The 54,334-nt window shown below is 47.4% G+C and overlaps 6 protein-coding genes across 13 annotated transcripts in view; all 6 read left to right on the top strand.

The window, feature by feature from the left end:
- The first annotated feature begins 4,408 nt into the window (after nt 1-4,408).
- Nucleotides 4,409-6,979, top strand: MIF (macrophage migration inhibitory factor). Its single transcript, XM_056326527.1, has 3 exons — nt 4,409-4,638; nt 5,706-5,878; nt 6,712-6,979. The coding sequence occupies exons 1-3, from the start codon at nt 4,531-4,533 to the stop codon at nt 6,776-6,778; spliced, it is 348 nt and encodes a 115-aa protein (XP_056182502.1). The 5' UTR covers nt 4,409-4,530; the 3' UTR covers nt 6,779-6,979.
- An 864-nt stretch (nt 6,980-7,843) lies between these two features.
- DDX51 (DEAD-box helicase 51) lies at nt 7,844-18,826 on the top strand. The gene is made up of 16 exons (XM_056356740.1): nt 7,844-7,886; nt 7,994-8,373; nt 8,763-9,004; nt 9,131-9,281; nt 10,755-10,900; nt 11,242-11,313; nt 11,502-11,608; nt 12,139-12,247; nt 13,567-13,712; nt 14,393-14,591; nt 15,227-15,342; nt 15,435-15,551; nt 16,410-16,511; nt 16,991-17,054; nt 17,232-17,366; nt 18,226-18,826. The coding sequence occupies exons 1-16, from the start codon at nt 7,864-7,866 to the stop codon at nt 18,250-18,252; spliced, it is 2,136 nt and encodes a 711-aa protein (XP_056212715.1). The 5' UTR covers nt 7,844-7,863; the 3' UTR covers nt 18,253-18,826.
- Nucleotides 18,827-19,627: 801 nt separating this feature from the next.
- GSTT2B (glutathione S-transferase theta 2B) lies at nt 19,628-28,327 on the top strand. Its single transcript, XM_056328849.1, has 5 exons — nt 19,628-19,787; nt 22,546-22,633; nt 23,343-23,493; nt 24,041-24,217; nt 24,776-28,327. The coding sequence occupies exons 1-5, from the start codon at nt 19,670-19,672 to the stop codon at nt 24,980-24,982; spliced, it is 741 nt and encodes a 246-aa protein (XP_056184824.1). The 5' UTR covers nt 19,628-19,669; the 3' UTR covers nt 24,983-28,327.
- Nucleotides 28,328-29,364: 1,037 nt separating this feature from the next.
- On the top strand, nt 29,365-41,193 carry LOC130144732 (glutathione S-transferase theta-1). Of its 3 annotated transcripts, none has more exons than XM_056328829.1 (6): nt 29,365-30,055; nt 30,197-30,253; nt 34,171-34,258; nt 35,345-35,495; nt 37,716-37,892; nt 38,914-41,193. In XM_056328829.1, exons 1-6 carry the CDS (start codon nt 29,560-29,562, stop codon nt 39,112-39,114), a joined length of 1,170 nt encoding a protein of 389 aa, XP_056184804.1. In that variant the 5' UTR covers nt 29,365-29,559; the 3' UTR covers nt 39,115-41,193. The 3 variants fall into 3 exon arrangements, with proteins under 3 accessions (XP_056184804.1, XP_056184792.1, XP_056184814.1); XM_056328817.1 differs by having other exon boundaries at nt 29,896-30,071; XM_056328839.1 differs by lacking the exon at nt 30,197-30,253 and having other exon boundaries at nt 29,896-30,071.
- Nucleotides 41,194-42,545: 1,352 nt separating this feature from the next.
- DDT (D-dopachrome tautomerase) lies at nt 42,546-45,284 on the top strand. The gene is made up of 3 exons (XM_056328860.1): nt 42,546-42,730; nt 42,954-43,129; nt 43,861-45,284. The coding sequence occupies exons 1-3, from the start codon at nt 42,623-42,625 to the stop codon at nt 43,931-43,933; spliced, it is 357 nt and encodes a 118-aa protein (XP_056184835.1). The 5' UTR covers nt 42,546-42,622; the 3' UTR covers nt 43,934-45,284.
- Nucleotides 45,285-47,558: 2,274 nt separating this feature from the next.
- The window catches only part of CABIN1 (calcineurin binding protein 1), a 118,046-nt gene continuing 111,270 nt past the window's right edge, over nt 47,559-54,334 (top strand). For 5 of the 6 annotated variants that reach the window (XM_056329455.1, XM_056329426.1, XM_056329435.1 and 2 more), the window contains exons 1-7: nt 47,559-47,727; nt 50,436-50,500; nt 50,916-51,008; nt 51,345-51,458; nt 51,621-51,755; nt 52,017-52,197; nt 53,152-53,281. In XM_056329455.1, coding sequence (XP_056185430.1) covers nt 50,498-50,500; nt 50,916-51,008; nt 51,345-51,458; nt 51,621-51,755; nt 52,017-52,197; nt 53,152-53,281 — 656 coding nt within the window. In that variant the 5' untranslated portion in view covers nt 47,559-47,727; nt 50,436-50,497. Of the gene's footprint in view, nt 47,728-48,107; nt 48,207-50,435; nt 50,501-50,915; nt 51,009-51,344; nt 51,459-51,620; nt 51,756-52,016; nt 52,198-53,151; nt 53,282-54,334 lie in introns of all 6 variants that reach the window. The other variant, XM_056329418.1, reaches the window with a different exon arrangement.

The raw sequence follows: 54,334 nt of genomic DNA, 5'->3' as shown, positions 1-54,334 counted from the left end.
CAGAACCATCTTTTGGCAGGTAATTGGGCACACTGGAGCTGAAAGCTGCATTTACCTACAGTGCATGGTGTTTTCTGCAAGGTCGGCAGCATTTGTCAGGCACTGAGCATTTCTGCGATTCCCTCCTCTAGATCAATACCCATGCATGCCTCTTGCTCTATTTTGAATGTTTCAGTAGAGTCTGCTTACATGGTGGACTCCACATTACCCATCTGCTTTTTTTCTAGGCTTCTCTTATGTTTGGGTACCAAAGGAGAGTATCTGCTGCTGGCCAGCCACAAGCAGTCACTCGCCTGTGGATAGGCAGCCCAGCACACAAAGTGCAGTGGTTTCCCCTGCAACTGCCCTTACCCAGCCAGAGCAATTATTAGGAATCAAGACTCCAAAGCCTAAATAGTATGTCTTTTTACTGGCCCTTGACACAGCAGTGAGTGTCTTAGACTAGAATGCAAACCTGAACAGTAAGATGTCAACACATGAAAGCCTTGCACATGGCAAGCAAGGTGTGGAGGAAAGACTTCAACGAGATGACAGGCAGGGAAGGATCTGTGCTGCAAGGTAATTTAGTAAGAACAAGAGTCAAGCTATTTGTGTTTTAGTGAAAAGCATCTCCAAGTGTGTGGGACTGCTTTTTTGTGCTGCTATTGCTTTTAGTTAAGAATATAGCCAGTCTGCAATAGGTGAAAGAATTGTGATGGCAATGCCTGTTCCCAAATGCTATTCATAGGAATATGGTTGTATTTCATACCTTCTCGTCTTTGTGACTTGCAGGAAAATATTTAGGAAGCCTGGAAGTGGAATGAAGTACATGCAGGAGAATTTCAAAAATGTAACTGATAGGCATGCATCTATTTTCACTGCAGTTTAGGTACACAAATACCTTCCTGGATTTTCAAAACTTTTCTTAATATTGCATAGGAAAATAATATACCTTTTTTCTTCCAACAGTATCTACCAATACAGATCTCTCCTGATCTGGTGATGTCCATTGGTGGTTCCACAGACCCCTGTGCTATGTGCTTTCTCTACAGTATTGACAAAATAAGGGAGCGAGAGAACAAGGTCTACTCCAGATTGCTTTGTGACCTGCTGAACAAACAGCTGAAACACTCGCCTCTGTGTCTTGTTGCAGGAACACCCTGGCCAGCCTGCAGCACCCTGCTCTCAGCAGCTAATGGTGTCTGTGTTCCCTTTCAGAATCTTTGTCAGTTTCTCTGACATCAGTGCTGGCAACGTAAGCTGGAACAACACCACCTTTGCTCGAGGTGCCCCTGGGTGGTTAACAGCTTATTCCTGAACCTTCACCATGTTTTGTCAGTACTGCAGTTCTCATCATGTTACTGGTATCTGGCACAAATGCAAAAGGCAGTGGTACCCTAATCACTGCTACCCATTACTGTTTTAACATCTTATCTGCTGCTTAAATAAAAGTAAAAATCCAGCAGGACCCTTATGACTGGGACTGTCTTGTTAAGCTGGAAAGGCCTGTGGCTGAGATGGAAGGTGCCTTTTCAAAATACTCTTAACAGAAGCTTTTGTCTTTTTTTTAAAACAGTTTAATCTTGTGCGTGAAAATGAATGCTCCATTTGGATATGCCTTAGCCCTCTTCATGTTCAACATCCTGGCCAAATTTAAGTAGAACTATCTTGACCTAATTTCAAAATACATTTCAGTCAATAAGTGTGGCTATCAATGTGGCATACGGACCTCCCTTTAAAAGAAGGAAAGACATGACTGTCTCTCTTTAAAAGGGTTGGATTGCAGTCTGGGTCCTCCTTAGATCTACACTACATGGATATCTAGCTGCTTAGCAGAAAAACTTGTGCTGTCAGTCTCCCAGGGCTCAGTATAGACAGAGGGAGTGAGTGGAAAAACCCACTGTTCACTGTTCTGCCCTCCCCTTTTCATCCACTGAACAATTTGCAGTGACAGTGAAGATTAGAGCACAGCTCAAAATGAGACAGAGGCACAGTGAGCCATTCCCAGAGGCCGAAAGTGGTGAATTAACTATGAAAGGAAGATTTACATACAAATATTTAAGCCCTGGGTCAGCTAAGATTATTTGTTTCGAAAGTACAATAGAAAGATTGAGTACAGGTACGTTTCCTGAATCTCCAAAGTCAGGTGTATCAAGACTTTTTATCGGGAAGAACAAACCCATCTCACCCTATTCTGAGCTCTGTTGTGAGCATCCCATTTTGCCCCTATCGCAGCCTGCTTTGTAACCAATCTTTAAAAACAAGCCTGTACCTCAACCTGCAAAAATGCTTTGTTGGGATAAAAAATTAAAACTGCTTTGGTGAATCAAAGCAGCACAGCCAACAAAGCAATGTGCTACTTGGCCTCTAAATACAGTATGTCTTACTAAATGCTGTCCACTCCACTTAAAGCATGTGGAGCTGCCCATTGAGGAAGGAAGACATGACCTGAGGTAGGTATTCTCTTGACATAATGGCTGCAAAGCCCCTAAGCACAGCAGGACCTTCCATGGGGAGGCAGTTTTCTTCTCCAGAAATCTGCCTGCCTTCTTCATACACTCACTGAAGGAATGCTGCCTCTGCCTGTTCTTAGAGCCACAGCACCAGCATTCTCTGATGTTCTCCCGGCTCCTCCTCCCTGGTCCAGTTGCTCTGTGCTCAGGTTTTGACTGTGATGCAGTTGGATATGTACAACTGCAACCCATGAATGCCCCAGCACTGCTATTTGCAGTCAGCCTCCAGGAAAGGCTTCAGACTGCCCCACATAATTTCTGAAGCCTTTCTATGCTAGGTGCTTTCAGAGTTCTTAGAGCTGTCAGACCTTGAAATGTGTGTTCCTATGGTATCTTATGACATAATTACAACTAAGACCACCACCACTTGCTAACAATCCTTATGCTCCCTAATAGGGAACATAAAACTGCCTCTGTCTCTGGCACATCATTAGAATGCTCTTTGGTATATTTATGTAACACGTTTTACTTTTCATTTTCCTCTTAGACACATTTCTTTGTTTTCATATTTCAATCACAAACAATTGTGTTTTAAAACAGATGCTCTCCATCCAGGAAATGTACTATGAATGCATGAGTGTAGAGCAATCACTTGAGGGAGAGGTGTGCACAAGTACACTGGTATTTGGTTAACTTCTAAAAATGCATCTTTAGAAGCTATAAAAATGTATACACTGCTTTTTCCTTAGTCAAAGAGGCAAAGGAGAATGAAACTGCAAATGTCTCTCTATTGTGTGACAGTATGGTGAGGGTCTGACACTTTGGGCCTGGCAGGCCGCAGTGCACACTGGTGGTGATATGCTTTCCAATTTTTCTCTCTGCACTGACAGAATTCTCACCCCACCCACATCCCTACAACGAATCTGTGAGGCAGGAAGGTGGGAGGAGTGAGTGGTACTACACAATGGCAAGGAGCTGAGGATATCAAAGGAAAGAAATATATCTTCAGTTCTTAAGTAAGTGCACCAGTTCTCAGCGGTTTAGCCTGTGCCACTGCAGAGCGATCCCATACAACACCATCCTTTATTATTCTTTCAGGGCTATGTGTGTTCACACATGTAACCTGTACATATGGTTGAGTTTTCTAGCAGCAGCAAGCGGTGCTGGGACCTTGTTAAAAATTAACATGTGCTTGATTCCTGCGTGTGAAATGTCTGTGTGGAGGGCTCTGGGCCTGATCCTCTTGAGCCTTCCTATGAGTCATTTCAAGCAGAGCTGCGCTGCAGCCACGGCGGTGTAAGAGGCAGAGTGGGGAGTCATGCCCTCTGCAGCCTACGTGCATCGCATCACATAGCCCAGCATGCGGCTCATCTCTCACGCTGCCTCTCGCCTCCGAATAGACACACCCCATTTCATTTCTAAGTAAAAAAAGATTACTTCTGCCTATATGATGTGAAAATGAGGATGCTGAGGAATAACAGAATACTTTCAACTTGACTGAAAAACGTTAGAGTAATTAACATGCCAGTAAGTCAGCCCGTTCTGCTTACATCGTGTTAAAGCTATGCACACAGTTAAAACACAAACCGCACAAATGTGCCTTTATCTTGCAAAAGAAAAAAAATCCCTTCGGAGCAAGGGCAAGTATCCTTTTTTGCAACTGCCGAACTAGGGCCTTTTTGGCCCTGATCCTGCAAGTGCCGGTGGGAGTGCTACAAGCGCTGACACCAGGTTATGTATGAACTGCCCAGGACTCAGCTCCAGGGAGGAGCCTACAATATACCCCCCAAAAAAACGCTCCATGGTAGTAACAAAGCAAAGGAATAACAGCGGAAAGGGGGGAGAGTTCCGGCGGGGAGCCTGCCGCGGGAGGGACGCCGTAATCCGCAGCCAGGGCAGCAGATTGAAGAGGCAGTCTCCCCCCCGCCCTCCCCCCGGCCCTCCTCCCTCCCCGCCGGGCGCGGCCCCTTTAAGGCCGGCGCGGCCCCGCGTGCACTAAAAGCGCCGCCGCCACCGCCTCGCTCCACTGTGCAGCCGCCGCTCCCGCCGCACCGTTCCGTTCCCGCCGCCGGCCCCGCCGCCCCCCATTACCGCCACCATGCCCATGTTCGCCATCCAGACCAACGTCTGCAAGGACGCCGTGCCCGACAGCCTGCTGGGCGACCTCACCCAGCAGCTGGCCAAGGCCACCGGCAAGCCCGCGCAGGTGAGGACGGGCGGCGGGGCCGGTGCTGCCGGAGACGGGGGATCGGGGGCCTCCGGGAGCGCAGCCCGCCGCGGGATGGGGCCGGCGGGGCAGGGCTGGGAGCGTGGCGAGCACGTGTGCCGAGGGTCGGCGGGCCCGGTGCCGAGGGGAGGCCCTGGCTCTCTCGGCCGTCAGGGGCGGCGGGGCCGCGGCCGCCCAGAGCAAGCGCCTGCGGGCACAGCGTGGCCGCGGGCGCCGCTGCACCAGGGGAAGGGCTGGTGCCCGTCCCGCCCGCCGCCCCCCGTGCCGGCAGTTCCCCGCGGGAGCCGTGGCGCGGCGGCAGGCCTCCCTCTGCCTGCGCTGCTGCCCTTCCCTAGGCCCGGCGGCCATCAGCCGGGCCGCCCGGCGCAGCAGCCTGACCCACAGGGAGCTCTTGTGCTCACGTAGCTACGGCGGCGGAGACTTGTCAGCGCTCCTGCCCAGGAATCGGGGCTTCAGCCGCGGAGCTGTGCTGGCGGCACGTTTGGGGGAAGGGGCTGGTGTCTGCCCGGCCAGCGAGCCTGGCAAAGCCAAGTCACAGATACCGAGCTCTCCTCCGGGCTGTTCCCGCTTACCCCGCGGTCGGATGCGGCCCTCTTGGGCCAAAACGCTGCAGCCTGAGAAGTCCCGGCCCGGTAAGGCTGAATTGCAGACAGGCTCTTAGACAGGCCCGGTGGCTCTGTCAGTGATTTGAGGATGTGGATTCTGGCACGAAAATATAGTCTTAAGGCTTCTATCTCCAGCCACGGTGCCTCTCCCCCCATGCAGTGGTGGGGCTGTGGCAGGCAGGAGTGTCCCTTTTACCTGCGGCTTTGCCCAAGCACAACCTTTGTCCCTAAAGCTGAGGGGATCCCTGAGCATGCACAGCCATGCCGCCCGTGTGGGCTGCAGCGACTTGAGCCGTTAATGCTTCCCCAGAGGCTGGGAAGGGTGCAGAGGGCGAGCTGCCTGAGCCCAGAACACAACTGTGCTGCTTAAGTTGGTAGGTAAAGCAAGTTTGCATTGAGAGGGAAGGTCTGACCTGCTGTAACTGTGTTCTCCTACTGCAGTACATAGCTGTGCACATCGTACCTGATCAGATGATGTCCTTCGGGGGCTCCACTGATCCCTGCGCGCTCTGCAGCCTTTACAGCATCGGCAAAATAGGAGGGCAGCAGAACAAGACTTACACCAAGCTGCTGTGTGATCTCATCTCTAAGCACTTGCATGTATCTGCAGACAGGTGAGGCTGGGACACAGTTTTAACCTTATTTATCTGGCTTTCTGAAATTACTTTGACAAGATTGTTTAAAAATACAGCAAGCCAGGAATAAGTCCATGTGACTGAGAAAATAGCAAGTGCTCATCTGCAGTGTTTTCATGTCCAGTTAAGAGTTTAATGACTACATCTGAGCCCTCTGTTAAATGGCTTCCTGTTCTCAGAGTAGGGAAAAATACCAGAGGACTGACAAGTGGTACAGCTTGCCTCTCAGGTGTGATGTCTTGTCCTCTGGTGATGGGAGGCTGAAAGCATGATGGAGGAGCATTAACAGGCTGGAACTGAAAGAACAAGTGGAAACCAGCAGGCTGTGAATGGTTCCCTCGCAGGCAGTGGAGCCTTGGGGGGAGTGTCTGTGTGCAGCTGCTACTGACACGCTGGGGTTGGGAGGCAGAAGTGCAGAGCTGACCCTGAGGGCCTGCTTGGCTTTTGTGGGGCTGCTGGTCTATTTGACACGTGTGAAGGACTGCAGTGCTCAGAAACAAAAGGTTTTGATCTTTGGAAATTCTTGACAGGCTGCTAACCAAAAGCTGTCTGGTGTCTGAATGGTTCCAGACTGAAGAAGAGTTTGCACTGAAGACAAAAAAAAGTGCAGTTCCAGGAACTCTGAGGAATATTGATTTTTTTTTTTTCTGGATGTGTGCTGGAGAATTGAGCTAGGTTTTGGTAAAAATTAAGCTTGACATTTCTTCTGAGGAATAAGAAGCACTGCCCCCTGTCCTGTTCTGTCTCACTCATAACTTACACAAATGAGTTAATGAAGTCATTGTTTGTGTCTTCCTGTGCCTCTTCTGCAGAGTGTACATCAACTACTTTGACATGAATGCTGCCAATGTGGGCTGGAATGGCTCCACCTTTGCGTAGAGCTCTCCCATCTGTCTGAAGAGGCTGCTCCTGGACCTACCCTGATCCTGCCCCGTAGCAGAGACCACCGCACAGATGGCCCCGTGTTGGATTTTGTGCGCTCTCACAGATTGATGGCTCCTTGCTAGTGTGTTTAAATATTGCTGCTTCAACATTCCTGTTTTCTCTGTGTAGAAAACAAATAAAAGATTTAGAAGTAAACTGTGTGGTGTAGTCTTTGGCAGGTTGGGGGTGGAGCTGGGCAATTGGTAACAGAACTGTTTCACTCTGCTAAAGCAAACAAAAGGAACACTTGAGGTTTGCTTTTATTCTCAGACATGGTATTTCACAGTAGGGTTAGACTGAGTGGCAGGTGGCTGACAGCACTCCATGGTGATTTTTTTTGTTTTTTTTTTTTTACCTTGTTGGGCTTCAGAGGCTGTAGGTTCCTTTAGGACTTCTTGCAGCTGTGGGTTGGTGGGGCAGTGGAGGTTGTGCTGTAGGTGTTTTTTTTTTTTTTTTATTTCTTTTGTGTTCTCTGTTGCCACAGTGGAAGCAGCCCTTGGGCCAGGTCTGTGCCTGCAGCTTCAGGGATGTTTTTTTTTTCCTCTATTGACGTGCCACCTTCGTGGGGCCAAGCAAGGAAGGAGTGCTTTTGCTTGCTCAGTTGAAATGCTGCTACCCCCCACTGCATACGCCGCCGGCCCCCTTCAGGGAGGTGGCCCTCAGCACTGCGGGCGCTGTGCTGGAAGGCCTGCGGTGGTACGGTGAGCCCCTGTGCTCTCGGCCAGCTAGCTGTGCCTGCAGCTATGCTGTGCTCTGCTGGCCCTCGGTGCCTCGGAGGCGTGCTCCCACCTGGCAGAGCTGGGGCGGGCCGCGACGGAGGGGCTTCTCTCCCCTCAGCGTTTTCCCGCCCGCTGGCGCCTCGAGCTCTTTCCCGCCCGCCCCTCAGCGCCGCTCTCCCCTCAGGCTGCGCGCGGCGGTGTCCCTCCCCTGCCGGCAGGTGGCGCGCGCCCGCCCGCCCCCGCGCCTTCTGGAGCCTTCCGCCACCGCCACGCGGGCGCCGCTGACGTCATCTCCGTGCGCCCGGGCGGCGCGACGCGGCTATGGCGCTCTTCTGCATCAACAGGTACCCGATGGCCCGACCCCGTCCCGCCTGCGGGGGCTGCGGCACAGACTCGAGCGGGGGGTGGTCGGGTGGCTTGTGCCTGAGGAGGTTTTGTTTGGCTGTTGCAGGTACGGCGGGGAGGAGGAGCAGGAGGAGGGGGCTGAGGCGGAGGAGCGGGCTCGGGCCCTGCTGGAGCGGCTGCGGCAGCAAGCCAAAGCCCGGCAGCTGAGGAAGCAGCGGGAGGCGCAGGCCGGCGGAGGGGAGGACGAGCTGACCGGGGCAACCGGCCCAGCGCCGATCCCCGGAGGCGAGCCCGGCGTTGGAAAAAGGAAGAAGGAGAGCGATGAGCAACCCTGTGCACAAGGACTGAAGAAGCTAAAGAAGAAACGACAGCCTTGCAGCTCTTCTGAGGAAGGGGCGGGTACTGAGGAGGCAGGAGATGGCAGCACTCCCTCGAAGAAGAAAGAAAATAGAAAATCGAAAGTGCGGCAAGAGAGGACTGAAGCAGGTAGCGGCAAACTGAGGCCGTAGGATTTCAGTTTATTCTGGTCGACAGTTCTCAAAAGACAAGTTGCCCTTTGAGTGGCTTGCCAAATTTACCCGATTTTGTTTTTCTCTGTTTAATACGTCCCAAAAGTAATTCCTTTTTTAGAGGAAAGCCCCATATTGCAAGTTTTGAGGATCCATTTAGTGTAAATGAAGGAGGGAGGCATGTCATCTCAGTCTTCATTTGCCCTCATACTGTCAAAGAAACGTTTGACTTTTGCATTTGGATTTAGGAAGAAAGAGGAGCTTGCAAGTTGTCAAATAAGTCCTACGTTGTAAAATGTTCCTTATGTCCCTTTTCTGTAGCACGTTTTTACCTGTGGCTTTGTATTCCTCTTATCCAAATTCCAGATTCTGAAGAACACATCGAGCAAAAGGAAAACAGAAATAACTTTAAAAATAAGTCTTCTGAAAGGAAGAAGAGGGATGAGGAAACAGAGGGAGCTGAAACAAGGGAAGAAGAGAACAGTGAAAAAGCTGAAGGAAATCAGAGCACAAAGGAGGAGCTGTCCTTAGCCTCAGAGGAAGGGGCAAATCCTCCACCCTCCAGTCTGGTGGTTCTTGGAGACTATGATAGAAAGCCAGTGCAGAAGGTAACTAGCTTGAGTGAATTATGATGATGGTCAGGAAGGAACATGCATCTTACCAGCTTATTTTACATATGATATTGTCTGTTTGATGGCAGAAGTGCTTTGTTACTCTCCTTGTCTCCATCTCAGGTTCAGCCCTTCTTACCACAGTGGCTTGCTCAACCCAAACTAGTGCAGAAACGTATCAAAGATAATCTGATTCCAATCGGAGATGTCCCAGGAATTCATCCCCGATTGTTGAAAAAGCTGCAAATGAATGGGATAGAGTCCTTTTTTCCAGGTACCTTGATAGTGCTTTTGTTTCTTTCTAAACTGACTTACATACCTCCTGCAGTCTGTTGCTGTATATTTGATGTGCTCAGTGAAGTAAAATACAGAAAAAACCAAGTGTAATGCAGCAAAGTGACTGCACTATTTTTAACCCTTCATTTCCACAGCTTTATCTAGGCTGAGTAATTGAAGTCTTACATAGTCATAAGTGCAGCTCCACAAAATACGGTGGCTTGAAGTAATGCCTTACAGCTGCCAAAAGAGGGAGGTCTTCCTTGTGTCCTCCCATTTTTCTCACGTATGCCAGGCATGTGCTTTAGTTCCTTACCTTCCACCATCTCTGCTGCTAATCTGATCTCTCTGGGAACCCATTCAACTCATTAAAGCAGCAGAAGACAATTCAAGCAAAAAAACCTTGGTTTTCCATTATTTCACCAGTTTTGCAAACGAGTACAATAAGTACCAGCTCCTAAATAAATGGAGAGTACAGCTGGAAGCGGGGATATGGAGAGGAGGGAAGAAGGTTGAATCTCTGACCTTCAGTCAGTTACTTGGTCCAGCTGAGCCTGGAGGCTTAGATTTTATCAGAGACTCATCCAGGTTACGTTGGAAAGCCAGCATGTGTCTCCTCTTTTAAAGTATGTTGTTATGCAACATTTTAATTTAAGTGGTACTGCTTATTTTTTCCTGGGAGATCTTAAGAAGTTGCTATCAGAAACCTGCTGTGTTTTCTCGTAAATCAATTCCAGCTCATGGTAGTAGATAAATCAAGCAGTGTTGTGCTCTCTGTGGTAAAGATGGTGTCTGCTGAAGTCATACATCATATGCATCGCTGCATATGGTCTTGTCACAGAGCTAGATACCCTGGCTGCTGAACCTCATAGATAAACCAAAGTTGGCCAGTTTGTCAGGGCTTGTCACAGGGCCAGAAAAGGGGAGAATTCATGCATGACAGCCAAAGCTGTTGTCTGTACAGAACTGTTTGCTTCAGTCTCTGTATATTCTTCTGCAGCGAACTTGAGTTACTCCAAACCCTATAGCAGTTGTGCATTTTGCTCCTTGGAAGCTATGGATGCGTTGCCTTGTTGCATGTTCTGTGTTTCTGTAAGAGCAGTTTGTACTTCAGTTAAAGAATGCTTTCAGACAAATATTCATAGGTTTTGAATCTGCCCAGTGCCTTCCTAACATGAGAACAAGAAGACAGGTGAGTTGAAAACAGTATTTAACATAGTAACATCCTAGCTGAGCACTAGAAATAGCTGAATTCTTGGAGAGGGAGATCTCTGTATTCAGTGCTAAGCTCCCAGATAAATGCAGATAGCATTTCTTTTCAGACTTGGGTTTGATTTCTTTGTCTTATGTCTGTAGCAACCACAGCACAATGTGGAAACAGATTCATTGTGTGTAATTGCTTTTCTGGATACACTGGGTTTAGTCCAGTTCATTAACTCCATAGCTTATGTTTGTTTCTGTTTTTGTTCAGTTCAGGCAGAGGTGATTCCTGCTATTCTACAGGGTGCATCCAATGGGTATTTGATGGGGCAGGGAGGATACCGCCCCAGAGACATCTGTGTCTCAGCACCTACTGGCAGTGGTAAAACCCTGTCTTTCGTCATACCCATAGTACAGGTGAGTTTACCCCCTGTGAAATACCTTTTGTCGCTTTTGGTCAAGTGAAATCTGAACTTAGAAGTAGGTCAGAAAGCCAAGGAATTTGTAGACACACAACAGCAGATTTTTAGCTTGTAGCTGTCTGAGGGAGCTGTACGAGTTCACTTCATCTCAGCATTCCACTTGTTTTGTCAGACAGCAGGCACAGCCTGAAGAATTGGGAGGGTAGAGGGGAGTAAAAGAGAAACATAAGACTCTGTGAGGATGTGTCAAGCCCATCTCTTCTCACTAGGTTAGATACAAGAAGCCCCTTCTCTCCCCGCTGCTTTGGGGGACTTATCTGGTCTTTGTCTTGGCAGGTTCTGCTAGATCGAGTAGTTTGCCAAGTACGAGCTCTGGTTGTTCTGCCCACCAAAGAACTGGCACAACAGGTATGCGGCTCTTCCCCTTCTCTCTGAGCAGGGCTGGGCTGAGGGGAAGGCTGGTGCAGTCAGTATTTTGCTTGGCTGTTCTGTGAAGCAGGTTGAAGACCTGTCAGTGGGTTTGATGTCATTAGTGTAATGGAAAGTATTACTTCTAAGTGATTTCGTTGTGGCTAACAAAGCCCGTCTCTTTGCAGGTGAGTAAAGTGTTCAACATTTACACTGATGGGACAGGTCTGAAGGTTGTTTTGATTACTGGCCAGAAATCTTTTGCAAAGGAGCAGGAGATGCTTGTCCAGAAAAAGTAGGTTAAAAGGACTTTTGTTAAGGTTTATAGAGATTGTAAATTAATCTCAGTAAACTGAGGGCAAAATACAGGCTATCGCATCACACCATCAAGCAATAATGATTTTGAATAGTGGGTTTATATACTAGACACTGATTGTCAAAGTGCCTGCTACTATGCCTTTTTTTTGGTGATTGTTGTGTTTTACTAGATTTTGGGGGTTCTTCACCAGCTGAGTAAAATGCAAACATTTACCTTATACCTTCAGGTATAGATGATTATTATGGGACTTTGCTGCGGTTAAGCTTTTTTTTTTTCTTTAAGAGCAATGAAGAATGATACTTTCTGTTTGAAGTGGGGCAGTACAATGGAGAATATGGTTTAGTGTCCAGCACTGCCTTTGTGTGCTCTCCAAAGCAAAGTGCATATTTGATTATTTCTAGGTTAATTGAATAGTAAGAAAATCTTAAGGTCTGCTGACCAAGGATCTCTGTTACTTGCTTTGTGGTGTAGGGAGAAACGTACTGATGGGCTGCTTGTTCTTTCAGAGTGACAGGCTACTGCAGCCTGGCTGATATTATTGTGGCTACACCAGGGCGGCTCACAGACCACATTAGCCAGACCCCGGGGTTCAGTCTGACACAGCTTCGCTTCCTGGTAAGTCAGCTCCACAGGTCTCCCGCCTTAGTGTAGTATCCATTACCGCTGTAATTCCTGCTTTGTTCTTGCATGGTACACAAATACATCTCTGTTGGGACTGTCATGTGGACCTAGTCTACACTCCAGATTGCTCAGACAGCAGTGTCAAGATGAGGTGTTTTATTCCAGCTTGTGACACCCAAGCATCCACCCACTTCCCCTTCTCTCTTAGCCTCTTGCAGACATGAAGTAAAGCCTTATTGGTCAAGGTCAGGGTAAATTACTGGACTGTAGTAGCTTCCACCATATGGGACTCTGTGCAGAGATGACATTGCAGTCTTATGTAGGGTATGGAGATTTTTATCTCTTACTAGGAGTCAGGGACTGGGTTTATGTGCAGATGAATTTGTGTGTAGTTTGAGTGTCAGGTTGGCAACTGACCCACTGAAACAAAAGCAAAATTCAATTTTGGGGTAGAAACTTCTGCCCTCATTTGAGGAAAGATATGCAAAGAAGGTAATTCTGTTGACTGGAAGCTTCCATTATCTTACATTCTGGCTCACTTGTTAAAGTTACAAAAAGATTGAGTGCACCCTCAGTAAGTTTGCAGAGATACCAAGTTAGGTGGGAGTGTTGATCTGCTGGAGAGCAGGAGGCCAAGGTAGCCAACAGCATCCTGGCTTGTGTCAGAAATTGTGTGGCCAACAGGACTGGGGAAGTGATCATACCGCTGTACTTGGTACTGGCAAGGCCACACCTTGAATCCTGTGGTCAGTTTTGGGCCCCTCACTGCAAGAGGGACGTGGAGGTGCTGGAGCGTGTCCAGAGAAGGGCAACAGAGCTGGTGAAGGGTCTGGAGCGCAGGTCTTATGAGGAGCAGCTGAGGGAACTGGGGTTGTTCAGCCTGGAGAAAAGGAGGCTCAGGGGAGATGTTATTGCTCTCTACAGCTGCCTGAAAGGAGGTTGTAGGCAGGTGAGGGGGGGTCTCTTCTCCCAGATAAGAAGCAACAGGACAAGAGGGAACGACCTCAAGTTACGGCAGGAAAGGTCTAGATTGGATATTAGGAAAGATTTCTTCACTGAAGGGGTGGTCAGGCACTGGAACAGGCTGCCCAGGAAGGTGGTGGAATCAATATCCGTGGATGCGTTTAAAAAACGTGTAGATGTGGTGCTTAGGGACATGGTTTAGCAATGGACTTGACAGTCCTGGATTAGTGGTTGGACTTGATCTCAAAGGTCTTTTCCAATCTAAATGGTTCTATGATTCTATGAAAATCAAAGCTCCCTAGTGCTAGACAGTATTTAATAAGTAGTGGTTTTCATCCTTATGAATTCAGATTATAGATGAAGCTGACCGTATGATTGATGACATGCACCAGAACTGTCTGAACCAAATTGTCAAAGCTGCATTCCAAGTAGAAAATTACGCTGGCTTCAACCTGCTTTTTCAGAGGACCAAACCAGGGCCTATAACAGCAGCCAGGTAAGTTGCAGAATGTGTTTCTTTGAACTGGTAGCACAGACACCAGCGCTTAGATGTCACTGCCCTGCTTTTCGGAGTGCACAGGCACTCCCAAAGCTTGCTTGGTCTGAGAAATGTCTGCCAAAGTAAGGCAGCTGCTTTTTCAAAGCTTGACAAAGCAGGCAGTGAACAGCTGATACTAGAGGATGTCTTTTAGACTGAAGCATAAGTATTGTATTCTCCAAGCTTTCCTTAACTGGTCTAAAGGAGCATCAAAAGAATGCACAAATACTGCAAGTCTGTGATTCATTTGCACAGTAACTGTAGTAATGCCCTCTGGCAAGCTGAGTAATGGATTTGAAGAAAAACTTGGAATTATCTACCCGCAGCTGCTGTTTTCATACAGCACGGTAGATATGTGTCAGAAACTGAGATCAGCAACCAAGGAACGAAGCAACTAGAACAAGGACAAGGATAACTAGGATGCAAGGATGTGCGCAGGGGTAATAGATGTCGGTTGTGCAGTTGATTGAGAGCACTGTCTGTGAACTCCACCATAAAACGAGGGTGGAAAATAACCTGCAGGAAAAGAGCATCAAAAAGAGTTAATTGCTTCCCTTGTAACATTATCTGAAGGCACTTGTGGAGGAGCTCCTTTGCCCCATCTTCAAAGCTCATTTTCCATGTGCTATTTATTTCAGCTCCTGCTATCCCCAGATGCCCTTACAGAAACTGCTGTTTTCAGCCACGCTGACCCAGGACCCAGAGAAGCTGCAGCAGCTGGACTTATTCCAGCCTCGCCTCTTCACCTCTGTCTATTCTGAGAAAAAAACACTCGGAGATGGAACAGAGACTGAACAAGATACTAATAAGAAATACACACTCCCTGAAGGGCTATCGGTATGACATTAATTCTCTTGAATGAATCATACTTGAAGTTTTGTTTAACTCTGGAGTGTCTAGCTATGTGTTTACCCTATAAACAAATATGTCTTCCCTATGTTTTCCCTATGCTGTTCCCTCAGCATTGCAGAGGTGCTGGGCGAAAGTGGCTTTGGGAGTACTTATGACCCAGAGTGCTCTGCTTTTGCACATCTGTTTTCTCATTTCCTTAGTGGTGATTTTTTTTGTAATTAAACTCTTCATGCAGATTTAAGTTTACCATCAACAGGGAGTGGAGATAAGTAATAACAATGTAGTAGTGCTTACTAACTGTCTGTATGTATAACATGCATTTCAAGGCATGTAGATACAGGTCACCCTCTAGACAAGAAGGCAGTACATGTTGTTACTTGCTGTGGAGAAGTGAGAACATTAGAAAAACACAGATCTCCTGTTTCCACCTTGTATTGTATCCTCCCAGCGTGTAACTGTGACTTATTCTAAAGAGGGTAGTGTGGGGTCTGGGTTTGCTGCTTTAGTCAGCTGTAAAACATCTAAGCCTATGTAGGTCATGGACAGGTCATGGGTTTCAGAGAAGGTAGCCTTGGCAAGAGATAATTTTTCTCTCTAAACTTCTTCCCTGTTGACTGCAGCAATGTTATGTGCCTTGTGATCTGAATTCCAAGCCTTTGCTCCTTTTGCATTTTATGCTGAGGATGAAATTTACGCGCGTGTTGTGCTTCACCAACTCCAGGGAAGCTTCTCACAGGTGAATATATTAATAAGATCACTGTATCAGGTATCTTTCAAATAATGTTACAGAAGTAATGAAGTGACTGTTTCTAACCCATTTACCTACAGGTTGTTCCTGCTGATTCAAGCCTTTGGTGGAGTCACTGTGGCTGAATTTTCTTCTCGGTTACCTCCAAATGAGAGACAGAGAACCATGAAGGAATTTGAACAAGGAAAAATACAACTGTGAGGATCTAAAATGAGTTTTCTGCATGTCTTGCAACATAACCTGTTTCCAGTGTGAAAAGCTAGATAAAACCAAGAGCACAGTTAAATGGGGTCCTCTGTAAAACAGAGTGTGCAGGAACCAACTTGTAGGATGGGTGTGAGACTTGGACTTGTGACTTTTGAGTTTACCCTTCATGTAATTTGACCTGTTCTAATCTAGCTGTAATCTGAATTTCTGTGTGTTACTTTATAACAAGCAGTAAACGTAACAGCTTGTTCACATAGCTGCCCAAAACACATACAGTTCTGAAAAAAGATCTTAAGTTTAGTATTAGTGCTTCCTACCAAAGAAATCCCTGATCAGACTGGCGTACAGATTTACTTCAATCCATGTGTTTGATTTGCTTTGTGATCTTGATAGCTGTATGGGATGTCTCTGAGAAGTAGGTAAATATTTATTTTCTGGATTTTCTTTTTATCCAAACCCAGTGTTTAAATTCCTCCTTGACTACTGGAATTTCGCACCTCGCTGTCTGCATTCAGTGCCTTTATGGAATGCTCAGATAGGTACAGGTCTGTAACCTCCAGTGTAGTGGGAGCCTTCTGGCTTAGTGTCACATTCTTGGAGAACCTGGAAACACCCAGTAACTTTTCATTAGCAGCAGTAGGTGGCAAGGCTCTAGTGATGCTTGGAGGTCTGCAGGCAGCCCATAATGCCAGTGACAATGAGTGATTTACAATGCTGCTGCCGTGCTCAGAGGTCAGAGGCTGACTGGCCAGTTTGAACAGAGATTAGCAAGAGTTGTGCTGTGTTCACTTGTGTGTGTTGTGCAAGAGATGTTACCTGACAATGACTATATATACATTTTAAACCAGGTTGATCAGCACAGATGCCACTGCACGAGGGATTGACGTTAAAGAAGTGAATTATGTAATAAACTATGATGCACCGCAGTTCATCAGGACATATATTCACCGGTAAGACGACCAGGAACAAAAGGAAGATGTCTGAGCTTGGTTTACTTTGAAATGCTTAGCAAAGGTGACAAGCACTTAAAAGGGTTTTTAGCTTTGGATTTTTTTTTGTTTTACTTCAATATGCAAATAGCTTTCTAATCAAAATGTAGCTCTGGTAGCATCACCAGAGTAATGTAGTATTGAAACATATAGAGAGATAGCACCCTATGATAGAAAATGTTTTTCACAGGAGCTAGAAATACTGTCCTGAACAGCATCAAATATTGGGTTTCTAGACGTTCAGAAAACTGCAGTGGCTCAGCAGCTCTGAAGGAGCCCTGGAAATGTTCATCCTTTGTAACTATATGTAGTCCTGCTGTGCTAACCTCAAAAAACTTGAAATCAGACTTTCTTAAATCTGGAGAATTTCAGAATCAGACTCTTGGAGCTGATAACAGCAGTGACTATGTGGCTAAACTGACTTGACACTACTTTTTCAGAGTTGGAAGAACAGCTCGTGCAGGAAAAGCGGGTGTCGCTTTCAGCTTGGTCCTTAGGATTCAGGTATGTCATTGGTTTGAGATTCATTTGATAAGCATGCATGCAGGGGCATGAGGAAGGTAAGGTTCATGCTACTTCCCACCTTTTCCAGTCAGGCAGCATGTTCCAAAACATGCTCACTTTCTAGCTGATAGGCAGTGGGGTGTCTGTCTCATCTCTGGTGTCTGTTTTGTTATACAGGAGCGTAGGTTTTTGCGGATGTTGAGGGATGCTGGCATCCAAGACATAAAGAAGCACCCAGTGAAAGGCAACTCATTAAAGCCATTGGTGCAGCGATATGAGGAAGCTTTGTCTAAGCTTGAGAAGACGGTCAAGGTAATTGAAACAGGGAAGAAATTTTTTAAAAAATCAGACTACAACTTGCACAGTTTATTGCAACTCATGACTAGCACAAGTATTGGTGACCAAGATCCTTTCCTTTAACTGAGACATTTCTGTTTCAGTGAGGGCAACATTTGTGGGGGCATCATTATGAAATATTCAGAAAGGGTGGGGAGGGGAGAAGAAGTTTTCTGTTAAAAGAAAGGTAGGCAGCATCCCTGGAGGTGTTTAAAAGACAGAGAGACATGGCACTTAGGGACGTGGTTTAGTGGTGGACTTGGCAGTTCTGGGTTCATGCTTGGACTTGATCTTAAGGGTCTTTTCCAACCTAAATGATTCTATTAATTTGATTCTGTGATTTGTGGTGTTCCCTTTTCTGTTCTGCCTTTCTCTTTACCTCTGGAGCTGGGATTTTGGCAGCTACCCAGAGAAGGGCAAACAAAATGCAGGGATTAAACCTTTTAGGACTGCAGTTTACAGCTATGCTGACTAGAAGTTGTGTATTCCAAGCCAGGGAAGCCTTTTCTGCAGGCCCTCCTTTATACACCAGTGAGAAGGTTGAGAGCTTTCACACAAAAGCAGGGTAGCATTTAACTTGCCAGATGGGTAGACTATAGAGATCCATAATAGACTTTCCATGCTGTGATTTGAGTGGGTGTTCTGCTTTCTAAATGTGAGGACTCCTGATAAACATCTGTTCTTGAAAAATGATGATTCTGAGTTGCAGACTAAGAAGGTTTGAGAACTGGGCCAGAAAGGATTATTTAATTGTCCCATTGCTCCCCAAAGTCCCTTCTGTGTGACTCAGAGGGGGGCATCTTTAGTCACCTTCTCAACTTTTTGTGTTGAACAGAATGAGCGAGCACAGAAACGAGCCTGAATGAGTGGAAGTGGAGAAGTTCATGTTTTGTGGCACCGAACCTGCTGAGCAGGATAGGTCATGGACTGCTACCCAGCACAGTTAACAGTGAGACGTGGCCCCTGAATGGAGGTGAACGGTTGGCTCCTCAGCCTCACCATACACAGTCGGCTATTACAGGCCTCATTCCCCTTTCAAGGACACTGCGAACAGAGCTCAGTTACTGGTTTAATAAAAAAAAAAAAAAAAAAAAAAAAAAAAGATTTTCTGAGGTACAGTTGTCTTGAAGAGGACTTTGCATCGTATCCTACTGGTATATATAAAACTACCACCAGTGAAGAGAAGGGCCATTACACAGCTCTTGGAGCATGGAGCTGCTGGCCTCCGAAGGGACAACTCATGGTTCTGTTTTCCTGTACAAGCAGCTGTATCTGCAAATTCATAAACACCTACACAGTGTCTATAGCAGAAGCACATTTGAAGAGCTGCTCTAGGTTGAAGTGACTGCAACTTTTAAATAAATACTATACATATTTTTAAAAAGGTGTCTTAATAAAGATTCCTGGGTACAGGGATGGACGTAGTGTTGAAGGCATTTTTCACTTCTGTAGTCTTGCACCTTTCTTGCCATTTTCTGGCCTCTGTGACAGTGGTGAGAGTGGGTATTACTGTTAGGTTGGTGTTAATGCAGACTAAAATGTCTGATGCCCAACACGAATATACTGGACTCAACTACTATCTGTATTTGGCACATGCCTCTGATATTTTTAGCTGCCTCTGGCAGAAGGTTTGGAGCTGCCATGTAGCTGCAGCCTGCAGCTACCTTCCAAGACCTTCAGCAGGGACAGCCCTTGCTGTGGCTTGCTTTTTCCTAAAATAAATGCAGACTAGCATTAGCAATACATTATTCATTAAAATGAAGGGCTGGGAATCTTGGATGGGTCGCTGTCAGGACCGGTGGTCGCATCTTGTAAATGCAGGAGCAATGTTGGGTGGGTTTATAGCAATGAAGTGTGTCTTCCTACCGTGTGGCTGTCGTTCGCTCCCAGGCAGTTTTTGCATAGTGCGGGGTGTCGGTGAGTGGAAAGTTCTTTTATGCAGGAGCTGTGAGCTGCCATGAGCAAAGCCAGGAACTCCTGGCTTTGGCTTTCCTTACCATTAGGTAATTAAGGGCAGTTATTAAGACAAGCCCGTGTTCAAATTAGGGGTGGCAGCACCTGGTTGGAACCGCGCCCGGAGGGGTGCCGTCACCCCGGGCAGCGCTGTGCCCCCCCCCCCCCCCCAGGAGCAGGGCCCCCGGCGCACGCCGGGCCGCAGCCGGTGGGGCGGGGGGCGGGCGGGGGCTGCGCGCTCCGCCCCCGCGGGAGGGCCCGGGCGGCTCCGCCTCGCCGGGCAGAGCTGGGTAGAGCGGGGCAGTCAGGCCGGGCCGGGCGGCGGGATGGGGATGGGGCTGGAGCTGTACCTGGACCTGCTCTCGCAGCCCTGCCGGGCGCTCTACATCTTCGCCCGCAGAAACAACATCCCCTTCGAGTTCAAGCAGGTGGAGCTGATGAAGGGTGAGCGGGGCCGGGGGGGGGATGCGGGCTGGGGGGGGGGGGGAGGTGGTCCTGGGCCGCCCTGCCGTGGCCCCCCGGGCTAGCGGGATGCCCAGCTGCTCGCCCCGCTGGGCCGGCCGTGTCCCCTGGCCCCGGGTGGGAGCGCGTTGCTCAGTCGGCCCGTCAGTGCGGGGTGCTGGGGGGGGCGGCCCGCCGGCTGCGGGGGCTCCCGCCTCAAGGCAAAACCAAGACGTAGTTTCTAAAAACCCGGGTTGTGAAGTGGCGGCCTCGTGCCTGCGCTCCTGTGGGACAAACGCGACTCCGCGAAGGTGTGCGGGGTCTTTGAGACTGGCCCCGCCCCGGCAGCAAATGGCTCTTGGAGGCAAGGCCCGCGCTGCTGAGAGCAGCACCCAAGGGTGTGCGGGGTCTGAGGCCATTCCCCATGCGGGTGGCAAACAACAAGCGACACAGATGGGACGTTCACATCTGGGCGAGGGCAGCCGAGCTGTGTGCTTCGTGCTCTGTAATTCAACTTCCTTAGAAAACTTCGCGCGCTGATAAGCAGTGGCGGCGGCTGCGGTAGCTTTCCTCCTCCTCATAGCAGCAACAGCCCCTGGGGAAGGGTTCTCATGCAGAGAGCACTGCTGTCCACCCGTGTGCAGGTAGGGCAGGACAGCCACCACACCACGGGGGGTTCCACCAGGCCAAGCTGGTTGTGGCTGGGGGGTGTTGGGAGGGTTGAGGACACACTTGCAAAGACAGCAAAGGCAGTGGAGTGAGACATAACAGCCACCGGGGAGCTGAACTCTGCAAAATGAAGAAGAAAAGGTGGGTTAGTTTCTATTAAAACCAACTGTTACTCGGTAGGAGCCTGCCCAAGAGGTATAGTGTATTTTCACTAAAGGATGCCCAAAGATCTGTATCTTCTTTCTTTGTAACTGAAGCTGGTAAAAGCTAACCTTCAACCTCCCCAGAGCTCTGCTGGATTTGAAATTAAGGTAATGTCTTGGGCATAAAAATGCTGTTGTAAGTAATGCTTAAAAGCAATGAAAGATGAGAAGGCTTCTGGGGCTAAAATTGATAAAGGAACAAAAGAGGCTCCAGCTTGTGACTCAAAGAAACCTCAGGCGTGTTGTGGTTTAGTCTCTGGGTGTTCCCCTGCACACCCTGTGCCTTGATTGCACCTTACTATGGCTTTCCCCCGAACTGGCTCATAAGAAACAATTTTGCTATTGTTTGTAGCTGGGGGCAGGCTCATCTAACATCCTTCCCTTTCTTTTCCCTTAAATAAATTGCTGTGAGGAGACACTGGTGCAAAGGAGAGGAGACTGGCAGGCAAGCAATGAGAGCATCAAGGAGAATGGAACAACTGAAATGCATGTATTGGGAAACTGAGAAGAAGGAAAGTGAATTAAATCAGTTTCCCAGTGCTCCATGCCCTGAGGGATCAGTGCTTGATCTTGGTCTAGGATTTAAGATGGGTCATTTGGCTCACAGGAATGCTTGAGGTGCGTCTCATTCCTGCAGCGTGCACACCTCCCGTGCCATGGGGAAGCACTCCTGGTATCTGCAGCTGAGTTTAACCTGGCATCCAGCTGCTCAGCACACGGGTATGGGCGTACCAGCCCCGAATGAGCGCTCACTCGAGGATGTGGTCTGGGTGGCCTCGCTGCACTGGTACCCATCACCACACAGTACATGAGGACCAGGTAAGGGAACGTGTACTCAGGTTTGAACCTGTGGGTTAAACGTGTTCCCCCAGGAAAGCTCTTGGCCCCCCAGCAGGGTAGGTCTCAAGGAAATGGGAGAAAGAGTGAGAGTGGATAGAAATTACACAACGCTCCGGGTACACCTGAGGACCTGGAATCTGCACACTGCGTGCAGGAAATCCCAATCTTTTTGAAAGGAAGTGGGATAGACAGGCCGTGAGCCAGCTGACAGGGAAATAGTCACAAACCGGGTTTGCCAAGTACTGGAAGAACTAAAACCCCTCCCAGAGCACCTCCTCTGGCACAGAGATTCCCAGGTGACTCACATAGCAGGACGTGGAGAAGCCTGAATACAGAGGTACATAGGTGTGACTGCAGCCAGCGGCTGGGAAAGCCTGGCACGAATGAGTCACACAAAACAAGGTTTCTGGGACTGGGTTCAAATGTAATGGAGCACGTTGAGACCTCAGGTGAACAAAGCACCTTCTCCTGTCAGATTCACTGCCTGCCTTTCAGGGGGGACCTATAAGATAGCTTAAAAGCAAACTCAAATTCATATATGCTCTGGTAAAGGATATGCAAAACGCAGAGAGCAAGCTGATTGATAGATCTGTAATGAAGTACCCATGGCTTACCTTCCAGAAAAAAAGAAAAAAAACATCTGCTTTCTCACTCTGTGGTTCACATCTCTGATACTGAGATCCCTTTCCTCCAAGGTGCTTGGTGTTCACTCTGGGTTTGTGCAGGACTGGTACCTCCAGGCACAAACTTCGCACTGATAGAGCCCTGAGTTGACAAGCACTGTTGGTATGAAAGGACTCTTAACCATTCTGACCTCTGTGGAGCCTTGGTTCTGGTATGTTGGCAATTAGCAAGTAAGCTGACATCATAGGGCAAACTCCCTATTCACCCTGTGGCACTTTTTGACTGCTTATAAACTTAAACAAGAATACATTTTCACAACCAAAGCCAGGAACTCAAGGCCAGATGGTCCCCAGAGACCCCTTGGGTGTTTGCAGACAGGTCCTGAGTATCCTTTGCCAGGTAAAATTTCTCGTTTCCCTCCCCAGGGCAGCACAGGACAGAGGAGTTCCGGAAGGTGAATGCCCTGATGAAGGTGCCTGCTCTAAGGGATGGTTCTTTCACCTTAGCAGAGAGGTGAGGCTCGAATAAGCTCAGACCCCTACTTGCAGTATTGTTTATCCTAATGCTTGGATTCTGCCAGTGCACTGTCAGTCTCTACTGGGACTCCCAGTAGAGACCGACAGTGACTCCAGTCCAGGCAGTTGTTTGCCTCCTTCCTATCTGTTCCACTTGAACATGAAATAAACCTGTGTTTCAAGAGAAGCTTTCTCATGTAAGTGGCTTGAAGAGCATTGATAGTGGAAAAATCTGTGAGCTGCTGCTCGGAGCTAGCTTGCATGAAGGCAGTGTTTCTGAGCTTAAATACCTGTCCCTGTGTCCTCCTGCTCCCTGCCTTCAGCTGGAGGTCAGTGCAGTAAACCCGGCATAAGGCACCCGCTGCTGGCTGGTCAGGCAATGCAAAGCTCAGATTTGGTATAAACTCATTCTGTGGCTCATATTTGCTCAAAAACATTGATGGAGTAGCTGTACCAGCAGGCCACATCTGTCTCACTGGGCTGATGTATCATATAATTGCTGTCCATGAGCAGCTGGTCAAGCCAGCACAAACTATCTCACATCTCACGCTGTGCCTTGCTGGCCGTTGTGTCCTGTGCTTCTGCCTGGCTCAGACCAGGGCTGTATTGTTGCTGGTCCAGCAGTGCAAAAGCTGGGGAAAGAAGAAAGGACACAGTGCTTTAATCTCAGATTATCAGCTTACCAGCCTGTCTTGCTCTCTGGGCAGCATTGCAATCCTCCTGTACCTGGTGCGGAAATTCAAGACTCCTGATCACTGGTACCCTTCTGACCTGCAGAAAAGGGCTAGGGTTGATGAGTACCTGTCATGGCAGCATGTCAACATTCGTGGGAAGGGGAGCAAGCTGTTCTTAACAAAGGTAAGACCATTATATACCAAAAACCAAGTGCAAAGAGATGTGAGTGCAACAGCCCTCCCATGTGCAGGGCCTTTCTGAGCAAATGTACAAGCCAGGTGACAGACAGGAGCAAAACTAGGTCTGGAATTGACTCAGCTGAGCCTAACTGAAGTGGCCGAATCCTTCATGCTGCAGCCACAGCTCTGTGAGGTCCAGAGCCATCCCGCCCTGCGTGAGCAGCTGTCACCAGACACGGCTGCTGCCTGCTGCCCAGCTTCACGGAAAGAACGAGCCTCTCCCTGGAAAACAAAGTGCAGTTGCTTGCAGATGATGCAGCCTTCCTTTGAGAAGAGACTCTCGTGGTTGAAATTTCAGACTTTCTAGGGAGGAGGCAAGGACAGGCAGGAAGCAATGGCTGACATTAATGGTACTCCGTCAAAGGAGGTTAGCAGTACCAGTTCTCCTCGAGCATGGCTGGTGAGGTGTCCTCAGAAGGTGGCAGCAAGAGGGTGTGGACTAAGTTTAGAGGAAAACATGTAAAAAGCGATGTGTTTCTCCTCCCTGCCAGGTGCTGCTGCCTATGCTCACAGGCCAGCCGCTTTCTCCAGAGAAACTGGAAGCAGTTACTGAAGAGCTGAATGTTGTCCTGAAGCAGTTTGAGGAGAAGTTCTTGCAGGACAAGCCCTTCATCGCAGGCAGTGAGATCTCCCTGGCAGACCTTGTAGCACTGGTGGAGCTCATGCAGGTGAGCATCAACCCCAACGATGCCACTGGATATGGAAGCTGGGTGGTGGGCAGGCCAGGCCAAGCTGTGGCTGCAGCACCACCACCACCTCCTCAAGGGCAGATGTCTCTCTCTGCAGTTAACTCTTTAGTGGAGTTAGATCTTGTTCCTTTTTGAACCATAATTAAGTTTGCCAGGGAACACCTACTTTAATGAAACCAGTTCTCTCTGTAAAGTATGGACAAAATTCCTCAGAAAAAGAAGAGAAATTACAAACCGGGCAGGGCAAGTACAGATATTTGGGAGAGACGTGTTGATGTGCATGGAGCTCTGTGTTCCTCATTAGGCAGTTCTTGGTCAGCTGTGGCAGGGCTCTTTCGCTGCACGTCCCGGGGGACAGCAGCTGCTGTGGATGACACCACTTGCTTCCTATGAGCCAAGAACAAGAGCTGAACTCCACCTAACGTGACGACTGGCTGCTGCCTTGAGCCAAAAGCATATTTATGCTTCGTTCTTGTCCCATCCCTGGTAAATGTGTTGTTTGACTCACGCCTGGGTTCTCTTGCTCTCTCTCTGCAGCCTGTAGGTGCTGGCTACGACCTCTTTGAGGAGAGGCCGAAGTTAGCAGCGTGGTACAGGCGGGTGGAAGAAGCAGTGGGGAAGCAGCTCTTCCAGGAAGCCCATGAAGGGATCTTGAACGCCAAGAACTTGACCGCTGATAAGATTGCACCTGAACTGCTGGAGCATTTCAAGCACCAGCTCCTAAAGCAGGCCAGCCAGAATTAGGGGGTTATGCTCTAGGTAAAAATCAATTATTTTGTGCAGGCTTATTGTAGTATTTCAGCATTTCTTCTAAAAATCATACAGAAACAGCATTCCACAAAATGCACTTCAGTCACAGCCTTTCTGCAACTTAGAAGGGAAGAAAACTACATCTTAGACTGCAGTGAGCTGCTTTCCCCTCTTATCCACTACAGGCATATAAGCTGTAGACGTATAGGCTTTCTTTTGTGCTCCAACACCACTGGATCTGCTTGAGGACAGAGGCGATTCCGTCCATGTGGGAACTGGGGCCAGTCAGAACCGCCCTTTCCATCCCTTTTTGAGTTTTACAGGTCGCAGCACTATAGAAAGAGCAAAGGTTTCCTGAGGGTATGGCAGAACAGATCTGTCGGAAACAAGGAAAAATCATTGTAGCAAATGGGCTTCACTTGGCAACACGCTCTGTAGGAAAATTTTTGCTCTTTAGTGAAGAGGCAGGTCAGGACCCTGCCCTTGGTGGGGACCCTGCCAGGGTTCCTAGAGCACCTGGCCACTGGAGGCTGCTGCCTCACCTGTGGTAGCAAAGGGACACAGCACCTAGGGGCAGAGGGGCTGCGCAGGTACCCAGGTGAGCCCTCCACCTTCTGGGAAAGACGGGATTAGTCCTCTGAATAAAGATCCTCAACCATAGACCCGTGCCTTGCTTCACAAAGAACAGGCTGCACAGTTGAGAAAAGCTGCTGCCGGCTATAGGGTCCCCCGCTGCAAACCATATCGGTGCTCCGTCCTTTCCCCAGAGTGGCTTTGCCAGCTCCAGGGAAGCCAGTTAAGCCGGGCTCTCTCCACTGGTGAGTGCAGCGTTAGTGGCCAGCCGGAGCAGAGTGCACGGTATATGTGACTGAGTAATGCTCCAAATCGTTAATGTTCCACTACTCTTCTGTCACGTCAGATTATCCAGTGAAGTTAATGGTTACATTTGCCGCATGTGGTAGCTCTGTTTGGATTTGTAATCAGGATTTGGAAGGAAGCAGCTGCAGAGTCATCTTCCACACCTGTGCTATACCCTTCACACCTCCCTCCTGTGTCCCTTTGTACCCTTCCTGTCCTCCTGTCTCTGTGACCTTCCATTTCCAGGTATGAGCCATGAGGAGGGTTCCGGTTTGCAGAACTGGGTTTTTCCTTCCTTGTTAAGCTCTGGTTGTATCTGGAAGTCTGTCTCTGCTGGCTGGTTACGGCATCCACAGAGGTGGCTGCATAGTATGCTCGGTGTGAGATGTCAGTCATCTTAGTGCAAGCCAAGTTAGTACAGTGCTCAGAAAAGGTGAAAGTAGCTGCTCAAACCAGTCTCACAGAGCCTTTCAACTGGACCTACTGGTTTGGGGGAGTGAGCCAACTGCCTCTTCTGTGTTTGTTTCCTGAGTAAACTTGCCCTTTAGTTCAAAAGGGCACTGTGAACCATGGCTTGCGACACATGTCCCTGCAGGCTGAGCTAAAGCAGCCAAGCAGGCCGGTCCCTTCTACTTTCCGTTCTTCCAACCTGCAGGAAATCCTCAATGTCAGCGGTGAAAAAGCAGATTTGCCCCAAAAGTCTTTCAGTTTCAGTGCTGACGCAGGCAAGGGTATTTGTCATCTTACCTGATTTTTTTATTGGCAAGTTTGTCGAGGACAGCCTATTGCCCTCCAGTTGGCAAAGTCAGTGACAGCAGCTTTCTTCTCACCCTGAGAGTGCTTGCATGGTTGGTGCCCGAGCAGCAACCTCTGCTGGCACTACCCCGCTGCCCTGCCGTAGCAGCTTGCCTGCAGTGCTAAGCCTAAAGAAGACGGCCTGTTGACATGATTCCGCCCACCACTTCCCTTCCTCTATAACCTGCAGCTTACCGCAGCCACCAGCTGGGCTTCTGCACACAGCTGAATGAAAGAGGTCCTTCTCCGCTACCTTACCAAAGCTGCCTGGCCTCACTGCACTCTCTCCTGTCAGCATCTTGGTACTTTGCCTAACTTTTGAATTCCTGACCTCCAACTTTTCCCTTTCTTGTAGAGAGCAAATTTCCTACCAGCACAATAAATGCCTCACACAGCTTCTGTTCAAATAGAAGCAGAGCAGAGAAATAATCAAAGTCAGAAGCCTAATTTAGAAAGTGCTAATTTTGACAGACTTCAAACTGGACTCGGTAGCAGAGCCGTTCTTGATACCCATCTCCCTGCAGAATCTCAAGATAGGGCTGCTGTGTGTGCAAAACCATTGCATAAGCCAAAGCAAATAAAGTGTCCTTTTTTTTTTCTTGTTTGTGATACTTGCAGCACAAGAGCTCCGTGTAAGACAGCCTTGAGTCAGTTTTCTGCTTGTTTGAATAAGGCACAAATTTCTTAAACGTCACCCCTTCTGTGCTCTTGCAAGGATGGCTGCCTTCAAACACAAGTTGGGGCTATGTTCAGAGCTCCTTGGCTGGTGCTTTTCTGCTGCTGGTGTCAGAAAGGGTAAACGTACTCTCCTCACTCCAGCATGGTCGTGGTGACAGGAAGAGATTTTAAATTGGTTTTCCCATAGTTTTCTCTGTCTGCTCTACCCATCGGAACCATAGGTTCACCCTCCCAATGCAGCTGGGTGCACTGATCGGTGGCATTTTGGGTCCTTCTGTGCATACAGAACAAAGCACCTCCCCAGAGTAACTCCCTCAATGGCACAGTTGTACAACAAATAAATCTGCCTTGTTTGTTTTTTTGCTCTAAATTGTGGCGATAAGGCATGTTGTCCTTGTACCTTGCCTTTTGCTGTCCCTCTACCTCCCTCACTTTGTTAATTTATGTCATTGAGTATCAGGAAAAAATTCTTCACCAAAAGGGATGTCAAGCTCTGGAACAGGCTGCCCAGGGAAGCAGTTGAGTCACCATCCCTGGAGGTATTTGAAAGACATGTAGATGTGGCGCTTGAGGACATGGTTTAGTGGTGGGCTTGGCAGTGCTGGGTTAATGGTTGGACTCAATGATCTTAAGGGTCTTTCCCAACCTAAATGATTCTCTGATTTGATCTTGGCTGGTTTCATCTCCTAGACTGACAGCCCCAAGAGCTGCCTACCAAAACCCAACAGGTTGTGCAAGAGTTTTGCCTGCCTCAGCGCAAGGTCTGTTCGGTGCCCACTCCCCTTTCACCTGAATATGGAGAGGGGTGACACCTCCAGTGAGGGTTTATTGTGCTGTTCTGCTTCAATTTCCTGAATTCTTGCCAGGGGCTGTTTGGAAATTGGTGAGAGCCTGTGATTTCTAGAATTGAAGCTGGGATACAGAGGATGGGAGGAATGTTTAAAAAGCAGATACACATCCCGAGACTTTTTCTAAACAAATAAGAAATAAACTGCAAAACTTACTGCATTTTTTCTGTGTTTGCTCCTGTTTCCAAAATGCTGATAGAGAATGCAAAGGCAGGAAAAATGGCCTTTGAGGTGATGGAGCCAGACGAAAATGCAGTGCTAGAAGCACTAGCCTAGAGCCGGGAATAATGCTGTCAAATGCCATACAACAGGACTAGATAAAAATCTCTCTTTGGTTGTGTGGGCTATGCCATGCAGCCAACAAACTGGAGAAAAACTCAAGGAAGCACAGCTTCTTGGACTGTTACTGGTGTAAAACCACATTCATGTTCCTTTTCCCCACTCCCTCAACATTTAAGACTTCTTTGCATTGAAGGAATTTGACATGAACTCAAGCACCTGCCACAATACTTGGTAAGCCTTCATCTCTGGCATGTTGGTGCTGCGTGTGGGTGCTCTGCAGTGTAAACGGCACTGCAGGGGAACTGACAGGTGTGCACAGCCCCTCTCCCTATCTGGCCAGGAAACTGGAAAACCTTTATTGTGCAGCTCTAAATCTGAAACATGACTGAAAACAGGCATGTGGTTCAGGAGAGCCTGTACTTCACATTGAGATGCAGCTTGTCCACCAGACTGACAGGCTCAACAGTCTAAACTGTGAGCCCCATTCCCAAGGCGTTTTCAGTGCTGAAGTCTCGGCAAAGTGGCATAAAGGGAAGCACCTGAAAGTGTTTCAGCTTGTAATTTATCCTGTCAGTGAGCTCCCAGCTCAGTATCCAAGCTAAAGGAGCAAGTGATCTTCCAGTCCCCTCTCCCTGAGGTTCCTGTGGCTCTTTCCAAGGATTTGTACGTGACACGCAGGCTCTCTGGCACAGCACTGATAAAAAGGTGTCAGCTGAGCCGAGGTGGGTTTGACTGGGGGTGACTTTGCTCGGAGTGGTCCAGCGGCTGTATCTCCCAGAGTCCCAGACGTCCCTGTAGTCAGGCAGCACATTGCCCTCCCGAAACCACACAGCTGTGGAATGCTGCGGGCTCCCTGCAGGGGCTTGAATTCAGTCCGAGCTTCTTTAATTCTCTGCTTGCGTGGAAATCTGAAATGACAAATACCAGGGAGAGAAGAAAGGCACCTCACTGTGTGTCCGCAGAGGGAATGCCCCAGGGAAGCCATCCACCTTCGCTGCCCTTCAGGCGTCACCTGGCAGCGCCGGGCAGGGAATAGGTGACCAAGATTTTCTTCGGAACTGCAGCCCACCGAGAGGCAGCGGGGGCTCGGCGCTGCGGCCGGGAGCCCCGATGGCAGCGCGGATACACCCCTGCGGCCCTGTCCCGGGGCAGCGCCGGCCCCCAGTGCTCCGCACCGCCCTGCCTTTGGGGGCTGGCAGCTCCCACGGGAGCTACAACGGGACCTGCCTCCCTGGAGCGGGCCCACGGGCACCGCGCCGGCCCCCGCCCGGCCCGGAGCCCCGTGCCCCCTCCCCGCCGGGCAGGCTCCCCCGGGGCCCGTCGGCCCCCTCCCGTCCTCGTCCCCCGGGCGCTGCCGGCCCTGCCCCGCGGCCCCCGCCTGCCCCCCCGCCCGGCACAGCCCGGGGGCGGGCACCTCCCGGCCGCGCACGGCTCGGCCCCCGCCGGCCCAGCGGGGCGGCCCCGGCAGAGCGGCGGCAGGCGGGCTCCCCGCGGGCCGGGCCGCAGCAGCATGGGGCTGGAGCTGTACCTGGACCTGCTCTCGCAGCCCTGCCGCTCCATCTACATCTTCGCCCGCAGCAACAACATCCCCTTCGAGTTCAAGCAGGTGGAGCTCTTCAAAGGTGGGACGGGCACGGCCGCCCGCCCGCCGCTGCGCTGCCCCGCGGGGCGGCGGGGGGCGGCGGGCGGCGGGGCCGGGGCGGGCCGCAGCCCGCGGGCTCAGCGCCCCTCTCTTGGCTCTTGGCAGACTCGGTGCTGGGGAAGAAGCCGGCGGCGGGGAGCGGCGCGGAACAGCCCCGCGCAGGTGAGGGGGGCGAGGAGTACGGCGCCTCCCGTCGGGGCGAGCAGAGCCGGGACGGGCCGCGCTGGGCCCCAGAAGCGGCGGCCGCTCCGGTGCCGGGCCGCGCCGCCCGCCGCGGGACTCGCCCTCACGGCGCCCGGGGGCCCCGCCGCCTCCTCGCGCCGGAGCGCGTCCCGCTGCCGGGCCGTCGCGCCTCCAGCCCCCGGGAACGGGCGAGCTGCGGAGCCGGCGGGGCTGCTCCACCGGGAGGCTCCGTCCCGTCCCGCCCGCTCCAGGTCAGTGGCGATGCGGGGGGCCCGCGCCTCGCCCGGGGGAGACGCTTGAAGCCCGGGAGGCCGCGAACCGCCGGCGCTGCTGGAAGCGGGACAGTAGCGCCCGTTGGCCAGAGGCACGCAGCGGTGCTGGGCCGCGGCCTCGCCCCGGTGGGCGCTCCGGACGGGGCCCGTCCTGCCCGGGGGGCGTGAGGCGGGTCAGGCCCACCCAGGCTGGCATCTGGCAGCGGGGCGGCTGGCAGCCCCCCGGGGACCTCGGTGGCTTTGCGCCCATGCTGTGCTCAGGGGCCTGGGTACAACGGGCCGAGTAGGCAGCTCTGAGTCCCGGAGAGGCCTGGTAGCTGTGCTGCGGCTATTTTTGTGGATCCCCAAGGAATGTTCTTCCAGCCATTTCTAGAAAATTAGTCACAGTGACAGCCGAGGAGCACGCAGGGAACGGTGTGTGTAGCAGGAACACTCAGCTGTTCAGACTTGTCCAGCTGTATGACTATCGTCCATTTCCATACTGCATTTTCCTAGTAAACTGGAGGGTTTTTTGGCCTAAGGCAAAGCATAGTACTTGGAAATCCTCAGCTGAAGAGGTGATTAGGCAGGGACATGATTGGCAAATAGGCTGATTTTTTTTTTTTTTTTTCCTTCCTACTTCTGTAAAATCTTGTCCACTGCTCTTTTTACCCACCAGAAAATCTTTCCTACACTATGGCTTATGTTTAAGAGTTCCTGCTGTGTGCAGCCTGGTCCACTTTTTGACGGCATGTACTCTGCTAGTTAAAGTTACTCCTCAAAGCCCAGCAATGCACATGGCGTGTGTATATATATCCTTGGGGGACATCAAGAACAAATTACACCAGATGCAACTGATGTTAAACAGCACCGTAAGTCAAGTCAGCATCATAGGAATGGTAAAGATGGGCCACCTAATACCACTAAACAAAAAGGTTGGCTCTGCTTGATGGGAGAGAGGCACAAGTTTAAACTCTGCAAAAGGGCATATACAAATATTCGTCTCTCTTTTAATACAATAAGCTTTCAGTCCCTGTGAAGCAACCTGGAGCTGGTGTTCATAGGAAGGCTTTTATCAGTTTGCAGCTCAGTTGCAGGGTCTTGGACAGGTCTTTCATGTCTGTGTGCAAAGGCCCAGTACAAGCCGAGGCAAATAAGGTGCATCTCTGGGCTGCACTGCTGGGCAGTCTGTGTAACAGACACTGACCCACCGCCCAACCTGCTGTAATGACGTTAGCCCTATCAGGGGGACTAATGTTCAGTATTCCTGCTAGGGCTGCTGCACAGCGAAAGCAGGCTGCAATCCGATTCAAGCTGCCCTCACCCACTGCTTACTTCTCATGTTGTTGTTTCTTTAGTTGCCCACTACCTTGAGTAATAAACACAGACAGCAGGACAACCAAACAGCTAGGTCTGAGAATTGGATGCTCATTAGCTGTAAGCATTAATGACTTGCTTTATGTAAGCATATGTAAGCATAATGACTTTCTGCTGCATGCTTCAAAGGACCGCCAGAACTCTGCGGATCTCACCAGAGCTGGGGGTGTGATGACCACTGGCCTTTGGAGCCCTTCTAAAATCACAGGACCAAGAACCTTCCTGGAGCAACTCCTTGCATGGCAGTAGATTTGCACAAACTTGCCTCACTGTTTTTAGGATAAAAATCATGGGTGTAAGCCACTTTGTCCTTGTACTTTGCCTGCTGGCTTGATTTTGGGGGATTTTTTTAATATGTATTCAAGTTTCTCAGTTATTAGGCTTAACTTGAACTTTCCATCTGGCTCTTATTCTTAAGGAGCCCTTTCTTCCTACCTCTCCTGACAGTGCTGCCTGGTTCTGCTGTGCGCATGGAATCTCTTACCCAGCTAAGCTGGAGGCCACCATCACTGCAGGTAGCCAGAGACATTTCCCAGTGAGATGGAAGGCATGGCTTTGAGTCCCTTCAGGCAGCAGATGGATGTGAACCTTAGTCTCCATGGAAGCTACTTAACACAGGAATTTAAAAAAGCATTTCTTATAAATAAAGGTAGAGGCTAGTCAGCTAGGAAGGAGAACAGGGTGGTAATGTTTGCTCTACTTGATTTGCCTCATTATGTGAAATCAATATTAGGAAGCAGCCTGTAATTTGTAATGCAGCCACCTTTCTTTCTCCCACCCCCTCCCAAAGCCAACTGCAAATAAACTAGTCTAAAGATAGTCCAAAGGCTGGTTTTATTTCTTGGAGACTATTTCCTGCTGCACGTTTGTGCAGTAAAGCAGATGCTGCTGCTGCCTCCTAAATGAGGGCAGATAGTTCTTGGGTATGTTGATACAACGTGTCTTAGCTAATGGCCGTTTTTTAAAAAAAAAAAACAAAAACAAAACCAAAGGGATTTTTGTATAAGACCACCTGCTGGTCATGCTGATTTGATCAGGATTTGTGCCCTAGATGTCCCATCTCCTCTAGAGAGCAGTTAAGCAAAGGAAACTCCTCACACCTTTTCTTATATGTGTTCCTGGACTTTTGTACAATTCCCTGGCATTTAACGGCTGATTGGCAAGTCCAGTGCCAGCAGGCAAACTGAAAACCTGATTAGATAGTCAGCTGTTAACGCCTCCAAACTCCAAGGAACTGTGGAGTTTAAACTTTTATGGGATGGTGTCTACCTCCTGACAGAGGTAGGTCGACGTACAGAGCCAGGAGTAATGCAGGGTTGAGGTGTTTGAGCTCCCCTGCCCCTAGGGAGTATCCACTGTAGCAGAGTGAATTATTTCATGCCCCTACTGTTGCATTGCTGGCATTCGTGTTTTTCCCATCCCAGCAAAAACGCAGGAAACGTCCTCAGTTGCATGTCTGCCGAGGAATCAGCTCTGTTGACAACATTTACTTTATTTGTAAATGCTCAATTCCCTCTGCTCTTCAGAGACAGACAAACAGGAAAAAGGTTTTGCTCCCTGTGTCTATAACCCAGCTGGGTTGTCTTTGATTAATTAGCGGCTGCAGTGATCTCGGTGGGCACAAGGCTTTTCAGTTGCTTTCCATCATGAATCCATCCTAGCTAGTCTCAGCCGCACTTACAAACTGCAGGAAAATTAATATTTTTTTTGGTGTTGCCTGTGGGAACAAGAGCAGGAGTAGTGACCATCTGCCCTTGTTGGGACGGTCTCTGCATGCAAACTAAACTTTTCCAGACCCCGCTTCCTTGGCAAATATTAAGTATTTTGTAGGTGCTCAGTTGTCTTCATTCTAACTTCTGTCTTTTCCCCTACCCTGTCTCTAAAGCTGTAGGACAGGGTGTTCTCAAGTCAGCTGTTTCTGGTTGCCTGCAGTAGTGTTTTCGATACCAGTACCCTCACTGTGGTCTCTAAATGCCTCTCTGGGAGTGATTTTTTTTCAGTCAGTTTTGCAAGTATTGCTGGTACCTGAGTCAAGCAAGAGAATTCCTATATAAAAATGTGAACTGCTTCATGCTATGTGCCTGGCCGGAGCCAGCTGCCCCCCTGCAGATAGCTTTTACACTGACTCTTCCATTTCATTACCTTTTAATTGTGAAGTACGACCACGTAGGGAAAACCTGGGACTGTCCCATTGGCTACAGGTATTTAATTTTATCACTCACCAGCAGATACACTTCTAACCTCTGACTTGTCTGTTCGTGTTCTTAGGGCCATCAAATAGTGAGGGAGCTGGCAAAGTCAACCTCTTGAAGAAAGTACCAGCGCTAAAGGATGGAGACTTCACGCTAGCAGAATGGTAAGAACTCAGTCCTCAGACTTTCTTGGGTACCAGCAATCTGTGCAGCACTGGGAGACGTCATTCCCGCTGAATGATTCAGAATCATGGAATTTCTGAACATGTTGGTTATTTTTAATAATGAAACTGCATTTGTTTTGTTTCTATTTTCTGTTTGAATTACCTTTCAGAATGATAAATGAGCTGACTTAACTTCTTGATCTTACCCTGAATTCACTTACCTCAAAATGGATTTATAAACATTTCTGGGAAATGCTTAAAGCTTATAAAAAATCCCTTTTACCCTAGGAAAAAATTTCTATTTATCTGATTTAGTCATAAAGGCCAAGTGAACACTTACAGAGATAAAATTTAGGTTTGACATTGTAAGATTAATATGGAGACTGATTAATGGTGCCATAATACTGAAATAATTGAACTATAGTAGTATCAGCATTTTAGAAGGGTCTGCATTTTCTTCCATTTTGTCAGCACAGGATTTTCTGTGGCATCTCTTTTTGGAGTAGCAGCTTACATATTGCTGCAGATGACTAAGATATTTTTCCATCTGACTTCTCTGGCCAGTTGGTGGAAGTATAAACATCTGGGCAAACACAGAAAGATTCTGTAGGCTGTCCTTGCTGTGACTTCCACTAACTTCAGTGGAAGCTGCTGGCTAGGGACAGATCTGATGAAAAAGCAACATAAACCATCAGAGAGTTTCGTTTAGTCCACAAGCACATAAACACGCGCAGCTCTCAGAGAGATGGGTCATAACAGTTGAGGAACAGGAGGGTTTAACATTGCTGATAGATGATTATGGAAGTTTATGGTTTGTTTACCCCAGTACTGTCCAGCAGTCCTCTGCACCACAGAACAGTGCCATGATTCTCCAGCAGGTTAACATTTTCATGGGAACTAAGGTGATTAAGTGCTGTCTCTGGTGTCGACATGAATCAGATGCCTAGACTCCATCAGAAGTCCCAATCTGAATGCTTTTTAGTGGAAGCAGCAGGTTCAGAAGGGGCAGGAGAGGGAGCTTAGGTGACAGCATTCTGCATCATGAATCCCTGACCCCTTTCTTATCTCTTCTTAATATCTGAGCAGCACTGCCATTCTTCTGTATTTGAGTCGAAAGTACAACACTCCTGACCACTGGTACCCATCAGACATACAAAAACGGGCCCAGGTAGATGAATACCTCTCGTGGCATCACGCTAACATCCGGGCTAATGCTCCTAAGACCATGTGGATCAAGGTAAGGAGACCGAATACTAAAATGCAAGTAGAGTGATGTTTTCTCAGCAGAATACTGAGCATTTGAACAGCCCCAATTTGGAGAGTTTGTCATGCTGGAATAACAAACTTAGGCCATTCCTAGCTGAAAGGAGCTGTCAGAGTGTTCCTAATTGCTCAACATCAGGATCTGGCAAAAGCAGCTTTGGTCATTTTGGTTTTTTCCCTTGAAGTAGGTCTGGTTTGGAAGGTCTCAAAGCCCAACAGACTTCCATTGTCTGGATGGGTGAATGAATATATAACAGATTGGATATTGCCTCCGAGGGCCTGCCCCTCACTGCACAGCTGTGCAGAGTTTGCACGTAGGTTTTGCTGCCTTGGTGAGCATGTGCTTTGTTGCTGGAAGCAGAAAGGCTTGCATTCTTCACAATTCCCTGCAGCCCCATCAGGGTGGAAATCCAGAAGGAGCATTCTGCTTCCAGCACACTTGGGTGCTTCTCTGAAATGGGCTTGGGAATGGAATAGAGACACAGACAGAATGGCAGAATTTCTTTATTCAGTGTGGTCAGAACAGTTTACATTTAGGCAAAATTAACAGAATCACCCTGAGGCAGAAGATCATTCAGTATCAGATGATTTTGCTGGACACCTATTTCCAGCCAATTCACGAGACGCTTAATGCAACTATCCTTGAAGCGACCCAGGTGCAGATACAGCCTTGCAGGTACAGCTGTGGTATGGAATTTCAGATTAAATCAGAGTTGCCAGTAAACAGGTAAGAGCTTCACTCTTCCTGGGTAAAGTTTGCTTTTATTTGTGCCTAGCAAAGCATATCAAGACTCATTTAGCTTTTTGATTTATTGACATTTGAATTTTTGGCTGGAGAGCACAGAGAAGTGATTCAAATATGAGTCAGATTCATACAAGCAGCAGTTCTTTCCAGTCTCTGCAGGCTGTTACTGCAGTGCTCCAAGGGAAAGAAATCCAACTAATTGCTGCTGGTGATTAGATAACCCAGATACAGAAAAGGTCCTCAGAATCATTGAAAATAGGGAAACATAAACCCACCATATAACAGAAGGCGTATTAGCTAGACGTGGGAGAAGACAGGCTGCCCTGAGATACAGGAAAGGAAGAAGATGCTATTGAAACATCAACTCCAGCTGGAGATCCTATCATGCATAACTGGAACCACTTAGGAAGAGAACTGGCCATGATTTTCTGATGAAATAGATTTCACATGCATTTGGAAAAAATCCTGGCTTGGATTAAGCAACCCCAGCTTGAATTGTTGAATATACTAGCAGTAAGTAGAAATTCAGTCCACTCCCGCCGATGGAAATGTGTATTTTTAATTTTGCTTCTCTAAATAAACTATATTTATTTAGCTGTGGTGGGTGGAGGCTGCGTAGTTGTGAAACACTGTGGGCTCTGACAGTGCACACACCTCTGAATGCTGAAAAATCTCACAGAAAGGCAACTACCCCTTGTGCCAGCAAGTCCATGGAGAGAAGGACCGCACTTACATGATTGCTGTGGAAAAATTTCTAGTGGTTTAATGAATGATACTTGGGAGGCCACAGAAAGGATGGTATAAAAATGGTGCTTACCCACTCCCAGCCTCACTGGCTGCTGTCACACAGAGGAAAAAATTTCCTGCCTCTCCAGCCAGTGTTGATGCATTCCAGTCCCTCCTACTCTCCCTGCCACAGCCACCACCATGCCCTTCTTTCTGTCACCCCGCAGGACAGGCAGCTGCCTGCAGGCCTCCAGCACCCGGTCACACAATAGGGTGGACGGCAGGGGTGGGTGGTGGGCAGGCAGCCTGCTGACCCATCCTGGCAGGCTGTTGAAATGGAGGATATAGCAGGGATGACTGTGGCAGAGATTTGTCTTCCCTGGAGCTGTTGCCCATTCTTTCGGAACACACCAAGGTGGAGTGGGAGGGCGCAACTGCCAGGCACAAAACAAGATGAGTCCTTGACTTGGTCCCACACATTGCTGCCCATTACCTGGAGGTTGCTGTCACGGCACATCAGCCACTTAGGACTGCTTCTGTGCTCTGTGTCCACGAGCTGCTTGGAACTGCAGCAGCCCAGGAAGCTCTAGCATCGTGCCCTCCTGTGGCTTTGCTGCAGGATCACTGATGATCATGAGTAGGTTGTGGGGTGTAACTTAAATGACTACCACCAGATCCATGAGGAGACAGCCAGCTGTACTGTTAAGTCCCTTCTCTCCACAGGTGCTGATTCCTCTCTTCACAGGGCAGCCACTGCCCTCCGAGAAGCTCCAGGAGGTTATGGAGGGGCTGTCCACTTCCCTAAAGCAATTTGAGGAGAGGTTTCTGCAGGACAAGGCTTTTATCATCGGGAGTGAGATCTCCCTGGCAGATCTTGTGGCCATTGTGGAGCTGATGCAAGTGAGTGCTGGAGTGTGGTAAGGAAGACTCAGCACAAGGGAAAATAGATGCTGCTGGGCAGGGAGCGGTGCGGCATGTGGTAACACTTCACTGGAAGGAGGAGTGAGGGCATATCTCAACAGCACTGGCCTAAGACAATGAGAATATGAGAGTGGGTTCAGAAAACCAGTTTACAAAAAAAAAAAGCTGTCTGCAACAGATCTCTTTTGTTCCTCTTCTCTGACAGTACTTCTCCTTCATCCTTTATCATGATTTTATTTTTAACCTCCAGAGAAGGAGGTAATATACAAAAATGAGAAGCAAAAGCAGACAGGTCTGGTGAAATAAGAAATTGTATAGGAATATTTTTATCATATGAGCATACTCGTCTTCAGATGGTACTTGCCCATGCCATGTCTGGAAGATGCAAGACTGAGTCTTGGAAAGAGGCGATCAAATTGAAGTCTGTTACAAACTGGTTGTTCTCTGCCAGACCATCAGGGCCTGATCCTGCAGCCCAGAAGTGGTTCTTTCTCCCAGTTCTGTATTCCAGAGACTGAAAAATAGCAGTGCTGCTTCCCTAGAGCATTGTGTTGCAGAGAGTGTCACAGGCAGAAAGTAGAAGGGGGGTAAATTATATCAGCTAAGATGCCAGTTCATTTAAACACTTAGTGTTTTGTGCTGCGGTTTTGCTGTGTAATACAGCAGTCTGTACTGTGAACTGTGCAGTTGTCCCCGGAACTGTCAGCCCACTGTGTCTCCGTCGCTCATGATAAGCGGTAGTCATCTCTGCTGCTCCTAACAGCTGTGCTGGCACTCAGGAATTGACTTGTAAATGCTCCTTAAAATATAGGCTAGCTTCTGTGTCCCCAGATAGATACACCCGACCAGAGGAGATCTCCCTTCTTCCCAGTGCTCCTCTGTGAGCTCTTCTGCATTTTTTTCCTCGACCTGTACCTGCAGGTACACTGTTGGTGCCTGTTGTCTTGGTGAAGAAGTGACTGTCCAATGCCTTACTGTTGCCCTTTCCCCCTTTCTACAGCCTGTTGGAGTTGGTTGCGATGTCTTTGAAGACCGACCTAGGCTGATGGAGTGGCGCAGGCGGGTGGAGGATGCTGTGGGGAAAGAGCTTTTCTTCCAAGCCCATGAGATGATCCTCAATATCAAAGAAGTCAGCAACATTCAAATTGATCCACAGCTGAAAGAGCATCTGGCACCTGTGTTGATGAAGATGTTGAAATGAATTAACCTACCTTGATTTTTCTTGCCCTTTGGTTTTGGGTTTTTTTTTTCTTTCTCTGACCTCCAGTTCTACATGTTACTGGAAAGAGCACTGTAATTCTAACACAGAAATTGCAGAGTGTTTCCTCCCCTGCCAGGCCTTTTCTGCGTCTTTGGGGGTGGAAGCTGGGGAAGGTTCAAGACTTGAACCATTAAATTTATACAGAAGGCTGAGGCCCTACAGGTTTCTTAACATGTGCATCTGGGTTTTATTTCAGTGTCAGTCTTCTCAGAGATGGTAGAGATGTGAACAGTATTTCCTGACAAAATTTGAACCAGTCTACAAACTGGTAACATTAGAGAACCGTATAGGATGAGGATCATGGGTTTCATGTGTTTTAACATTTGCAGGTCCTTCTCAAGTGGCAAGCACTGCGAAGCATGCCTGATCCTCACCTTCCCAGCTTATCTGCACAGACAAGTACAGCACAAAACTACAGGCAGTCACAAAAGTGAAAAAATACTTTTTTTTTAAGTTTCTTATTGCTGAGACATCTTGCTTGGCTGTCCATGTACATTCCACACTTACGTTTGCCTTTAGGTTCCTGTGGGGAAGTTTCTTCATATTCATTTACAACTGTGAATCTTTGTAATTCTTGGTTTAACCACTACTTTTGATTTCTGAAAGCCTGGGGTTTGTTGGTGCTTAATCTGCCGGTACACATTTGGCAGGGTTTTTTCTAATGATTTGTGCAGTAAAGACCAAGCCACTTCAGAAAGCTGATGATGCCACAGCCTCCAAATAATTGCCTACCTAGAATACTCTATGCATATTATATAGGGAATACACTGAAAGAATGCATTCACAGTGATTTCTTGAAAGAGAATGTAACAGCAATCAGATTTTTTTTTTCTGCAGTAATACTGTAATAGCAATCCACATTTCTCCTAGAAAATGCAGAGGGATAATAAATCAAGACATGCTCTTCTGAGACTGTTTTGGATGGAAGTTCACAAAGTCAGTCACCCTGTGCAGCTGAAGTAATAAGAGAGATTTTGTGGCATTGAGCAACATATGCATCACAATAAAAGGGCAGAGAGTTGTTTTGGAGCTTTTGGGCTCTTTTTCTTGGCTGTGTTTATTTTTGGTTAGCTGTAGCTCAAATACAAAACCCTTTTGTATTGCAGCACAATTTACGAGGTTGAAAACAGCAAATTATAAAGGATGCAGAAACTGGTGGACTATATATCTGCATATTTCCATTCCTAAGTAGTTGTTGCCCTTGAACCTTTCCCTAAAATCCTTGCCTAAGAACTCTGTCTGTAAGAATATGAAAAAACAAGTAAATAATTCAGGAATTGCTTCTCTTGGTAATCAAATCGTTTCTTTTCTTTCCAGTGCTACTATGTCTTGGCTAGTGATGTGTCTGCTGGTGGGTTCTATAAAACCTGATTTGTTCTGGTGATGTTTTTCACTAAGGTTTCAGTTCTAGATACTACTGATGTAGTCCAGAGCTTATGGAGATCTTGAAATTCCCTGTCTGGAAGGAGGACATTATATACTTCAGCTTGCACTAGCAGGAAATTTTGTTTTGTGATTATGTTCTCTGTAGAGACAAGAGACCTGACTGAAGACCCTTTCTTTTAATGAACCAAACTACTAGAAACAGGCACATGTTTATTCCCACCCTTTTTTTCTTTTCTTCCCAGACATTAGCTGAATAATACGTTTTTATTGATGTTTTATTCACAAAATATTGTCTACAATTGAGTTAAATTTTAAGTGGGAAGTCATTGATTTTATAAATAATTTTTGAGAGTGGAATTGCTTAGTGGATGATGACACATGCACATGTCTGCAGGAAGGAAAAAGCTACCATGATTTTCCAAAGGCTAAGCATGTTTGAGACTACTTGCTGCTGTGCTGTTCTGTCTTGGTTCTATGTTCATTCCCCTACATGCATTTTAATCGCCTGCTCCAAGACAGAAACAATAAACCAAATGTCTTCAGTTTGTGAGGCCTTGGAACAATCTGCCATTCACATGGTGAACCATCAAGAGCGAAGGACAATGCATATCATTAAAAATGTTTGTGACGGTCCCTTGTCCTGTTGTAATTGCTGACATCTGATACTTTAATCTTCTCTTTTCCCTTTGGAGGCCTTCTGATATGTTGGTTTCTTGCCATGTGAAGTTTTTTTGGCCTTGGAATTGGAAGAGTTCTTTAGTGTTTGAAGGAATGGGAGAGAAATAGAAAAATGGATCCTAAATGGCATCTTACCTGGAAGCAACAGCTCCCAGGAATCAGGCAGTGGTGGGCTTGCACCTGGTGCTTGCAAGCTGTCTGTATACCCCCACTGCCTTTGTTTCGGTGACAAACTTGGAATCGTCTCTTCTATTTACAAGATTATATCTTTCTGTAAGCTTACCCTGGAATCTTAACAGTTTTCACATGTTATTTCTTCTGCTGCTTTCTGGGATTTGGAGGAAGCGTCTGTATTGCCGCTTACCACCAAAAGCAGCCACCCCCTGCCAGCCTGCCATGCCACTTACCCTCTCCGGCTGGGAGTCTCTCTTCACTATCTCTCTCCTAGAAATCTTTTTCCAGCCTGTTGCTAGCTGATTTACATACACTGCTCCTTGTACCAGTATTGGTCTTCACAGCTGCTAATGAAGACAAGTGATTCCCCCACCAAAAAAATGAGCAATTCAATCAGTTTTCATTAGGATTGTCTTGAACTGTAGAAAACCAACAAGTCACGTAACACAGGGCCAATTTTCACAACAGTGCCGCGCCTTGAATAAAATGACCTTTTAATCTAGCTGGCTCATAATCTTCTGCTGAAAATGAGCACGTGTAACCCTCCCTGGACAGTAGCTCAGCTTCCAAGAAACCTCTGACCTCTAGATTAGATACCTCTGATCTGTAGGTTAAACTATGCCAGTGAGCCAGCTTTCCACAGTCACTTTTATCAGCTTCGGAACTCAAAGTCCTGATTGCAGAAGCTTGTTTGGTAATTATACATGTTAGATAAAGCAATAAACTTCTCTGCTTGCCATTAATTTTTTGTAGCTCAAGTTGTTCTGAGGAATGCTTTTCCATCCTTAACCCTCCCTGCGCGGAGGTGTCCGTCGCGGTGACCAGAGACATCTGGTCATTTCCACTAGTGGGAAGGACCTCGCAAAACGCATCTTGCCCACCCATCAGGCAGGGTTTTGTTTGCTCCCACAGCCTCTAACACATACTCCAGCAATGCCCATGCAAAAAGCAAAAGGCCCGCAAGCCAGCTGATGCAACCGGGGCAAACCAGTGAAAACCCGGAGCCCTGCGAGGGGCTGGCCCAGGGCGAGGGGGGCGCGACCCCCGTGTCGCTGCGGGCGGCCCCGGAGTCACGGGGCCGGGGCAAGGGCCCCGTTGCCGGCCGCGGAGGCGGGGCCGGGCCAGGGCGGGGCGGGGCGGAGCCGCGGGAGCGGGGCGGGGCCAGGCCGGGGCGGAGCGGAGCCGCGGTGCGGTGCGGGGCCGCCGCACCATGCCGTTCCTGGAGCTGGACACCAACCTGCCGGCCGGGCGACTGCCGCTGGGGCTGGCCCAGGAGCTGTGCGCCGCCGCCGCCGACATCTTGGGCAAGCCGGCCGAGGTGAGCGCCGGGGCGGCGGGGCCGGGGCGGCGGGGCCGGGGCGGCGGGGCCGGGGCGGCGGGGCCGGGGCGGCGGGGCCGGGGCGGCGGGGCCGGGGCGGCGGGGCCGGGGCGGCGGGGCCGGGGCGGCGGGGCCGGGGCGGCGGGGCCGGGGCGGCGGGGCCGGGGCGGCGGGGCCGGGGCGGCGGGGCCGGGGCGGCGGCTGACGGGGCCTGTGCCGGCAGCGGGTGAACGTGACGGTGCGGAGCGGGCTGCCCATGGTGGTGGCGGGCTCGGGCGAGCCCTGCGCCCAGCTGCTGGTCTCCTCCATCGGCGTGGTGGGCTCGGCGGAGCAGAACCAGCGGCACAGCGCCCGCTTCTTCGACGTGCTGACGGCACAGCTGGGCCTGGGCCCCGAGCGGTGAGTGCGGCCCGGCCCGGGCGCGGGGCGGGGGGGCTCTGCTGGCGGCCCCACGGGGCGCTGAGTTCCGGGAATACATGGAACAGCACCCAGGGGTGCAGGCTTGGGAGTCAGGATGATGAGTAGGTTCCCATGCAGGTCCAAGGCTATTCTTAATGCCCTTGGATGCTGAATCCCAGACACGCGGTGTGGGTCCGGATAAACCCATAGGCTGGCTTGCACTCATTGAACAGTCTGGGAAACGCTGAGGATGAGTAGTTGCAGTTGGTGTAATGGTGCAAAACCTCGTGGGAACTGGTGGAGCTTTGCAGTGGGGCCATCATGTCAAATCCTGGGACAAGGCTGTTCCTGGAGGTAAGCTGTGTCCCACTCTACCCCTCTTCCATGTCACCCCGAGGAGAGAATAGCATTTCCCTGCCTCTTGGGTGCTGTCAAGGTAAATACCCAACAAGATCATGAGCTGCTTGGGTTCTTCCAAAATGGATGAGTATCTCATATAAACAGTGTTGAAATTCAGCCTGCTTTTCAGTTTGTGTGGATGAAGTCTGGCACCTGTTTGTGCCCTCCTTGCACACAACCTATTTTTGCTTCTGTTAAATTAACACCATGAAGTGTGAGACAGCAAGAGCTTAGTTCAGATTTTCTTGCTCGCTGCAAACTGGGAAGGGATAATATTTAATCATGAAATAATGTTTCCTGTTCACTGCATTTTTGCTCTTATACCCAAAAAGGATTGTCATCCGCTTTTACCCGCTGGAGCCCTGGCAGATCGGCAAGAACAGAACAGTCATGACGTTTCTGTGATTCCCTGAGCGGCTGGTTGGAATGAAGCAATGGTAAAGACAACCCCAGAGATGACCAGCTCCAACTATCTGCTTGTTTCCTCTTATGATCAAATCTGTGTACCTTTGCACCTTCACTTTTGAAGTATGAATCACTTTTGTCTTTGCATCCTGTGCACTTGGAGCTGAAGAGCAGGGCAGTCAGCTATACTGATTTTACTAAAATAGTTCAAGGTCTTTGTTTCAAGCCTGCTTTGTAGCCCAAAGGCTCTCTCACTGCCTATGGCTAAGCCGTTGCAACCTGGTGATGGCCATACACAGGCCTAGACAAAGCTGTCTTGTAGCAGCAAAAAGTTTAATTCCAGAACACGTTTGGCTTTATTGAGGAGCGGAGAGGTTCTGAGGTGTATCCAGATTTTCTCATACTTTGCAAGGCAGAAAGATCCTTTTTTGTTTCTCTGTGGTAGCAGAAGGGTCCCAGGGTGGGGAGGAAGACCTGGAAGTCAAATTCTACTCTTTTTTAGGCTCCTCAAAAGGCTCTTCTGGAAAGAGGTGATTATTGAGAGGGAAGTTTATGCATTTACATCATTATTTGTTTAAGGCTTATGTCATATCTTATGCTTTGTGCTGTACCATTGCCACCCTGGTGGCTGCTCCTACAAAATGTTATTTGTCCACAAGGTTTTCATAGCTGAATGTTCATGTGCTGATGGCAGCATGTAGTGGAGGGAGTAATTTCTGAAAACTTGCACTGTACCCACAGGAAAATATTTTGAAGGTTCTGCTACTGCCAACTTTAATTCCTGTTACTCACACTTCTGTTCAAAATACTTTTCCTTGCCCCACTGTTACAGGCAGTTTTGGGACAACACAGCATCTCACTGTGTTCTGTGGCTGGTGTTTTCAGCTTATTGTCCCTCCAGGGAAGTGTTTTGGGCTTTTAAGACCCATATGCTCCCTCACTTTATAACTGAAATACACACGACATTTTACTAAAACAAAAGCATGGTACTTTTTACGTATAATGTTCTCTCTGCCTTCCATTGGTAATGAAAACGTTTATCAGTTTTCTTTCCACTTTGTGACTTGGTCAGGTTGCAGGCAGGGAGCTCAGAGGAACATGGGAATACAAGGCTGAAGGGTGCTTCTGCGCTCCTTTGTCATTCTCATTAGTTTTATTTGTTTATGGTTTGCGGTCTCCAGGTTGTTGAAAATATTCCTTCTAATTACCATTTGAAGTTGGTTGTTCCCTATGCAGCATAAATATCTTCTATGTCTGCGAAATCTGTCAGGAATATAATACCAAATACAAATTTGTGTATCAGGCTACGGGGGCTACACCTTATCTCGTTAATAAAATGTATCAAAACCTCTTTTGATAAGTGTCAGTTTATTGGCTTACAGCATTGGGGTTTTGAAGGTCTTTGTGTTTTTGGAGATGGGTATCATGGCTGTGCAGGTCTCTGCTTTCTCAGGAGGTCTCTTCAACAAAAAGTTTTTGAAACTCAGGTAGCAAACAGGTAGGTGAACTGAGTCTGAGACATGCGTGTAAGTCAGGAGTAGTCTGTTGCAGGAAAGAGGGTAGAGAGCCCTGGCTTTGCGAAGGGCTGGGCCAGGTTGAGGTGAATACTCTGAAATGCAGAAAATAATATTGCTTTAATTCTGATCTGCAGATGGCTTATTTCCTCGAAGTCCTTCTACTCACAGACTCTTGCCAAAGCCTTTGTTTTGTTTAGAGAAACCCTGCTCTGTCCTGTGCCCCAGCTCTCCCTCTTTGGGCCATATTTGCCACTGCTAGGTACCTTCAGGCTCCATGCCTTCCCCTCACCCCCATCTGCTCCCCATATGGGCTCTTGCCTGGGAGTGACTTTTCCAGCATTGCAGAGCTGAGCAGGAAGAGTTGGGGAAGGAGAGGCAAAGCTTGGAAAGGAGTACGCTGTGCAAAGATGTCAATAAAATGGGTCCTCAGTGTGACTGTCCCACCCATTTCCATGTTGTCTGTGCATTCTGGCATTACCTGACAAAACATCCTAGAATAATATAAAATCACAGTGAAAGTGCCAAGTCAAGAACCATCTTGACAATTTTATGGCGCATGGATTAAGAGCTTTCTTTTATTAGAGCAGTTAAAATACTAATCAAAGGATGAATTGTTTGTCCTTTGGTCTGAGCCAAATGGTACTTTTTTGGTGCTAGGGACTGAGCACAGAATGAGGTTTGGAAAGCCCTACGAGCTTGCAGCTGGCTGTTTTTCTTCATAAGCTGCCCGTGCTGAATATACTTTTTATATTCATGTTGATCTGAAGAGATGGCCTATCTTTTACCCACTGAGCTGATGTTAGATTCGTACAATATCTTAGGGCTCAAGAAGGATACCCTGCAAAGGGGTTATGCAGGTCCCTGAACCTACCCTGCAGCACCCACACAGAAACGAACAGAAGCAGGAAACATTTTCTCAAACCACTGTTGCTGTCGTTTTGTAGCTGGAGAAAATCAGATATACTACCCTCAGCAACAATGTTATGAAATCCCTTTCCTGTGAATGCCACATGCAAATTGTCTTTCTTCCATGGGATGGAGCCTGCTTGACATCTGGATTTAATATCTCCCAGCTGTGGTAGATCTTTTAACTGTTGCACTGATTCTGTAACTTTCCAGGCTTAACCTCCTAAGGTTAACTAGTATTTCTGCTCCCAGGAATGGCCTCTGTTGTTTGAGAACTCTGTATAGGCATTATTTGTAAACTCAAAGGTAACGACCCAATTTTGAACACTCTGTAACCATTACCCAGGTTCAGACCTTTGAACTGTTGACAATCTTTCCACTTACTTACACAAGAGACCGGCAGTGGGGCCCTGAGCGTGCTGAAGGGCACTACTGACAAAAATATTACAGAATCACGATGGCTTTGGAAGTCATTCTCCAAGCATAACAGTGCGATGCTGCTGTTCATGGCAACCCTGTTGTTGGTGTGTCATGATGGAAAGATGGGTATTATTTTCCCACACAAATGGGGCCCCGGACTCCAAACATTCCCGATGAAGACTCCTAGGGCACTAAATGCTGATTCAGTGAAACGTTTGAGCAGAAGCTTAACCATGTCAGCGTGATGTGACTTGTAACAAGAGGTGGCTTTACACATGTGGCTATATCCCACTGACAGGCAAGGCCCGCATGTGCCTTTGTCAACCTGGGTCACCTCAGAGGACGTCCCCACGCGCTGCGGGCACCAGGAGGGCTTGCGGCAGGCTTCAGGTGGCACATCTTTCCTTTAAGACTTGCTGCAGTACGATCACATTACATTTAAATAAAATGATTTCCACAAGGAGCTGTTGCAGTTGCTTGGCATGGGTCCCTGCCTCGCATCGTCCTGCTGCCACCGCACAGAACCACCTTCCAGGGGCGTAAAGCCCGTTCCCACCCCCAGTTCGCTTCACGGCGAGTTTTAGGGAAAACCACTGGCTTTGGGATGATTCCCAACCCCATTGGAAAGGGCATCCGGAATTTTTTTCAGCTTCCGGGCACAAGAGGCAGCCTGGGCCCTGTCAGCCCTGGCTGCCCCGCCCGCCTTTGCCCGCCTCCTTGTCCTCAGCGTTCCCATTGGCTGTCTGAGGAACGTCAGCTTGGCCAATCGGTAACCCCTTTATTGGCGCGCGGGTCTCCCGGGCCTTGGAGGAGGTTGCCGTGGAGACCGCCGGTTGAGGCCGTGTCTCCGGGGAGCCGCCGCTCGCCTGAGGGAGCCGCGCCGGGGGCCCCGCGGCGGCCGCGCCCCGCCGGCCGGGAGCAGCACCGGCATCTCGGGGGCGGCCCTGCGAGGTGAGTGTCCCGTCCGCCCCGGCCCCGTGGAGGGGCCTGAGGGGCTGCCGGGGCTTTGGCCCTGCCCCTGCGCAGCCCGCCGGTGAGGGCTGGGAGAGCCCGGCCCGACGCGGCGGGTCCGCGCCGGCTCCTGTCCACGGAGCCCCGGTCAGCGGCGAACGTGGGTTCCCGCCCGCCCCCGCCTCCTCCCGGCCCCTTGTGCCGCTCTCCGAGCGTTGGAGCCCGGCGAGCGGCGTGAGGGGCGTCCCCGCTCCCCTTCGCGGAAAGGGACCGGGTTTCGGTGAAAACGGCTTTTGCTAAAATGCGGCGGAGGTGGTCTTTACAACGTTAAAAGCAAAACAAAACTCAAGAGTTTTTTTTAAACAAGTATGTATTTGCAGTGTATGGACCCCAAGTGTAGCAACAACAAAAGCCAGGGCAGCCCGAGTCACTCCCTGTTTCCTTTTTGGACGTTGAGAATCCCACAAGCTTTTACTGAGGTAAAAGGATACAAAATTATGAAGGCAGGAGGCTTTAATGAGGTATTGTTGCCTTTTGAGGATGTTCTCTCCTGTCATAGCCACAGATTTACAGTGAGACACTCTTGTAACTGCAAAAAATCAAACCGGTTTGTAGTACCTTATATTAGGCTAATTCTTCCCACCTAATTGATGTAGCTACATAGCTGTGTTCCTCTGAAAGTGCTTGTAGTGGCACACTTAATTCCTAGCCATTATGACAGTGTTGTAACTCAGTCCACAGTTAAGTTTGCAACCGTGTACGGTGCCTGGTTTAAAAAAAAAAAAATGGAGACGCCCCCCGCCCCCGCCTGACACACCAGTGTAAAAGCTGCGCGGAGCAATATTCATGTCCTCATTTTTCAAAAGGATTACACTGTTCTGGTTGGTTGTGCTGTCTCTCAACTTGTGAACATCAGAAAGGAGAGGTGCTAAATACTTGTTACCAACTTTATGTATAAATAAAAAGTAAAACTGAAATTGTTTCCTCACCTTTTTTGTAGTAGTGGTTTCACTGGCAGTCTAACCGCGGAAGTAAACTCTTGACTGTAGTCTCTCTCCTGTTGACTTCCTCTGCTGCTTTAAGCAAGATTTTGTGGATTCAGCAAAATACTTGAGCATATTTCTGAATATAGGCATATATGTGGGTGAACTTGAAGACACTCATTTAAGTCTCTAATTGATTTGGGGTCACAGGGTCTTACTTGGATGTCATAAGCATCTGCACTTTCTGTCAGAACCTGGGGCATTCAGCGTTTCTAAAAGAGATAATCGTTAATCTCTGTGCATATATTTTCTCCATATGCAAAGTAGATGATGAATCCTTGTCTTGAAAGAGATTTGAGGTTTTATTAATGTTTATTCAGTGACTTGAAGAGAAAAATGCTTTATTGCTGTGCAGTTGTCAGTCTGATTTAGCTGCAAGTGAGGAAAGTAAGTAGTGCCTGGGCAAGCAAAACATCATTGCTGAATGAATGAAATTCCAGTCAAAGCATTATTTTCTCTACATGCAGAACTAATCATGATGATGTATGAGTTAATTCAGCTTATAGTTCAAAACTCCCACTGCTTCCTGCTGTGGTTAATTCTGGACTTACTGTTCTATTAATGTGGTCTCCATTATTAAAGTCTGGTTTTATCCTGTCTTGCATGTGTCATCTTTTTGTTTGAGTTGATAGGAAGGTTTTATCATGTGGCGGTGAAGCTTTTCTAAAGAAGCAGCACACAACTCTTTTCACGTTTTTTTTTTTTGCCTTTACTAACATGTTTCAAGCAGTTAATGGGATATGTTATGGGTTTAGTTATGAGAGAAAATGACTTACAGATCATAAATATGTGTTTTCCCCTTTCAGCTTTTTATCAGTGGAAAAAAGATTGGAAATATTAGTATCCTTCCTTCAGAATGTAGAAATACATATGCAGTATCTGTAACTTGTGTTTGCGTTAGAGGTGGTCTGTAGAGGTTGGTCAACATTCCATGTTTGTAACCTGTGTTACAAACACTGGTTTTGTTCTAACAGGGACAGCAGTAATGAAAGCACTTTTAATCAGGAATTTCTAGGTGCAGCAACGGGTTGACCAGCCACTGTGGCCTGCTGCAAAGTCAATCTGACACAGAAAAGCTTCCTTTTTTTTTTTTTTTTTTTTTTTCTTTCCTGTTCTGTAAATATTTCCAAGTGCTGTGGTCTGTAGACATAAGACAGCATTCTGGTTTGTGCTATAGATAAAAGGTGCAGGAAAACTTCCATAAATTTTTTTAAAAGTAACTGAAGATAAACTCATAAGCTATAATGATTCATGCTTATGAAATGTCAGAGTATTCAAGAAGCTTTTTTTGTTTTGGCTTTTAGTCATTAAAATTCATGTTGTAATGTTAATATAATGTATGTTCATTAAATATTATGCAGTAATTGACTAACCTTATAGCTGTAATTACATTGCCAATATTTCCACTCCCCTCTTACTGTCAGGACTAGAATCTTGAAAGTCACCCTGGATGTTTTTAACTTTGTATTTTATTCTCTCTCTCTAGTTAAAATTCACTTTAATGTAACTGTTCCTATGTAGCAGGGCAGTTTATCTCTTGGCATGGGGTGGTGGTGACATAGAACAGCTAACTGGTTATTGATTAAAATATTCCCAGCCTGTCTTTTACTTCTGAATGTGTTCTTTATGGACAAAATAAATATTCTAATCCTGTTTGCTTTCCAGACCTGTTTGTGTTAGGCCCTTTTTCCTAATCCTGGAGAACGACAGTGTGAATAGCTGTGAAAATGGTAAGGGCTTATTGAGATGTTTTGGTAGAAATAAAATTGAAAATTTCCTCTTACCTCATGGCTAAGAATCAATTGACAGAACGAGAACATTGGTGTTGGAGTGATTGTAGTTACTGGTAAATTTAAGAATTTGGAAAAAAAATCTGTAATGCACACACCTGTTCTAGGGAAGCTGTTGCTTGCAAGACACTTGAAATTTTGTTTTTTCCACTGATTTTGGGGGGCAAATTGTTTTGATATTTTATTACTTGCAATTAGTGATGACTAAATTAGTTACAGTTCTTGTATGTAGAGAGATCTTAGTATTGTCCACTTAAAAAGTAAAGTTAAAAAAAATGAGAAAAATTAAGTTTGCATGGAAACTGGGATACATGTAGATGTAACATTTCTTGTTGCATCTTGACTGTCATTCTAGATTCGAATTGCAGCACTGAATGCGAGCTCCACAATTGAGGATGACTATGAAGGTACCTTCAAAAGTCATAAGACACAGACAAAGGAAGCTCAAGTAAGTGAACCCACAATTTTCTTAATGAAGTTCTGTCTTGATGAGAATTTTGTCCTACCTTGTTGCAGGGATTGTTCAACCATAATTTTTTGGTTTTATGAAAGTTGTGTTAGTATCTTATTTCTTGAACCCTCCTTGAGCAAGGTAAAAGGTACATGAGTTATGTTAGGTCAGTAAAGCTAATGTTCTGCAATACAGCCTGGATGTGGACTGTTATATAGCAGAAAGTATTACAAGTGTGAAACCACTGATATTCCTAACAAATACAAGTATATTGTAATAAGTGTATTTTAAAAATTTGCCCGACAAAATAAGTTCTAATTCTTTAAACCACAGGAAGCAGAAGCTTTTGCTTTGTACCACAAAGCTTTGGACCTTCAGAAACATGACCGATTCGAAGAGTCTGCTAAAGCTTATCATGAGCTGCTTGAGATTCGTCTTCTGCGAGAGGTCAGTGACCTTTAGAGAAAGAAACTATTTTTATTGTATTTAATACTTTATTTCTCATTGGCTAATTAGAAAAGTCAGTGTTATCAACTGGCAAATTATTTGCTGTTCTTTTTACCTATCTAATTTCTAATGCCTGTGTTGCATTTATTTTATCATTTCTAGGCAGTTCTTTCTGGTGATGAGAAAGAGGGGCTGAAACACCCAGGCCTGATGTTAAAATATTCCACCTATAAAAACCTAGCCCAACTGGCAGCACAACGGGATGACTTAGAGACAGCCATAGAATTTTATTTGGAGGTACAGTACAGCTGAAAGAAAACATTGGCTCCTCCATCTTGGCAAAAACTTGCCGAAATACGTATGTACACTTTTCAGTGTACGTGATTTGAATGCATGTCTGAATTCTGTATACTTTCTGAGGTTATATGTGATATAACTGGTCCACCATTCAGTCCCCAAATCAGTCACAACCCTGCTGAAAACTAAAGCAGTGCTAATCCCTGTAGACAAGTGGATGTGCATGTCTGAAATGTGAATAATGTTTGTCATGCTTTCTAGGCTGTAATGCTAGACTCTACTGATGTCAACCTATGGTATAAAATCGGTCGTGTGGCAATAAAACTAATCCGCCTACCTTTGGCTCGTCATGCTTTTGAAGAAGGTCTCAGGTGTAATCCTGATCACTGGCCTTGTTTAGATAACCTTATCACAATCTTGTATACACTGAGTGACTACACAAGTAAGTACACTGCTCTAAAAAAAATTCTCAAGATAATGTGTAATTTTACATATCAATAAAACATTGTAACAACACAATTGTACAGGGGAAAGCGTACCTTGTGTAAGCAGTACATTAGGGTATGATAGAGACTTTTACTTCATGATAGTGATTTTTTTTTTTATTTTATGATGAAGTATGCTGTTTTTTATCAATTCTGGTTACCCTGAAAGTACCTGTGGTCTCTTAGATCAGAGCCTCTGCAAGAAGTTTCCCTGTAGACTGTTCTCTTGCTTTTTGATGTGTGTTGATTTCATCTTTCTAGTCATTTCCAGCTACATAGTTCCAGGATTTGGGTATAAAATGACAGTCTAGTTCATAGCCTAATATGATTAATTGTAGTTACAGCAGTTAATACAACTGACCCTAAGATTTTTTTATTTGAGTAATATCTAGTGGATGAAGTGATTCAGAGGAAGATTAGGAGAGAAGGTACAAGTTGGCAGAAATGTTGAGTCTGATTACTTAGGTTTGTCCTACTGGAATGGTCCTAATTCTCTTCACATAACTGCCCACGTGAGCAAAAACGTGGGATACATTGCTTGTTACACTAATGGAATCTGCAGTTAAGACAGTTGATAACGTGAAAATGTTAAATGGTTATGATTCTAATTTCTTTTGTGCAGGATTGGAGTCTTGAAAGTAAATAAAAGATGTTCTGCAAACTTTGTATTTTTCTGGATATAATACTTGGGAAGACATAATAGGTTATTTTAACTGTAGACGTAATTATTTGACATTTACGAAGCTATTGGTCTAATTTATCTGAATGTCATATTTAGTTGGAGTTCAGTGGTGTCATATGTATCTAAATATCATATTTAGTGGAATTCAGTGGGCTTCATGGCCCAGAAACGGGAGCTTTTGAATGAACCAGAGCACCCGCTGACCATTCAATTTCTATTTCTCTGTCAGCATGTTTGTACTTCATCTGTAAAGCTCTGGAAAAAGACTGTCTATATAGCAAAGGATTGGTTCTGAAGGAGAAGATCTTTGAGGAGCAGCCTTGCCTCCGGAAAGATTCCTTACGGATGTTCCTCAAATGGTGAATGTCATGTTATAGTGTACACTCCATTTGGAGTGTAATTTCAGGTTTGGGGTAGTTCAGAAAAGCTAGTGAGATGCAATGCTTTAAGCTATAACAATATCTTGCTGACCTGCCTTCTAAATAAGTAATTGACGTTAAGTGTTGGTGCTAATGACAGAATGTTCTTCAGTAATTACTTTTGGAGGGAGGTAGAAAGAGGCAAAAAAGCCATTTGTGCTTCTCACTTATTTTCATACCTAGAGCTGTTGTCATCATCTTCCTTTGTTTTATTTTACTTATTTGCAGCTGATATCTGCAGCATTCATTTTGGTTTATGATTAAAAAAAGCAAAAACAACCAAAAAAACCCCCAAACCCCCACCCAACTGTCCCACATTACTGCTTTTCTAAGCAGTTACAAATTTGTGGCTTGACACAGTTTTCTCTTATCAGTAGGTTTTTAAAGTCTGACTTATTTTATTCACAAATGAATAGTCAGAAAGACTGTATGTTTCATTAGTACCTGAGATGCAGAAATTCTTAGTTTATTAAACTTTCAGACTACTACAACTCTGAAAATATTTCGCAATATTATGTATGAGATTTTATTCTTTTATTATTACAGTTTTTATTGCAGTATGTAAAACTTTCATTAAAAGTTTGTTGTCATGTAGCTCTACAAAGTATACTGTTTCGTTCTGGGTGGATTTTATAGTATTGAGTGGGTAGGAGGAAAGTGGGAAAAGGAAGTAGAGACCTGTAAAATTTACAGGTTCTGTCTTAAGTTAACTGATCATTCAGCATCAGAGCTGCTTCTGGTACTGTAATATGTTGCTGTGATGGTCAGCAGAATTCAAGGAAGAAGTTAAGTTCTTAGTTTAATTATAGTTCGGTCTCACTGAGTATCATAATAGCTTCATGTGCTATAGCATCAGTACCCTTTGTAAGGTGTATGTGGTAAATGGAAGTGGAACATGCATCCTTCAGTTATGCAATAAATCAGTCAAAACCATGTTTAACATTTTAGACTACTGTACTCTAACATCTAAAATGCAAAAATACAGAGCACTTA

This window comes from Falco biarmicus, chromosome 1, assembly GCF_023638135.1.
Source record: "Falco biarmicus isolate bFalBia1 chromosome 1, bFalBia1.pri, whole genome shotgun sequence".
Taxonomy (NCBI): Eukaryota; Metazoa; Chordata; class Aves; order Falconiformes; family Falconidae; genus Falco; species Falco biarmicus.
Note: the sequence above shows the minus strand (reverse complement) of the source record. Positions and strands in the feature narration are given on the sequence as shown.

Bases quoted from the DNA above. Each gene is read 5' to 3' on its own strand.
- DDT (XM_056328860.1), top strand. From the start codon at position 42,623: ATGCCGTTCCTGGAGCTGGACACCAACCTGCCGGCCGGGCGACTGCCG. The intron at 42,731-42,953 runs GTGAGCGCCGGG...CTGTGCCGGCAG, and splicing joins TCTTGGGCAAGCCGGCCGAG to CGGGTGAACGTGACGGTGCG. The intron at 43,130-43,860 runs GTGAGTGCGGCC...ATACCCAAAAAG, and splicing joins CTGGGCCTGGGCCCCGAGCG to GATTGTCATCCGCTTTTACC.
- GSTT2B (XM_056328849.1), top strand. From the start codon at position 19,670: ATGGGGATGGGGCTGGAGCTGTACCTGGACCTGCTCTCGCAGCCCTGC. The intron at 19,788-22,545 runs GTGAGCGGGGCC...TTCCCTCCCCAG, and splicing joins GCAGGTGGAGCTGATGAAGG to GGCAGCACAGGACAGAGGAG. The intron at 24,218-24,775 runs GTGAGCATCAAC...CTCTCTCTGCAG, and splicing joins CACTGGTGGAGCTCATGCAG to CCTGTAGGTGCTGGCTACGA.
- DDX51 (XM_056356740.1), top strand. From the start codon at position 7,864: ATGGCGCTCTTCTGCATCAACAG. The intron at 11,314-11,501 runs GTATGCGGCTCT...GTCTCTTTGCAG, and splicing joins CCAAAGAACTGGCACAACAG to GTGAGTAAAGTGTTCAACAT. The intron at 17,055-17,231 runs GTATGTCATTGG...TTTGTTATACAG, and splicing joins GCTTGGTCCTTAGGATTCAG to GAGCGTAGGTTTTTGCGGAT.
- LOC130144732 (XM_056328829.1), top strand. From the start codon at position 29,560: ATGGCAGCGCGGATACACCCCTGCGGCCCTGTCCCGGGGCAGCGCCGG. The intron at 30,056-30,196 runs GTGGAGCTCTTC...GGCTCTTGGCAG, and splicing joins TCCCCTTCGAGTTCAAGCAG to ACTCGGTGCTGGGGAAGAAG. The intron at 30,254-34,170 runs GTGAGGGGGGCG...TCGTGTTCTTAG, and splicing joins CGCGGAACAGCCCCGCGCAG to GGCCATCAAATAGTGAGGGA.
- MIF (XM_056326527.1), top strand. From the start codon at position 4,531: ATGCCCATGTTCGCCATCCAGACCAACGTCTGCAAGGACGCCGTGCCC. The intron at 4,639-5,705 runs GTGAGGACGGGC...CTCCTACTGCAG, and splicing joins CCACCGGCAAGCCCGCGCAG to TACATAGCTGTGCACATCGT. The intron at 5,879-6,711 runs GTGAGGCTGGGA...CCTCTTCTGCAG, and splicing joins TTGCATGTATCTGCAGACAG to AGTGTACATCAACTACTTTG.